Here is a 72,089-nt window from a genome sequence, read left to right as displayed (position 1 = left end):
ATTTTATCTGACTCATCTATATTGACAATTTAGACATACATTATACATTTTAAAGTAGACGACTTTGAAATGATATTGCCAATATTGTTGAGTTGCGTTCCTGGGACGACTTTACTTATAAGATAGTTCATTCGATTACATGAAATCAACTTTAACTTGAGAATATGCGTCAGAAAAGATCATAACATGTAATTCGTCTTTAAAAAGACAAATACATGCCATGATGATAGTAATTTCTTAATTCTTAATTCTCAATATGGCCTCATGAATCAGAGTTGTTGGACACATTCCTGAATGATATAAACGATAAAGAAGAGACAATAACATTTACCATGGAAAAGGAATATAATAACACATTACCTTTTCTGGATGTTTTAATCTCTAAGGACGATACTGGATACGAAACTCAGGTGTATAGAAAACCAACACACACCAACAGATATTTAAATTTTAAATCAAATCATAACATTAATATTAAAAAGGGAATCATTTAATCCTTATACGATAGAGCCAAAATTACATGTTCTAACGAAAATTCGTTCTTGGAGGAAACACATTTGTTAACATCTGTTTTATTAAAAAATGATTATCCTTTACCGTTTATAAATAAGGAATTTTCAACAATCGATCGAATAGAACAAAACAACTTAGAACGAGATCCTACAGCATATGCAAGGAAAATAACAATACCATACATAAAAATATTATCGGAAAAGCTTAAAAGGATAGGAAATAAATTCAAAATTTCAACAACATTCAAAACAACAAACACGATGAGATCTAGTTTGCCCAAAACCAAACCTAACAATGAACAAGAAAGGACAAGGAATTGCATTTATAAAATACCTTGTGAATGCGGTCAGTTTTATTTAGGTGAAACATCAAGGCCATTAAATGTTAGAATAAGTGAACATCAATCCTATATTAAAAATAGAGAATTTGATAGATCTCAAATATGTAAATATGTAAACACTAAAACATGGAATCACTAACAGGAATATTTTACTGTCATCATGGCATGTATTTGTCTTTTTAAAGACGAATTACATGTTATGATCTTTTCTGACGGATATTCTCAAGTTAAAGTTGATTTCATGGAATCGAATGAACTATCTTATAAGTAAAGTCGTCCCAGGAACGCAACTTAACAATATTGGCAATATCATTTTACGTCTACTTTAAAATGTATAATGTATGTCTGAATTGTCAATATAGATGAGTCAGATAAAATTAAATTAGAAGAATTTTTCACTAAGTAACAAAAAACAAAATTTGTTTAATTTACAATGTTTGTATTTTGAGAACGATTTCCGAAGTGAAAATTGAAACGTCAATAAACGTATTTTAACCTTTAATTGTGGCTTATTCCCATTTAAATAGTAAGTAATTTATATAACTACAAAAGAACATTTTTATCTTTGTTTGGCTTTATTTCTTTGCTTATTAATTAATCTAAGAGCCTCGTTTTTCCAGTTACTGTAAGATAATGGTTCCTTCATTATTATTTTATATTCTAATATTATTATTTGAGAATAATAATATTCGAAAAGATCAGAAATCATTTCTTCAAGTTAGTTTGTCTTCGAGTTTAAAACAAACTGACAAATCTTAAAAGAAAATTCGTTTATTTGCTTTAATATGAGTAATAATTAAACGACGACCTTTACCAGTTGGAAATTGTAATAAAATAAGAGACCTTTGATGAACGCGTTACGAGAATTTATAACCTATGTATCTTGCTTTAACTTCCTTGACAAAATACTCATCTGGCATAATTCGACCCTTTTTTTTTCTTCGTCTCTTGTAGTTCACATATATTTATATTTTTTTCTACAAGTTCTTTTGTAATTTCCTGCTCTCATGTGTTTAGAGACTTTAAGTTCCATGTACCGATGCTCAGTATCTTTCTCGTTTTCCATAAATTCGTTGTCCTCTTTCTCGCGTTAGTCGTCGTATGAAATCATTCCTGTTCCGTGGTATCATCCTATTTCTATGAGCCGTATGGTTTTAAGTCCATCAGTAGGGAATGGAATAAGTTGAAATTTTAAACTGGTGAATTTCTTTGGTTTCTTGGCCGTTCCTAGACTTTAATAAGCGCCTCAAACTTAGATTTCGGATGTGGGATCGTTTATCTCCGAACATGGCTACGAGAATATTCTCTGGATGTGCAAAATATTCATTACTTTGAATGTCTTTTTTCACTATTTTCTTTAGTTTTAGTGATAAATATTACAAACATTGAATCGCATTAAATAAATAAATTAACCTATATTTACCTTCTGGATTTACTTTGATTAAAAACCAAATGGGAACATACACATTTTGCAGATAATTTGCAAAAATATTTAAATTAGTACTCGGATTTAAAGTTCCTACATAAAGTCGTAGTATTCTCTTTAATGTTTGCTGTTGTAATCCACCTCGAATGTGCCATCTTTCCCGGTTGTCAATATTTTAATCTCTCTGATACGGTACCATTACTTACAGCTTTGCTTATTTCGTACAAATATTTTTGGTCTGTACTTAATGTATTAATATCTACTTCAGGAAGTTCACTTTGAATTTTTCGAAATTTAAAAACAGGTAGGGATTCACAAGTTTCTAAGAGCTTTCCTATTTCACCAGAAAATCCGGTAGGTCCTGCAGTTTCTCCATCTAAATACTTCATCAAATGTCGTAATAGCAGATCGTTTTCATGTAAAAGACAAATGAACCACTGTAATTTAAAATTCTAATTTGCGAATTGCACCATTGTGAACGCCGGTATTTACCGCTGTTCCGTCGCATCCATTTGAAACCAAAGTAGAAGAAAAGTTACAATTCGATTTTAAGAAATTGAATAAATTGTCTGTAATACTTTTTGCTGAACCAGATTGTAAAGTAAGATTTCCAAAATACTCAGAGTTTGGTTCTAAAACTAACACAATATGTCCCTCGATTATGGTTTTCTTTATAAACTATATATCTTTATATCTTCTGGTCTTCTTTATAAATTAAAGATTTACTAGTTCTTTTTCGTTCTCTTCTGATTTTACTTCTGTCGACAATGTTTTGACTTTCAAAATTTGTTACCATTCCCATATCTGTAAAAACCGAACTTTCTATAAAAGCAGCCGATCTGTCAGAAACGACAGTTCTATCACATGCTTGTATTCAAAGTTACACAATCATGTGGATTTGTATTTTCTCTTTTTGGCAATTTCAAATATCCACTTGTTAACTGCTTTTTGGCGATGTAGTCGTGGAAGTTGCAGAGCTTTCTATTATTTGTCTTCTATACAATGATTGTTTACTTTTTTTAGGCGATAAAATGTCAATTGAACCAATAGCCATTTTTCTTTCATATTTGTGATCTTCCAAAAACTTTGGTTTTATTTTTGATACTTTTTGTTTTAAGGAACACGATGAAAAATTAACACATTTACAAGCCCAAATTTTAAACAACACATTTTCTTAATTTTGTTTAAAATCGGTTATTTTCTTTTAAAATGCATCTCTTATTCTTGATTTAATAGGTTTTTTGGTGTTTTGTACTTTTTCGTAATATTTTTTATTTAAATGCAGTATTTGTTGATCGGACACGGATCGGTAATGATGCTTTTGTCCATAATAATTTTACTTCCCCCATAAAAATTGTAGCTATATTACCTAACAAACAATAGATCAAATTTTGTAAGTATGTTATTAAAGAAAAAAAATAAAAAAAAATTTTTTACCTTTAGTTTAGTAGGTTTTGCTTTATTTAGAGATGCTTCCTTTAAGGAATGTCTTATCCATAAATAATTTTTCCATACATCTGCATAAGTAGGTACAACATTGCCTTTTAATTGTGATGGGGCACCAAATATATGAGTCTTTTTTCTAGTGTTTGTCATGTTTACACATAAAAATTACGTTTTTTGGTTTATTAAATTTCCACTAATTCACAAAAAACAACACAAAACAAGTTAAGATTCACTACTAGACCACTTTTCGACATATTATTATTTGAAAATCGATTTTTTCGCTCCACCCTAATGGACATATCTTCTTCTTCTTCAAGTGCCATCTTCGTTCCGAAGGTTGGCGATCATCAGGGCTATACGTATTTTCGAAACTGCTGACCGAAACAATTCGTTGCTGCTACAGCTATACCATTCCCGTAGATTCTTTAGCCAGGAGTTTCGTCTTCTTCCTATGGACCTTTTTGCTGCTATTTTCCCTTGCATAATTATTCGAAGCAGTTCATATCTTTCTCCTCTTGTAATGTGTCCCAAGTATTGCAGTTTTCGTTTTTTGATCGTAAATATGACTTCCTTTTCTTTATTCATTCTTCTCAAGACCTCGATATTTGTGACTCTCTCGGTCCATGATATTCTCAGGATTCTGCGATACATCCACAGTTCAAATGCCTCTAATTTTTTGGTATCAATCTTTTTCAACGTCCATGACTCCATTCCGTAGAACAGCACAGAAAGTACGTAACATCTCATCAGGCGAAGTTTCATTTCAAGGCTCAAATCTCTTCCGCAGAACACTCTCTTCATTTTAGTGAATATGGATCTGGCTTTTTCTATTCTTATTTTGATTTCTGCTGAGCTATCGTTGTCTTCATTTATAAAAGTGCCTAAATATTTGTATTTGCTAACTCGATCGATAATTTCATTGTGTAAATATAAATTTTGAACATTTTGTGTTGATTTCGATATTACCATAAATTTAGTTTTCTTCATGTTCAAAGATAGTCCATATTCTTCGCTGCAGTCTGCTATCTTATTCACCAATGTCTGTAGCTCTTCAAGTGTTTCTGCGATCAGAACGGTGTCGTCGGCAAATCTCAGATTGTTTAATCTAACACCATTTATTTTAATACCTACGGATTGCTCAGAGAGTGTTCTATTCATTAAGTCTTCGGAATAGAGATTAAACAGGGTTGGTGACAGTATACACCCTTGTCTCACACCTCGCTTTATTTCAATTTCTTCAGTGGTATTATTCTCTACTCTCACTACTGCTTTCTGATTGTAGTACATATTTGCTATTAGTCGGATGTCTTGTTTATCTAAATTCTTTTCTGTCAGGAGTCTGATTAGGTGATCATGCCGCACTTTATCAAAGACCTTGTTGTAATCTATGAAACACATGAATACATCTTGATTTATGTCAAGACATCTTTGAGACAAAACGTTCAGTGCAAACAACGCCTCTCTTGTTCCAAGTCCATTTCGGAATCCAAACTGGGTATTATTGATGTCCATTTCCAGTTTTCTGTGTACTCTACAGTGTATAATTTTCAGAAATATTTTCAGTACATGGCTCATCAGACTGATTGTACGGTAATCACTGCATTGTTTGGCATTTATCTTTTTTGGTATAGTAACAAAGGTGGATAAAAGCCATTCTTGTGGTATTTTTCCTGATGTATAAATGCTATTGAAAAGTTTAACTAAAATGTGAATCGAGTCTTTTTCTATTAGTTTAAGGATTTCCGTTAGTATTTCATCTGGACCTGGGGCTTTACCATTTTTCATTCTTTTTAGTGCGTACATTACTTCTTCTTCCGTTATTTCTGGACCTTCGTCTCCTTGTATGTTACTTAGCTCAGATTGTTGTCTATCATCTGCAAAGAGTTCTTCAATATAGTTTTTCCATGTCTTCAACTGTTCTTCTAGTTCTGTTATTATGTTTCCGTTGACATTATACAGGGTATTTGGCTGCTTACGTTTTTGTGTACCTGCAAGTTCTTTCACTTTTTTATGTACATTAAAAATATCATGTTTTGCCTGCAATTGCTCTATTTCTTCACATTTTCTTTTATAAAAATCTTCTTTTGGTATTCTGATTTCTATTTTGATTTCTTTCTGTATTTGTTTATACCTTTGTTCGTTTTTTCCTTTCATTATTCTCCGATTGTCCATGAGAAGAAGGATCTTATCAGTCATCCACCTTTGCTTTATTTTTGGTTTTTCTTTAGTCAGAATTTTCTTCACAGGAACTGTTATCGCCATTTTTACGTTTTGCCATTTTTTATCTATGTTGTTCGTTGGCTGAGATGTTTCTTTTTCATGAAGTATTTTGAGATTATTATTAATACATTTTTGCAGTTTCTCCTTTACCTCCAGGTTACATAAATGACTGACGTCTATCTGATTTGCTCTTCTTTTCTGCTCCAATCTTTTTAGTTTAATACTCATTTGCGCTATTAGAGGGTTATGGTCTGAAAAGACATCTGCGCCTGGGTAAGCTTTAACGGATTTTAAGGAGTTTCTGTATCGTTCGTTTATCAGTAAAAAATCAATCTGATTTCGAATTATTCTTTCGCCATTGTCCTGGGGTGATTTCCACGTATAAAGTCTTCTCTTTGGTAAGTTGAAGAATGTATTAGATGCAATCATGTTATTCTCCTGGCAGAATTGAAGTAGTCTGTCACCTCGTTCATTTCTTGGACATATATGGAAACCAAATAGAAGAAGGAAGGAAGGACGCCCTAGATTACAGTGGAACGGACAAATAAAAACAACTTTGGAGAAAAGAGATCTCACTGAAGAAGATATATTACAATTACAATAAATAAATATGTCTTATGTGCAATAGTTGACAGTGAGAAATTTTATGTTGATTGGACATTTTAGTTCTTTCTAAGGTGCTTTTTAAAGATATTATTTTATACCTAAAAAAATAATTATTAAAGGATCTTTTAATTTAAGGTTGTGTTATTGGAACAAATGGGATAAAGTAATTTTTTTGTCGTTTTAGAAATGCAGCTTAAATATATATTTCTTCTGTGTGTTTTGATGTTTTCATTTTACTATGTAAATGGTTTATACGTAGATCCAAGTTTTTCACCCTTAGAAGGCCAATATTGCGGTGATCGATTGACACAAATACTTTCCATAGTATGCAAAAGGTATCACTACACACCCCGGATATATAAAAGATCATTAGGAGGTAAGTCATCATTCAGTTTAATATTATTAAACTATAGGTTAACAATAAAAGTATAGATTCAATGTTAATTAACTTCGCTAATCATAATTCGTTGTCCCGGTGGAACATTGACGTAACTGCAAATTGATCGAAAATGAGTTTATGTCGTCATCGAATACAAACTTAGTTACCCCATTCGTTAGATCACTGTTAGACGTGTTGTTTAGCTTTTAGCCACCAGGGAGCAGATGCGTCATATTTGAAAAATCAGCCGATCTCGGAGAAACAATGACAGAATGTATAGTTGTGCTTCGATTAGGGATGGCGGTTTTTGACAAAACACCGGTTTTCGGTTATACCGGTTTTTTTTACTTACGGTTTAACCTGGCGGTTATAACCGGCTAAAAAAACCGGTTTTTCCAAAAACCGGTTTTCGGTTTTTTTAATCCAATAGGTTACAAGTTTGCACTTTCAGTTTGCTTCTGTATTTATAAAATAAAAGAAAATTTGAATTATGGTTTTGTTTGGAATAATTACTTGAGATTAATAATTATGATTGGGATCCAAAATAATACCTAACCTAATCCTAATTACCGCAAAAAACCTAATAACCGGTTTTTACTTTAAAAATAAAAAACCGGTTATAACCGGGACAAAAAAACAACCGATAAAACCGGTTATTGCGAAGTAAAAAAACCGGTTTTCGGTTAAAACCGGTAGGTTTTTCCCATCCCTAGCTTCGATAGGTCTATTGTGTGATTGTACCTACGGTGCTACATTGACACTATTGTATTTTATGTTATTGTTGCTCTAAGGTTTTTCCACAAATACGCGGAAACATTGACGTAACTGTATTGTGTGTTATTTTTCATCTGGATTTCTCCTTATTGTGAGGCAACATTGACTTAAGTGCATTTTATGTAAGTACTATTTATATGACAATATCAAATTTAAATGCACGATATAACTAATATTTTTATGTCAGTATTTTTTATTATCTGGTAACTATTAAGGTTTTATTATCTAAGGTAACTTATCCGGTTTTTTACCGGTTATTACACTAAAAAGAAAAAATCGGTAATAGCCGTGACAAAAAAAAAAACTGGCACAACCGGTTCTTGCGAAGTAAAAAACCGGTTTTAGGTTATAACCGATAGGTAAAAACCCATTACAAATCAATCAGGAAATGAAGATCTGGAGATCATACAGGAGAATCACCTGAAATTCTGGTTTCTTCTGAACCTCAAAACAGTGGAAAGACAAGCAGTATAAATGAACAAGTAGAAAATAAAGTATGCTTAAGCCAACCTAAAGCACTAGTTTCTTTTGGAAACCAAAATAGTGTAACAACCAGCTGTATAAAGAAACTAACCATACATGAAGCTCAAAATAAAGTAAAAAACGTTCAGGCAACACAAAATACCTGCATTGTTAAAAGGGCAAGCGAGACCGAACTAAGCTTAAAAAGAGTATTATCATGCTCTTTTGAATTAGATTGTTCAGACGATTCAGATTTAAGTTCAGGTTCCAGTGACGACTATCATCCTTCCACTACTGAGGTATCATCGTCATCAAAAGAAGAAGAAGCAGACATAAATATACACCAAGATCCCCAAACACCAACACTTGGTAATGCTCTCTTAGTCAAGAAGCATAAGGAAGACAAAAGAATATGGATAATTCGTTGAAAGAAAAGAAGAAAAGACTAAAGAATTATGGACAGGGGTATACTTCTAGAACAGGAAAACCTGTAGCTGCTAAAAAAATTGGACCTATGTGTACCGACAAATGCCGTTTGAAATATCCAAATAGGGTATCTGAAGAGCTGAGAGAGTCAGTTTAAAGAGTATTGGACATTAGGGTCCTTGCAAAGACAGCGAGATTTTTTGGCTTCTTGTATTCAGCCACTTGAGTTGAGTTACCGACGTATTTCTACATTAAAAAAACTGTCCCAGAAATACAAATTGTGCATTTTTCATTACAGGCAAGGAAAAACGTATGTAAAACGTTTCTCATTAATACTTTTGGAATAACGGAAAGAGCTATTCGCTCTATAATTAAAGCAGTTTCGAGTGAAAAAACTACTATTATACCAGAAGATAAACGTGGAAAGCACAAAGAGAGTCACAAGAAAATAAGTGGAAAATTTTGGATTCTGTTCGTAGCCATATAAAACCAATTCCACGAATTGAAAGTCACTATCTTCCAAGTGATTCTTTGAGGCAGTGCATAGACGGTGGTTTAACAATTACGGAACTTGGCAGAGACTATATAAAGAAACGAAAAGAAGCAAAAGAAGAAGAGTCAACAACCTACGATTGTTATTCTTCTATTTTCAACAGCGAATTTAATATAGGGTTTTTATCCCGAAGGAAGATCTTTGTGACCAATGCGAATCTTTTAAAAATGTCGGAGCAGAAGAAAAAAAAAATATACAAACAACTATTGAGAGGCACTAACAGTATCCATCTGGCTACTTATTATTTACAAGCAGTATTACCTGTACCAATACGACATATTTTTGCATTTTTTTACAAATCTAGCTTAAACTATTATAACTTTACAGTAGTAGCAGTAAAGGTGAAAAAAGACCAAGTCTCCGAAACAGATAGCACTTGTGAAATTGATAAAGCTAGCTGTTACTTTTGGAATGAAGTGATGGGGAATAGAGGGGTAATAGAAATCGGATCTTGCGTTTATTACTATCTAAAAGAATTGTCAATAACCAGCCCAGGAGTTAATGTGATTTTTCATTCCGATAACTGTGGAGGCTAACAAAAAAATAAATTTTTAATAGCCATGTATTCCTGTTTGCTGTCAATACTTTGGACATCAATTCTATTGCTCACAAGTACCTTGTTCGCGGTCACACCCAAAATGAAGGTGATTCAGTCCACAGCATGATACAAAAAGCAGTGTAGAGGGCAACCAAATTAGGGCCTATATACATTCCCGAGCAATACGTTGAATTAATTAGGAATGCTAAAAAAACAGGACTTCCTTTAACCGTTAAAGAAATGGATTTCACTGAATTTTACGATGTAAAAGCACTGTACAATGAAATGGGACTGGATTTCACCAAAGACGAGGAAAGCCGTGACTTTAAAATAACTGAAGTAATGTTATTTCAAATCTTAAAAGATAAAGATTACTTCCTGTATAAAAAAGTTATAAACAACCAACGTGGGCGAACGTTGATATTTGCCAAAAAAGAAGGGGTCGGAGTTAGTCCAAATTATTTTCACCGAAATGCCAGATGCGTAGGGCTTACCCTTCAAAAATTCCTTTAGGTGATAAAAAACTAAAAGATTTGAAACAGTGGCTTTTAAAACATATAATTTCTGGATTTTGTAAAGTCTTTTACGATTCAATTTTTCGTTGATACTTTTTTTGTAATTTCAATTTTAATTTTAAGTTCCTTTTTATTAAAAATGTTTGCTTTTACTACCATTTTCAATTTGTTTAATAAACTTTTTCAATGACTTTTTGTTCTCATTTCGAAGTCACTTTTCAAAACTAGCTAGGTAACCAGTAGAGTATATCTGTGGAAATTTTATCTTTAAAACTAAATTCTAAATTTTTCTCCCTAAAACTAAATTCTAAATTCTTAATTTTTCATCTTTCAGTTATTTTGTGGCAACAATGGCGTAATTGCAATTGGAGATCAAATTTAGGGATAAAAAATTAAGAATTAATTTCGAATGTGTAGTAGAGTTACAGGATATCACGGTGGCTAAGTATAACTGCAATACTAATCCAGTAACTTCATTATGCTGCATTGCATAAGGTACTAAGCAGAATAATTTTATATTTTTGGCCCTCCTGAAAAGTCACACTTTTGTAGTTGCGTCATTGTTCCATAGGGGCAGCGAATATGTTGATTTAGTTAATGATGACTTCAGTAATAAAAATTCACCAATTTTCCTTCTCAAATAGGTCGGAAATATTATTAAAAAAATTTAAATATTTTAAAATTGTTAAAAACATCGTTTTTCTACTTTCCTTGATTATAACTTTAAAAAAATTTTGGAGCAAAGTTGTAACGAAATTAAATAGTGATAAATAAATTTTCTGTAAGATATAACTGATTAATAATGTTTGTTATAACAAAATAACAATATAGTATGCAAAAATGGAGGAAACAAGCCTTTTCTTTTTCAATGTTTTCTACCCACTTAGATTTTTCTTAGGACTTTAATAATTCACTTAGAAAATGTTTATAATATAAGCAAAACAGTTTACTAAATTTCATTAAAATCGATATAATAGATTTTGTAGAATGATTTTGCCAAATCTAAATGTTTTTAAACAAATTTAATTTTTTTAAAATCTTTCACAAAAAAACTAGATCATATGGATATAAATATTAACGTTATTTTATTGTAATTTTTAGTTATTGTCAGTATTTTGTATTTTATTTTTTGTTTATTCATATTATTAGTCTGTACCTTTCAACATTCTTGTACAATTTTTTAGTTACCAATACCTACTCAATTTTTTTTGTAATTCCATTTATAAAGGATTTTATAATAATGTCCACCATTTTTTTTAATATTATGCATGCGTTCATAATTGTTTTGAAAAAATAAAAGTTTATTTTTGGAGCAGTATTTTATTCTACACTGGAACTGAATAAAATACTGGAGCAGTATTTTATTCTACAGCAGTGTGAAGAATCATTCCGTAGTTGATGTAAAAAACAAATACAGTGATATGAGACAGATTCATATTGAAAACAAAGGAGCATACGCAGCGGTATGACATACTGCATATCAGTATCTACGTCCTGAAACGTCCACTTCAGTAGTTAAGGGTTAATCCGTTGGTTAATAGCTTTCATTTGACATTTACTTTTATCTTAAGTCAGGATTCCATAAAGTTATATTTGTTTTATGTATAATTAAAATCTGATTTAACAAACAAATTATATTTCTCTTGCTAAATGGGAAACTAAACAAAACTTTTTATAACATATAACATAATAACGGTATTAGATTTTTGTTTTGATACAGGGCAGCGACAAGCTGCTTATACGTATTTCGACCTCTTTAGGTCTCTTCAGAGCGGTATAGCCACTGCTCTGAATCCAAACAAAAATCTTTCCCGTCCTAGACAATAGTTATCAAAATAACTATATACGGACATAACTACGCCATCTAAAAACAAAAAGAGAAATCAAACGATTTCTACCTGGATATTTTTACTACTGTGTCTTCTAAAACTTGCAAAGCAAACAGCTTGATACATTAAATTAAAAAAATTTTATGTTTTAGGAATTATCAACGAATGCTGCTATAAGAGATGTTCTGTAGATACGATTCGTGAATATTGTGACTAATAACCGTGGCTGACCTTAAAAAGTTTAATAGTCTTCCTTGTTAAATTTTTTTAATTAATAAATTATTATGATTTGCTTCAGTTGTTTATATATTTCCAACAAGTTTATGACATGGAAAGTATGGGGGTTGAGGGGGAGCCTTATAACTGGCTACCTACACTCGAGGGTTGGAAATCTTGTGATTCCAAGCCTCACTTTAAAGGACTTGTGAATGGATGTATCTCTATAGGTTTGGTTCTTCAGTGACCGTTGAAGGATAAGGATTCTTAATATGAGCAAATATAGCTCCAGAGAAATAAAATCACTTTAAGTTTGTCGATTTATAATTAAATATTTTTAGAGTAGAGAGGCCCAACATGGCCGTAGCGTACTATACAATGTCAAAAAATTCTTTCTTTATAACACGTAAAAGAGAAAACCGTATGTATGAGAAAAATGCCCGATTTCGGCGTAGAGAAATATTTTATACATGAATTAAGAGTGTTTAAAAAAAAATGCAATGCCTCAAGGGCGGTGTGTGAGAACGAACTGATAAAATACTACTTGATGCGTAAAAGTGAAGATTACTCCCCTTTTATTTAGGTGTGAAAAAATATTTAAGAGGCTAAGACGCCAGGGTGTCGCGAACAAACTTGATAAAGTGATTATTTTACTTATTCTACACTAAGAAAAGTCTAAAGAATTACATTTTTATTTTATATTTTAAAAACAGTATGTTCATTTCTGGAACAGGGGTAGTAAATAAAGTTATCAATTTAAATAAAATATGTATTGATAATTTAAAGACTAAAGTTAAAATAGGAATACATGCTACGAAAAGTTTGTCTATTTTCTTCTTCATTTTCTTCTTCATTTTCTTCTTCTTTTTCTTTATAAGCAATTCTGCTTGTTCATTGGCGGATTAATACTTCTATGAAAGGTTGTTACTCCATCTTTTGTGCTATCTTCCGATACTTCTTCTGCCGATTGGTGACTTATCTCTTGTTATGTTGACGACATGGGCCTCCTCCATTCTGCTTATGTGGTTATTCTATTCTTTTTGTATATTTTGTGACTATTCATTTATACACTGTATGTTACATTTCTTCCTAATATCTTCACTTCTCTTTTGATATCTTAGCATATTTCCTGTAATTATTCTCTAATGTAAACAGCAAGGAAATAAAGAAGGAAAAATTAAGGGACAATTAGCCTAGTAAAGAGTAATAATTATTTAAGTAATTATTATATATTCCAAATTAATAAAGAATAAATCCGACACAGTTTTACGCATACATTTCAAATTAAAAACAAAACAATTGACCCAGTTTAACACAAGCCTGAATGTTTAAAAAATTACGACACTTAGACCTTGTTGGAAATTAATACAAGGTACGAATTGTTAAACAAGTGAGAAGAATTGAGCTGACTAAGAAGTTTTTACATAGCGTTATCCGGTTTAACACATGGAATACGAGACATAAAGAATCTAAGGTACAAGTTGGCGATACATAAAAACGGAATGAAGTGGGTCAGAGAGACAGTAATAGCGCGGCGCCTGAGAGGGCCCCACGCAAGGAGCGGGCGTTAGTGGGAAGTGGTCACGCCAGACGCTCCACGCCATAGTGTGGAGATCGGACGATACGCAGACAGTGGACGCGTTATTTAACTCGACGTATAAGTGTCGGCAACTGGAGATTCGAAGGTTCGAAATCTCAAATCCCTGTAGACTGGAGGCGTATTCCCTAGCTAGAGCCTAGATACGCGAAGGTAACTAAGATCTATATACTAACCCAAGGTATATCTAATAATACGGAATTGTCCGACCTTTAATTCCTTGCTTGTCTCTTCCCGTCTCCCTTCGCGCCGGATCGAACATTTTTGGTCATAACTGATATTTTGTAGTATACAGTCTAGTTAATACATTGTAAACTCGAAATTTGTTTTTGTTATTCCTAGCCGTTACAGGTCGAGACTAGAAGAGATACACATTTCGCTTATGCAGTGCTCCGGCTTCTAACGTAAGCCCATAGCCTCTCACTCTTTGCAGGACGAGAAGTCCTTAATTCCCTTCCTTTCCAGAAAGATTTCCCTACCCTCTTGTAAATCCGCGAGGGCGGAACCAGTCAGTCCAGACTATTGGAACCAGTAAGCCTTGCCCCGCTCGCAGGGATAAGTATCTCCTAAAAATTGTAGAGGCATTGATAAGGCCTTATCAGAGTGGAGACAATTCATTAGAGGGGTTTAGTCGATTCATCTACAGCTTCAATCCTAAATTATCACGCTTAACTCCCCCAATGATGTTAGAATTCTTAGTACTCTCATCTCTACCGTTTCCAAGTAGCCTTTGCGTTGTAGCTGTGTCGGGTCTTGTTTCTGAGGTATATGTAATTGTTGGTCTTACACTGTCTTTATAAATTCTTGATTTTGCCTTAGTGTTAATGTGTCTGTTTCTCCATCTAGTGTTATTAAGGCAACCTGCCAGTCTATTTTCTTTTTGTACTTGATCTCTCCCTTCTTTGTAAAGGTCTTCATAACTAGACAGTGTAATTCCCAGGTATTTTATTTCCATTATTGCGAATATGGCGAAGAAGGCTCAATTGAGCATTTAGTTTTAAATTGCTCATTAAATTCACGATGTATAAACCAATTTATAATAAAAATATACGAGTATATCAATAGGGAAAAAATTCGTATTAAATGACCTTTTAATTTGTCAGATTTAATAAAAACCAATAGCTTGCATATATATATGAAATAATTTTTCGCCGCATACGTAAAATGAAATTGAATTTCTAAATGTATTATGGTAACAGTGTATATATTTCAAACATAAAAAGTTAGTTATATAAGTCCTTTGTTTTAACCCAGTTGTTAACCTTTCTATCCGTGGTCTAATTTTGTGTTGTGCAAATCGCCTTGATCGCCTTATTCTTCCAGTAAAAAAAAACTAAGACAAAAAAATAATAAAAAAAAAATTAAAAAAAATTAAAAATAAAAAAAAATAAAAAAAATATAATAATAATAAAAAAAAATTAACGTAGGTACGTACTTATATGTAAGTCAATAGAAGATAAGATTTTATTGTTGTTACGGGTTCTCTCTCTACCAATTGTTTAAAAAAAAATTAACTAATAACTCAAAACATAATAGGCTAATAGATTATGTCTCTAGTCATAAAATGGAACTACACACACACACACACACATATTTCCGTTACTTGTTCAATACTGATGCCATCAATTTCTATTTTATATCTGGTTGGTTCTTTGCTGACTACTATTGTTTTAGTTTTCTGAAATGAGATTGTCATAATAAATTCTTTTGCTCTTATGTTAAATCTGCGTATCAGAGTTTTTGATTTCTTTGTTTCCAATTCTGTATCCTCTTCCTTTGTTAACGGTTTTGATGATTTCATCCATGACCAAATTGAAGAGCATTGGGCTCAATGAATTTCTTTGTCTTATTCCGCTGCCTATCTCCATAGGTTCTGTAAGTTGTTCATCCATTCTGACTTCTATTTTGTTGTTTTGGTAGATGTTTTCGATAGGTTTTATAATATTTAGGGGAACTTCTCTATTATACAGAAGATGGATTACATCTTTTGAGTCTTACTCTGTCAAACACTTTCTTTAGGTAAAAATGCTGGTCTATTATACTCCAGTGATTTCTCAGTTATTTGCTTTATAACAAATATTGCATCTGTACACGATCTTCCACTACGAAAACCCTGTTGTTATTCTGCTAAACTTATCCTCTGATTTTTAGTTGTAAGTTTAAGCATAGCATTTAACAAGTTTATACTTAGTTTTCTGGCTGTTTTTATCTCCTTTTTTGAATAGTGGAATTAGTTCGTTCGTTTTCCATTCTTCCGGTATTTTATTGTGTTTTATATTTTTATTAATTATTAATGTTGTTAATCGTTCTGTCGTTGCTGCTTCACAATATTTTAGTAACTGGTTTGTTATCCCGTCTTTACCTACTGCTTGCATTTTTAGTAGTTCAAAAAAGAAGACGAACTATCAACACTAATTATATTGTGTTATATATAGCCATCAAAGGAGTTAACATAAAGCTGAAGGGTGTTCCTAAACTAAACCCTTTAAATGATTCTGGTCATACATAGATAATATAGACGTTGTTGGTAGCAGTATAACCAAAACAAGAGGAATGTTTGTTAAAAGGGAGCAAAAAAGTACGGCTAAATATCATTGTAAGAGACTGTACGAGTGTTAGATATAAAATAGGTCAAAAAATATGACCAAAGATGAAAACACTCCAATTCACAAATATCCTCGTATCGTCGCTTTATAAACTATAAGGTATATTGCTATCTAACATATCGAAGATCCGAATACCTCTATAAAACAGTATGTAGGTTAGCCATAACCATTTCAGTCTATCCAACAATAAAGAATAATAAGTAATTTGTTTGTTTACATAGCGTGTAAAAGACTCTTCCAGTCGAGAGTTCCTTTTCTTTATTCAGCAACTGTAAATGTTGCTTATTTATTTACACTCACACCTGCATATCACATAATTAAGGAAGAATTTAAAACACAGTTGGTTCTACTTAAACATTAAATCTGTTTGGCAGATCATCATCATCAGCCTTTCTCCGCCAAGCACGTATTCCCATATTTCTTGTGTCTACATCGATGTTATCGTGGAACCTTGTTCTGGGTTTTTCCTTTCTTCTCTGACCAATGGGTCTATCAAGGAGCGTTTTTCTAGCTGGGTTATTTTGTTTCATCCGCAATACATTCCCTCACACATCCTATCTTAATATGTTTTACGATATCAGGTTCCTGGTATATTCTATAAAGTTCGAAGTTCTTTGGTATTCTCCACACTCCATTGTCATTTACTGCTCCATAGATACGCCTTAGTACTTTTCTTTCGAAACATCCTAACATGTTCTCATTATTTTTTGTTAGAGTCCAGGTCTCTGAACGATATGTTAGGACTGGGCGTATTATTGTATTGTAGAGTTTTATTCTTGTATTTCTCGATATAATTGTAAGTTTAAGAAGGAGATTGAGCTCAAAATAGCATTTGTTGGCCCTGCAAATTCTTCAGTTTGTCTCTGCAGTAGTATTATTTTCAGTGTTAAAGAGCACTCCCAGGTATACAAATTTGTTTACTGCTTCGATGACGCCGTTTTTTATAACAAGTGGTCATAGGATTTGTGGTTGCGTGCTTATTTTCATATACTTCGTTTTGTTGGTGTTTATTATAAAACCCATTTTTGTAGCTGATTCTTTTATTGCTACATACGCCTATCGTATAGCGTTTTTCGTTATACCAACAATATTGATATTATCAGCATAGACCAAGATTTGTACTGATTTATTATATATTAAACCAGTGTTCGTACACTGTATTACATATGTATTACTTTTTTTAGAGCCAAATTGAACAGTATACAGGAGCGAGGGTCTCCTGTATTTATTTTAAAACATTCAGACAGTTCCCCCTGAATTCGTACTCGTTTAAGTTTTGTTAAATTTACCAACTGGTTTGGTATTCCTAGCTCTTTCATTGCTTTGAACATTTCTCTTCTATTCACAGAGTCGTGCGCTGCTTTATAGTCTATAAAGATTTGATGAGTATCAATGCCATATTCCAGTGTTTTTTCCAAAATTTGTTTCAATCTGATGAATTGTCGATTTACCAGCTCTGAAACCAGCCTGATATTTTCCTACTATCCGTTCTGCATATGGTGCCAAACGGTGACATGGTACTGTAGAAAATATTTTATATGCTGCATTTAGAAGCGTAATTCCTTTGTGGTTAGAGCATTCAAAGATATCTTCTTTTTTGTTTATGGTGCAAAGTATTCCAATATTCGAATCATTGGGGACGGATTTCTGTGTCCATATTTCTTTTATAAGCTGCCTGTTTGGTAGATTATTTGGTTAAAAACGTTTCAGCTTTCGCACTTTATTATTGTCATCGAATAACCGCTTCGCGAGTACATTGAAATGCACTTCTATCCGTTCACCATATTTGACACTGTAACTTGTTACAACGTCTTTTACCGAAGGCACTTAAATAGTATAGTATAGTATCATTACTATCAGTACTTAATAGTATTAGTTATATTGTTATAACTGAAATATAAACATTATTTGAATTGGTCGAAAAAGAGTAGTGGTATTATAAGATTATTAATGCTAAAATAAAGGTTAATAATTGCAAGGATCATATTAATAAGATGAAATGTGGTAGTGATCGTAATAGAATGAATTATAGTCAATATCATAAGTTGGTAATGTAGACTGTAAAATTGAATAAACAAGTATTAATGAGGAGTTCGGCCCTGATAGCGATCAAATCTACAACGTTATCAGCTGTCCCGAAATATAGTCATTTTAAATGGTAAAAACAAATCATAATTTAATATTTTATATCTCTACTACAAATTTAAGTGCATTAGTTAGTGCTGACAATATTATCTCAAGTGAGTAGCACTTCTTTTCGTATTATTTTTGTAACAATAACAAAATAACCTTTAAATAATACCTACGTAAAGAGATAACAAAAATTCCAGTTGGGTCTTGACCAGTTTTTTGGACCGGCCACAGGACCGGCTCAACTTCTGATCAAGAAAATTAATTAAAATGACTTCATACAACAATAATACTACACACAACTCCGTTAAACGTAATTACTCAGATGTCGTAAATTATTTTAAACATCCAACAAAACAACAAGCAATAGTCATTTCCAGCATTGAAGGCACAAAAATCCATGATTACGTTGTAGCTGTTGGATCACTAGTGGGTCCAATTAATGTACTTTTTGCCTCAAGAATTGCTAACAATAGGATATGCATATATCTCTCTTCAAAAAACACTGTTGATGCTCTTCTTCATTCTTATAAATATATCGAAATAAATGGATGTCAAGTCGAAGTAAGAAGATTAATTTCTCCAGCCCAGAGACTTCTAATATCTAATGCATGTCCTACAATCCCGAACGAAATAATTGAAGAAGAATTACAAAAACTTGGTATTCACACTGTATCTAAAATGACTTTTCTTCGAGTAGGTATGTCTGAAAGTGAGAACAGTCATGTTCTGAGCTTTAGAAGGCAATCATTCATTACACCCCTGGAAAATATGTCTATTCCTGACTCTTTTACCATAACTCATGATAATACTTCCTACCGAGTATTTCTCTTCATAGACGGATTCAGTTGCTCCAAATGTAAAACCATTGGTCATCAAGAATCAGAATGCGCTAACATTTCAAACCAAACTAATTCAACTACCCTCTTAGATTCAACTCAAACCACATCAACATTATCTAAACATCATCAACCTAATGATACCCTTTCAACTCCCCTCTCAAATTCAACTCTAATCACATCGTCATTATCTAATCCTAATGAACCTAATGATAAAATATATCAATCTATGGAAACCGACCTCATCCAAAACATATCTAAAGATAATCCAAACACTTCGTCTTCTTCTTCCAAAACAACATCACCAGCTGTAAATAGTACTAAAAATACTACGGAAACCGACATCATCCAAAACATATCTAAAGATAATCCAAACACGTCGTCTTCTTCTTCCAAAACAACAGCACCAGCTGTAAATAACACTGAAAATACTACGACACCAGAAACATCAATAACCTTAAATAATGCAGTCAACTCTAAACAGCTAAAAAGACATAGCATATCATCTCCTGAAATTAACGATGACAACCCAAAAACCGACTCATCCGTTTTAAATACCCCTAAACAAAATAAACCAAAAAAGAAACCCAAAACTTCTTCCAAAACCCCCCGCGAAGATGTCATCCACTCCCTAGAATCCATCAAAGACAAAATCGAAAATAGATCACCTCCATTTATACTAAATTTTAATGAAATATGTGATTTTATGGAAAATGTTTTAAACTCTCATAACCCTGAATTAACTTCTAAAGATTACTCCAATGAACCAGAGGAACTAATTCAAATCCTTAATTTTGTTTATTGTTACACCCAAAATTCTAGGTTAAGAAATAGTATCACCCGACTAAAGAAAAAAATAAACCCTAACCCTTCTTCAGCTGACGAAACTGACGAATCGTCACTAGTTGAAAAATAATTAACGGATGACTAATTCATTTATAGTGCAATGGAACATAAATGGGTTTTATACCCATTATGAACAGTTAAAACTACTAATCGGCGAGCTTTCCCCTTTAATTCTTTGTCTTCAAGAAACCCACTTTAAACAAAATAACATAACTTTAAAAAATTTTCAATGTTTTAAAAAAAATCGAATGGCTCAACAAGCTAGTGGTGGAGTAGCTATTTTCACCAGAACTGACTTGGAAGCTAAACCGATCGCGCTAAGTACTAATCTTGAAGTTGTAGCAGTCTCTATTACCTATCATAAAAAGATTAACATATGTAACATTTATTTACCACACCCTAGTAATCTAGATATGCACGAATTAAATAATCTTATAGACCAAATTCCACATCCTAAATTAATTTTAGGAGATATGAACTGCCACCACCCGGCATGGGGAAGTCACAAAACTGATAAATACGGTAACTTATTGAAAAACCTAATTGATTGTTCTGATTTATTGTTACTTAATACAGGGAATCCAACTAGATTTAATTCTTATAACGGTTCATTTTCCGCCATTGATATATCCTTATGCAGTCAATCCCTCTCAACTACATTGTCATGGAACACTTTGAACTCATTATATAATAGTGACCACTTTTCAATTTCGATAACATCAGATCACATTCATCCCCTTGATTTCCCAATATATCAGTCCTGGAAATTAAAAAATGCAAATTGGGCATCCTATCAATCCTATATCAATAATAAACTTGAAAACTTCCATTTAAGCAATGATATAAACTATGATATCACCTCTTTAAATAATATTATTATAGAAGCAGCTTTAGAAAATATAGGAAAGACAAAACCCTGTAAAAGGCAACCCGTACCTTGGTGGAATAGTGAAATTGCAAAAGCACTCTCATCTTGTAAACATGCCTTTAATAAACTTAAAAAACATAATACAGACGAAAACTTACTTAATTTTAAAAAACTCAGAGCTGAATCAAGATATCTTATGAAAAAAAGCAAAAAAGATACTTGGAAAGACTACGTATCGTCCATAAATTCATCAACATCTTCACAGGTTATTTGGTCTAAAATTCGGAAACTTAAAGGTACCAACTCCTTTAGGCATATCAATGCACTAACATATAATAATGAGATCATCACCTGTAAAAAAGCTATTGGTGAAACTTTAGCCGAAGTTTACCAAGAAAATTCTAGCGATCAAAATATAACGCCGGAATTCTTATTACATAAGCAAAATATAGAATCATTCGAAATCGTTGATAAGGAATCTGGTGATCCATTAAATGCTACCATAACTCTTCAAGAACTAGAATACTCTATTGTAAACTCCAAAAACACATCCCCAGGACATGATGATATTCCACCAATATTCATAAAACACCTACCTTTCAGAGCAAAAATAATATTGTTAGATTTATTCAATACCTGTTTTTTAAATCCAAAATTTCCAAAACTCTGGTCTCAGTCAATAACTATTCCCATTATTAAACCCAATAAACCCAAAGATATACCCTCATCGTACCGTCCTATTTCTCTCACATGCAGCATGTGCAAAATACTGGAAAAAATTCTAAATCGCCGTCTAACATGGTATTTAGAAACAAAAGATCTCCTTACCCCATTTCAGAGTGGTTTTCGCAAGGGACGGTCTACATTAGATAATCATATTTCACTGCAAACCTCAATCAATGAAGCCTTTGCAAACAATCAGAAGTTGATTGCAATATTTTTTGACATAACCCAGGCTTTTGATAGGACATGGAAACACTCTATATTAGCAACACTTAATAATTATGGAATTCAAGGTAGCATGCTTGCTTTTATAAAAAATTTCTTAAGTAATCGTTCTATACAAGTTAGAATAAATGGAATTATAAGTTCTCAAAAAATGCTAGATAATGGAATCCCTCAAGGATCCATTTTAAGTCCTACCCTATTTTTAGTGGCTTTTAATAGCATCATAAATGTAATCAGAGCTCCTATTAAAGCTAGCATTTACGCGGATGATATTGTTATTTACACCAAATCTAATAACCTCGTTTCAGCAACAAATATATTACAACTTATGTTAAATCGACTTCAAAATTGGGCATTACAAACCGGATTCAATTTTTCTGCAGAAAAAACTCAATACGTAATTTTTAGTAAAAATAACACTCACCATACAATTAATTTAAGATTAAATGATTTACCTATAAAACAGTCAACAGAAGTAAGTTTTTTATGCCTAACTTTCGATAAAAAATTAAATTGGAATGTGCATATTAATAAATTACAACAAGAATGCCAAAACCGGTTAAACATACTTAAAATGTTATCTAATAAATTTTGGGGTGCGGACTGTAAAACATTAATTAACCTTTACAAATCACTTATTAGAAGTAAATTAGATTACGGTTGCATATCTTACGGTGCTGCAAGCAAAACTGCTTTAAAAAAACTAAATAGCATACAATCTACAGCTTTGAGATTAGCACTGGGTGCCTTCAGAACTAGTCCCATTAGTAGCTTACAAGTTTTAGCGAGGGAACCACCTCTATATATTAGACGCCAACAATTATCCCTAAACTATATAGGGAAAATATCAGCACACAAACAACATCCGGTATTCTCCCAAATTTGCCATCCGAATATTGGTTCTACAAAACCCACTAAAAATAGTACTCCCCTTATAGAACGAATAAAATCTTCTAACTTTCATATGGATAAGCTAAATCGATCTCTACAAGTCAGTGTAAATTTTCCTCCATGGATAATCCAACCACTTACCATTGATTTAACCCTCACAAAATACCCCAAATCAACTACAAATCCGATTTTCATTAAACACTTGTACTCCGAAGTGATATCTCATTATCCTAATCATCTCCAAATTTTCAGTGATGCCTCTAAAGCTCATGACGGACATGCTGCTGCATACTACTGTAAATACACTACTCACACTATATCCATACCTACAAATTGCTGCATCCTCACAGGCGAGACCACAGCCATTTTGGAAGCCTTAATTTTCTTCAAAACGCGTAGTGAGAATAAATGTGTCATTATCACTGACTCATTAAATGCTCTATTAGGTGTAAAACAAATATACCCTACAAATCCAATATTTCGGGCTATAAAAAATGAGATAAATGTAATTCAATCAACTCGAAAAGAAGTAGCATTTATCTGGGTACCGTCGCATGTAGGAATAGCTGGAAATGAGAAAGTGGACAACCTAGCAAACACAAGTCGAATAAACTCACAATACACAACCAAAACAATAAATTACCCATATTCCGATCTCAAAAACGTAATTAAAGACCACTGTATGAACATATGGCAAGACTACTGGAAAGATTCAGGAACCAAACTATATGAGATTTATCCCCTTGTGAAGACCATCTTGAATAATCCATCCAATAGAAGGGATCAAGTAATAATTAACCGACTAAGAATTGGACACACTGCACCGACCCATAGATTCTTAATCAACAAAGAACCTTCTCCAACCTGCAGAAACTGTTCTCTCCCATTGACGGTGAAGCATATTCTGACTGACTGCCAGTACCACGAAGAAACAAGAAGAAAATATGGAATCTCAGATGACATCAAAACCACTTTAACCATAAACACTGACCATGTAATAAATTATTTAAAAGATTTACGTTTATATACATCTATTTAATGTAAATAAAATGAACTTTTGTGTACGTTACTCCACTAATAACCCTTCGTGGTTGATGTGGATTATATGTTTTTTCTAAATAAAAAAAATAAAAAAAAAAAAAGTATTAATGAAAAAGGAGGAAACTTAATGATTCCTGAAGTGAAGATGCGTCAGTTCAATGTATGAGTGTGAAAACATTTATATATTTTAAAAATTAATAATTTTCTAATAGATTGTATAGGTAAACTTAATGAATGGAAGATAAATTATCAGATGTTTTGTAAAGTGGTATAAATGTGCAATGAAAAGATTTTCAAATTCAAAAAAAGAAATTTAAGGGCAATGGATAGTGAAAATGCAAGTTAAACTGTTCAGAAAATTGAAAAAAAAAGATCATTAATAAAATATGGAAAATAACCGGATGAATTATTCAGGTTGAAATTATTATGAGGTGGATAGTTAGTATTCATGGGCGATTCATTTAGCAGCAGAAGAAGCACTGGGGAAATGTGACGAAAATCATAAAGGAATAAAACCATACTGGTGGGATGAAGAAATAGAGAAGGAAATTAAAGATAAACGTCGGAAATACCGAACATTCTTAACAACAAAAACAGAAAACGATAAAACAATTTACAAAGAAGCACAAGCCAAAGTAAGAAAAAAGATCACTCAAAAAAAGAACGAATCATGGGAACAGAACTGCCAAAAGATCAACACCTACATAGGAGGTAGAAGAAGCACAGAGAGTTGGAGATTGATTAAAAGTATGAGAAATAACAAGAAAAAAGACGTTATATCACCAATAACAACAGAAAAATGGGAAGAATATTTCAAAAAATTACTAACAGAACAAAGACCAGAATTTGCTAACATGGAAGACAACACGATAGGTATACGTATAAATTCATCACCATTACAAATAAGTAAATCAGAGATGGAAGAAATAACCAAATCCCTGAAAAATGGAAAATCCCCTGGTCCTGGTGACATCCCTGCAGAATTAGTGAAAGCCGGTACAGACAAACTCCAGGAACAGTTAAGAAAACTCTTTTAAGACTGCTTGAATGGAGCCGAATTACCAAAAGAGTGGAAATTATCTATCATGTCAACTATCCACAAAAAGGGCAGCAAGGATCAGTGTGAAAATTACAGAGGAATTGCGGTAAACAGCACAATAAGTAGGATGTATGGGAAACTTATTAAGAACAAAATAGAAAATGACTATAGAGATTACGAAGCAGAGGAACAAGCTGGTTTTAGAGCTGGGCGATCCACAGTAGACCACCTGTACTCTATTACGCAAGTTATTGAAAAAAAAAACAGCCGTCAATAAAGAAGTTCACCTGATGTACGTAGACTTACAAAAAGCATATAAGAGTGTACCCCTAAGTAAACTATGGTCAACCCTACAGCAAACCAACATTAAGCATGGTCTTATCAAAGCAGTCCAAAGTCTGTATAATGGAACGACTGCAAAAATTAAAACTGGATCAAGGATATCTGAAGGATTTAAGGTCACGAAAGGACTAAAGCAGGGTTGCTGTATTTCGCCTACCCTTTTCAAAATTTATCTGGAACAAGCACTCAAGCTGTGGAAAAGAAAATGTAATGGCATGGGAATTCCTCTCAATGACGAGACTACACTGTACACCTTATGTTTCGCTGATGACCAAATACTGATTGCTCAGGATCATGACGACTTGAGTTACATGACTCGGAAGCTAATAGAAGAATATAACAAATGGGGTCTCGAAGTCAACATTAAGAAAACTGAAGCCATGTGTATTGGAGGGACAAAACAGTCCATTATATTAGACGATGGGGTAGAAATTAGAAAATGTGATGAATACAAGTACCTGGGTATGAAGATAACTCAAGATGGAACACTCGATGCTGCTATAAAAGACAGAAACATAGAGGGTAGAAAAGCCATATACATGATGAATGGAATTCTGTGGGACCAAACAATATCTAAAGCGAACAAACAACTCATATACAATACCATACTTAAAAGTGTAATCACATATGGCAGCGAAGTTTGGCAAATGAAACTAAGAACAGAGAAACTGTTACTAGCAACAGAAATGGACTTCTGGAGAAGAGCAGCAGGAAAATCAAAAAGAGATCGGATACCAAATGAGAGAATACGTGAAATGATGGGAGTCAAGCATACAATAGTTGATGACATAAAAACAAAATAGTTAATATGGTACGGCCATGTACAGAGAATGCCAGATGACAGGATTCCAAAACAGATTTTGACGTGGACACCACAAGGGAGAAGGAAAAGAGGAAGGCCGAGAAAAAGCTGGAGAGAGGGAATTGAAAAAGAACTAGAGGAGAGAGAAATCCCTCCAGGCCTATGGCTGAATAGAGACGAATGGCGGTTAGGAGTCGGAAGGCGTCGGAGAACGCTGTAAACCGATAGTAGTAGTAGTAGTAGTTAGTATTCATTATTGTAGATAGAAATAATAATGGTAGTCGAGGAATGAATGAAAAAGTAGATGACGAATAAGTATAGAGATTTAATGTTACTTGATTTTTTACAAATTATGAACAAGAAGAGCGTCAATGATGTAACAGGAGAAAAAGAATAGATGAGTTAGTGAGGTTAAAATTAATGTGAGCTTGGTAATTAATTAAAGTTAAGGTGAGAAAGAAGTAATAATGAAAATAGAAAGAGTAAAAGCAGTCATTAATGAGTAGAAGACCAAAAGAATATATAAAGAGATGTTAAATAAAAATAGGAAAAATGTGGTGATTTCAAAAACAACTGTCATTTTTTTTTTCTTCATTAGAAGCCGACCAGTGCGAAGGTGTTTTCAAGGTACTGTTAACATTTAAAAAAAAAAACTCGTGTAATGAGGTGAAAGTGATTGTGAAACCACACAAATATTTGCAGTTAAATATACGGACATAAACAGTAAGAAATTTATCTTCCTAAAAGTAGTTTTTGATAGAATTTTTAGTCAATATTTTGTATTTATACGTCCTAACCTACAATTGTAAGACCAATTAAGATAATAATAACAACAACGAGAATTCTTAATTACTGTATAAATACATAGGCGTATCTTCAACGGTTTTTATCATGCCTTCGACTTCGAATATGATTTGTTCCTGCTGTAGTAAATCGTATAAATCGAATTTAATGATAAAATGTTCCGTTTGCAATAGAATTTTTAGACATACCTGTGTGAATGTTAGTAATGTAGAACTGGAATTGTTTAATGTTTAATGATAATGATAAAGGATTCGATTGGTCCTGCATGAGTTGTAGGCAGGTTGGGAACCAAATAAAAGATAAGAAAGCATTAATTATAACTTTACAAACTGATATTCAAGCACTTAAAAATGAAAACCAATCAATGAAGAATTCTTCAACCATGTTGGTTATGGAAGAAGTCATTCAGGAAATAAATGAGCGTAGAAAACGCAAACGCAATGCTATTTTATTTGGTGTACCTGAGCAAAATACTCAGCTCCCTCCCAATAGTCGCAATGATAATGATACACAGGAAGTCCAAACAATAATTCAAAGTATGAATACTAGCGTGAATGTCAATGAACTCAAAATATTTAGGCTTGGACAACCAGCACTAGGTAAAAATCGTCCGATCAAGATTACACTTAAAGATGAAAATGACGTCTCAGCATTAATCAGACAAGCCAAGGTTCTGAAAACTGGTATCTACAGCCATGTGTCAATTTCATATGACCGTACGAAAAAAGAAATTGCATACTACAAACAATAAAAGGAAGAATTAGAAGCTAAGAACGCTAACAATACAGGACAATTTAGAATTAAATACTTGGATGGCATCCCAAAAATTGTTCCTTTAAACAGATAGGTCCCAACAGTTTTACAAGCCAAGATCTTCAGGTTTACTATCAGAATGTGCGTGGTTTGAATTCCAAAGTAATTGATTTTTACTCTAGTATTAGTGAATTTGATATCATTGCTCTAACTGAGAATTGGCTCAACTCTGATGTTATTAGTTCGGAATTGTTTAATGATGACTATCAGGTTTTTAGAAAAGATCGAAAGTTCGATGTAGTTAATAAATCGACTGGTGGAGGTGTACTGTTGGCACTTAAGTCAAATTTTGAGTGTGTTGTTGTTGATGTCTCAACATTTGATTTACATTTTCCACTAGTTGATTTATTGGTTGTTGAGTGTCGCACAGGAAATAAAAAGTTTTATGTTTCAGTATTATATATTCCTGACAAATTAAAGTTGAAAGATTTTGAATATTTTTTTGAAATGTTAGAGCAACTTGAATTATTTAATGACACTGTTATTCTCCTGGGCGACCTTAACATTCCAAAGTATATTGATCAAAATAGATCTGATGTGAAGACATCGGCAGTGCTAGACTTCATTTGTTTGTTTAATTTAAATCAGTATAATCAGGTGGGAAATAATTTAAATCGATTGTTAGACTTAGTTATATCATCAGATACATGTCATGTAAGTCGCGATAATGCACCACTTGTTCAAGAAGATTTAGATCATCCAGCATTAATGATAAATATTAATGATTTTCTGAAAAAGGAAACCAGTTTTGTGGCTCATTCTAAAACTAAAAGATATAATTTTAAAAAAGCAAATTTTCCTTTACTGTACTCAGAATTTCTTAATTGCGACTGGAATTTTTTAGATATGTCTGATGATGTAAATACAGTCCTAGAATTATTTTATGCTAAGATATATGAATTATTTGATATATGTGTACCAATATACAGAAATTATAAACATGAATATCCTACATGGTACAATGCGGAAATAATTAGAATGATAAAGTTGAAATCAAAAAATATCACAAATTATAAGAAAACAGGTAATATACTTTATATGCATGAATTTAAAAGGTTGCGAAAAATAATTAAACAAATGATTAAAGCTCAATATAACGTTTATCTTGAAAAAATTCAGAATAGTATTTCTAACGAATCTAATAATTTCTGGGCATATGTTCATGCAAAGAATAAAACTTCTAGAATCCCAGGTGAAATGTGTTACAACGGCGATACATTTAATAATCCTCGCGATATAATCCATGCTTTTAAGATGTTTTTTGAAAAAGTTTATTTACCTGTCGACAAAAATGTATTAAATAATCAAGAATGTAGTGATATCTACTTACCCACTATTAATTTTAACGAATTTCAAGAAAACGAAATTTTAGTAGCCTTTAAAAGAATTAAAAATAAAATGACGTCCGGACCGGATAATATTCCAGCATTTTTAGTGAAAGATTGTTCTCGGGTATTTGTAAAGCCACTTCAAAAAATTTTTAACTTTTCAATAAAAACGGGAACTTATCCCGAGTTATGGAAAAATGCAAAAATATGCCCTGTATTCAAAAACGGATCGAAATCTGATGTATCCAATTACAGACCGGTATCTTTGTTATCCAATTTTTCAAAGGTTTTCGAAGTAACTCTATATAACCGTATTTACCCTTCTGTTAGGGGATGGATATCACCATATCAACATGGCTTTATAGATAAACGTTCTACTGTATCAAACTTGGCTGTAATAACTCAATATATTTCAGATGTTTTGGATGTACAAGGTCAAGTAGATGTGATATATACTGATTTTTCTAAAGCGTTTGATAAGGTTGATCACAAATACCTTCTCTTTAAATTATCAAATTTGGGATTTGCTGGAAACATTTTAAAGTTACTGGAAAGCTATTTAATAGGTAGGAACCAATTTGTATCCTATATTGGTTTCATATCAGAATTAATCTGTACTACATCCGGTGTTCCACAGGGATCAAATTTAGGTCCATTGTTGTTCCTATTATATATCAATGATTTATTTTTAGATATCAATAACAGAAAATTGTGTTTTGCGGATGATCTTAAAATATGCTGTGAAATTAAAACAATTGCTAACTGTATAGATTTACAGAACGATCTAAATTATATAGATACTTGGTGTGTAAAAAACAAACTTTTTCTTAATGTCAATAAATGTAAAGTAGTAAGTTACTCTAGAAGGGAAAATAAGGTTGATTTTAATTATGTAATTCATGGGTCAGGTCTTGAAAAATGTAATAGCATTAAAGATTTAGGAATTATATTTGATTCAAAATTAACCTTTAACAACCATATTGAGCAGAAAGTATCCGATGCTATGAAAATATACGGTTTTTTCATCAGAAACTGTAGAAATTTTAGCGATATAAGACCGATTAAACTGCTGTATCTATCGCTGGTGCGAACAAAACTAGAATATTGTAGCTTAAGGCTGTTTTATCGGTGCATCAAAACCTAGGGACAGTGTTTTCTCTGTTATTTACTGACAAAATGTCTCGAAATTTGGACACGTTATTCGAAATTATGTTGCCTTTAAACTGATGGTTTTACTTTTTTTATTTTTTTGAAACTTCTGTTGAAAAATTGGAATATACTGTTTAACGTTCTATTATAACCAATCTTTTTACGCCCATCACTCGAAAGAGTTTTTTTTTCTGTAATCGTTGATTTTTGTTTCACCTTTCTGTGTCCAGTAATAATCGAGAAAAGCGTGTTCCAACTTTAAAGAAAATTGCTAAAAAATACTGAAATCTAATAGTGAAACGTGTTACTCATCATTGGGCTTAGTTTGAACGTACGGTCAGTTAGTTCGTGTTAAAACTAATTTGAATGGAGAATAATGTATTTGTTGTCATTAAACTACCCGTCGGCCGGCGGCACTGAGTAAAGATGGTCTGGCGTAAGCAGTGTAGAAAAGTAAGTGATACGCCCATTTCAAATCGTAGTTGGCTTGAACTGCTAAAACAGCCTTTTTGGTATCCCATTTATAAATGTTATATGCAACAGATTGAAAAGGTACAACGGAAACTTTTAAAATATTTAGCTTTTAAGGTTGATGGAGTATATCCTGTCCATGGTTATGATTACGATTTGTTATGTAACAGGTTTAATATTGTAAGTTTAGAGTTAAGAAGAATTATATTTTCGGTTTCATTTTTATATAAGTTGTTACACAACTGTATTGACTGCAGTGATATATTAGGTCAAATTAGATTTAATGTGCCAAGAATTACTTCCAGGTCGACTATAGTGTTTACTTGTCCACGTGCGAGAACTAATTATGTTACTGAAGTCACCCATTTATATTATGTGCAATAATTATAACAAAATATGCAACCATTGTGATATTTTCTCATGCTCAATTAATCATCTGGTTGATACCGCACTGGTTCATGGAGTACATTAGATTGTTAATTTTTTTTTGTGTATTTTTTTTTATTTCTTATATACGTAGTGATTTGTTTAATTATATTGTTCTCATCACTCTTTATTTTGTTTTTCACCTACTTATTTTTTGCACTTTTTTTTACTTGATATTTTTGTATCACCTACTAATGATTGTATACTAATTAAAAATGTATCTTAAATTTTTACCCTAGAAATGGGAAACTGTTGGGTAATAAAGCTATTATTTATTTATTTATTTATTTATTTAACTGTCGATGGATGGAAACAAAATTACGGCTGAGCGAAATATGCCTGTTGACACAATTAGGATAATGGCGTAGTGTGTTTTTTTGTTATTTACTTACTTACTTTCCGTGTCCGAAACACCAACAGCTTTAAATATTGTGTTTTCATTGGTTGGCTACATACATAGCTCTGTCGCGTGATCAGAGTTTTCCCACACTGGTGCTCCAAACATTCTATGTTTGTTAGTTTGCGGATGATATTATAGCTGGCGCTTACTTTTTTCTTGATATCTTGACAGTGATATCGATAAGACAGAGTTCTATCCAGATTTACAGCATCTGACCACGCCATTTCACTTCTAGTGTCATTCGGGCATGCTTGTTTCTAAGGTGGAAAGCACACACCTGGGTTTTTATAGGATTATGTTTCAGATGGTTTTCATCATAGTATAGTGCTAAGTCTTTTAGGACATCTGTCAGTTTTACTTCGACTTCATTGAAGTTACTACCCTGAGCTGACACAGCTGTATCATCCGCGTAAATAAACTGTCTTGTTTGTTGATTTTTGGGTTGGTCGTTGGTGTAAATATTGGATAGTAATGGAGCGAGGACACTTCCTTGTGGAAGTCCATTTTTTTGATCCCTCCATCGACTGTTCTTTGACTGGAGCGTTACGTAGAAGCGTCTATTCTGGAAAAGGTATTTCATTAACCTTGTTAATCGGAACTCCGTTATAATTTCGTAAAGTTTTACCAGCAGCCGTTGATAATTAACTGTGTCATATGCGGCAGTCAGGTCTATGAACGCTACTCCTGTTATTTCTTTCCGTTCAAACCCATCTTTAATATGTTAGGTGAGATTAAGAGTTTGACTGCAGAAGCATTTTCTGGGTATAAACCCTGCTTGTTGAGAAATAATTTTAGTGTCCACAGATTCAGCGATTTGGTTCAGTATCATTCTTTCGAACGCCTTAAAAAGATGACACAAAAGTGAAACAGGTCTAAAACTCTTTGTATCTACCGGATCCTTTCCTGGTTTTGAGAGGGCCACCACTTCTGGACCTTTCCTTCAGATTTTGGGGATTTGGTATGTACGGACGCAACAGTTCATCAGTTTTACGAGCCACTCTATGGTTTTTGGTGCAAAGTACTTTATTTTTTCTATTCGTATATCGTCTAGGCCAGCCGTTTTATTTTCTTTCATTTGTTGGATGCACCTCTCATCTCCTCCAGACAAAAGGAGGTACCTATGATATCCTCTTCTTTGTCGATATTTCGTTGTACTCTCACTTTGTTCTTTCTTGGTGTGTCTTACCATTTGTCAGGAGACGATGGGCTATCTGATCGGGTGTGACTTTTGTAGCGGCGGGATTATTGCCAAGATTCAGAATTAATTTCCAAGCGCGTCTGCTGTTTTGTTTCATGTCTAAACTAGTGGCCAGCTTGGACCACCTGTCCGTTCTGTTGGCGGATATCGCATGTAGCACTTCCTCCCCGACCTGTATTGTTGAAAAGGGATCGTCTTCATATAGCTGCTCTTATTTTTTAAGTAGGGGTTTAGATTCTTCGTTTAGCCCCGCTATGTATTCGTTTAGGTAACCTCTAGGAATATATTTTCGTTATATTTGTTTCACGATTTGTACAAATTTATCGTATGAATCAGAAAATGGTTCTAGCTGGGAAACTTGTTAATCTAATGCTTTAGCGAATTTTTTCCATTTTGCTTTAGTGAAATTAAACCTTCTCTTGAAAGGAACAATGTCGCTAACAAATATATTGTCTGGGTTGTAACCTCTGCGCCATCTTCCGCTGTTGAAACACACGGGCTGTTTTGGATCATGAATAAGTTTGAGGTTCATGTTTTCAGTCCAATTTTCTAGTTCTTTACCATTTTCTTTATACCTGTTATACCTTTTTACCTGTTTCGTTATACCCCCGCGCGATACTGTGACAGTTGAAGTCACCCAGTATGAATTTTGTTTGTTGTGATTGAAAGTTATCCGGTTCCTCAAAAATAAAGGCAGCGTTTGGCGGTTTGTAGGTGAACGTGATCGTGCAAGACTTTAGTTCCACTGTGAGGATCTCAATGTCATCTCGATATGTTAAAGATGTGGAAACTATGTCGGTATCTCGTCTGACGAAGACTGTGCTCTTTGTTTTTTGTTGAATGTTGTATATTAATTGGACACCTTCAGGAATCCTAAGTTAAAGTTTATTAATTTTAAAATGGTATAGAAAAGCGGATATGAACTCTCTCTTGGCGTGATTTGAGGATATTTAAAATTTACTTTAAACATTATGAACACAATTTCTATTTATCGGTTAACAAAACCCATTTAATCGGCATGTTTTTCCTTAGAATTATTGTTGTTTATAATTTTCATAATATTAATACAGAGTTCAAATTACTTTTATCTTTGATAGAAAAAAATAAGGTCAGTAGTGCAAAACTCCAAACGTTACTATAAATTATGCACTGTCCGCTTTTAATGGTTGTTACTAAGTTGTGAACTATTTGGTACAAAACTACTTAACAACGCAGTAAGTTTTTAAAATTTTTGACATTTATAAAAGCAGTTGTTACTGTGACTAAAAAAATATTTTACTGTTTTATGTAAAATATACTAAAATAGTTGTCGAATGTCGAATGTCCTCTAAATTTATATTTAAATATATATAAAAACCCTTCGTCTACTTTTAATTCTTTGCTTATTAATTCAGGAGCTCTATCTATTGTAAGATTAAAGGAACCAAAGATTATATTATTTAACCATGATATTCTTCTTGATTTTCAAACAAATTCTAATTATTATTAAACAACAAATCCTTTACTTGCTCCAATGTAAGTAATAATCAAACGACGATCTTTATCAGCTAGAAATTGTAATACATTAAAGTTAATGCTTGACGAAAATTTATAACCTGTATCTTCTTCTTAAGGTTCCTTCTCCATTACAGATTGGTTGTAATTACAACAAACTTCTCTCCGTTTTGAGCTGCTCTTAAAAATAAACAAATGAATAATAAGAATTTTGTTACATTTTTTTTTGTCTACCTGGACTTTTTTTCCTTCAACTTTCCATTCCATCATGAGTAATAGAAAGTTGTATTTTAATAGTTTATAAATATATTCTAAATATTCTAAATAACTCTTTTTTCTTTTTATTTACAATGTATGGAAGTTCTCTCTCAGTTTCCGTTCTTCTTAGCACCTTATTGTTAGTCACGTGCTCTTTTCAAGAGATCTTTAGCATCCTTCGAAAAACTCATATCTCAAAGACTTCTATTCGCCTCATACTTATAACTCTAGGAGCTCGTTTTTCGACCAAGTGATTAATATCGACTATTATCCAGCAACCAAGTTACCAGAAACTCGGTAAGGGTTTTATCTGATTGTTGTAGATCTCTCTTTGTCAACCATTTTCCATCCACTCCTGAATGTAGGTCTCTCCCAATTGCTTTCATCTTTCTCTATCTTGCGCCAATCTAATCCACTGTTTGCCTGCCACTGTTCTTATGTCATCTACCCATCTTTTTTGAGGTCTTCCCGTGCTTCTTGTTGTCGTCCTTGGTCTCCATTCTAGAATTCTCCGTGTCCACCTGTTGTCATTATATCGGGCTACGTGACCTGCCCAGCGCCATTTCATTTTTGCAATTTCTTCCACAATATCCCTAATCTTCGTTCTACGTCTTATCTCGGTGTTTCTAATCTTGTCATTTAGTGATATTCCAAGCATGATTCGTTTCATTGCTCTTTGCGTTGTTTCTAATTTTTTAGCAGATTTTTTGGTAAGGGCTACTGTCTCCAAGCCGTAAGTACAAACTGGTAGTATGCATGTGTTATACACCTTTTTCTTTAAGTTTACAGGAATGGAGGTGTTTTTCAAGATATATGCTAATTTGCTGAAAGCGCCCCATGCCAGTTGTGTTCTTCTTTTAATTTCAGCATCTTGATTTGGTTTTCCTAGTTTGATAACATGACCTAGATATACATAATGTTCAACATTTTCTATGGTATGATTTTGTATTGTTATATTTGTCTGGTCTCGGCTCAGTATTTTTGTTTTGCTGTAGTTCATTTTTAAACCTACCGCTCCTGAAACTGCATTTAATTGTTGTAACATGTCATTTAGTTCTTGGATATTATCGGCTATTAAAACTATGTCATCTGCGAATCGCAAGTGGTTTTAGTATGATCCGTCGACGTTGATACCCTTATTGTTCCATTCTAGTTTCTTAAAAATGTCTTCTAGAGCAAGGGTAAATAGTTTGGGAGAGATGGTGTCTTCTTGTCTTACTCCCCGTTGTAGTCTTATGGGATTAGTTTTTGTGCTTTCGTCCAGCTTTATCTGCATGGTGGCATTTTCATATATGTTTTTAATTGTGTTAGTGTATCTTGAATCTATACGTGCATTTTCTAGAGATTCAAGCACTGCCCATAATTCGATGGAATCGATTGTTGTAGATACGGATATTAATGTCGGAATTTGGTGTACGTGTAACAGCCATTACTTTTATTTTATTTGTGTTTATTTTTAGCCCTGTATATCTCCTCTGGTTGTGATATACAGAACTCTTATCAAGCCCATCCTCACCTACGCGTCGGAAACATGGACGATGACAAAGAGCGATGAAGAACGTTTAAGATGCTTTGAACGTAAAATCCTCTGGCATATCTATGGAGGAGTACAGGAGGGCGGATTATGGCATAGACGCTATAATTTCTAACTTTACCGCCTGTATGACAGACCTGATATTATTAGGTCCATCAAAATAAACCGGCTGCGGTGGTTAGGTCGCATAGAGAGAATGAATGATATGGAGTCGCCAAAACATATTTATAACCAAAGAATAGATGTAGTCAGAAGGAGAGGCAGACCCAGAGCACGATTTAAGGATCAGGTGGAGGAAGACTTGGGAGTACGAAACTGGAAAGCTAAGGCGAAGGATCATCATCATCATCATGGCTTATTCACTCCTGGCGGAGTGTTTGCCGCCCTTGTGGGCTCTCTGATTTATTTATTGCGGAGAATCAGTCCGCTGTTGTTTTTTTTATTATTATAGCAGCGTGTGTGACTTGGCCCTGTCTACAATTTTCCTCCATTCTTTCCGGTCCTTACAGCGCTCTTTCCAATTGTAGATTCTCAGCATCTTTATGTCTCCTAAGACTTGATCTCTCCATCTTGTTTTGGGTCTCCCCTTTGGTCTCTTTGTTGTTGGTCTCCATCCAGTTATTCCCTTTAGGGTAGAGTCTGGGTTAGCTCTTTCTGTGTGTCCCAGCCACCTGAGCCTTTGCGTCTTCACGAACTTGATTATGTCTTCACCCTCGATGACTTCTTTAATTTCTTCATTGGTTAATCTTCTAAATTCGCCTACACTTATTCCCACCGGTCCCATTATTCGTCGAATTATCTTTCTCTCTAGGATTTCCAACCTCATTTCATCTTTTTGTGTTAGGCACATCGTCTCTGCACCATAGGTGATCACTGGCCTGATTGCAGTCTTGTAAATTTTTAATTTGGTTTTCTTACTAATGTACTTTTCTTTCAGGAATTTTTGGTAATTCCAGTAGGTTTTATTACCCAGTAGGATGCGTTCATTTATTTTATCCGTTCTATCATTTCTGTCATTCACCATGACTCCCAGGTATTTGAAACGGTGTACTCTTTCAAATGTATATGCACCAAGCTTAATTTCTTTCTCTATGTTCGTATTCTCTCTTGAACACTTGAGGTATTTCGTTTTGCTTTGGTTTATTACTAGCCCTCTCTTCTTTGCTTCTTTATCTAGTATTAATATTATGTTCTGCATGGTTTTTAAATCTCTAGTAACCAGTGTAATATCGTCTGCATACGCTTTCAGTTGGGCTGAAGATTCGATAATCGTTCCCATAATTTTGGCTGCTCTTACTGCCCCCTCTATGGCAATATTAAATAATGTTGTTGACAGGGAGTCTCCCTGTCTGACACCTATCTCCATGTGTACTTCATCTGACGGGCCTTCCCTTGTTAAGATTCGTGCCTTGGATTCCTTCATCGTCATTTTCGTGAGACTTATTAGTTTTTCTTGGATGTCTAATTGATTCATATCCTTAATTAGCTCCTCCCTTATTACACTGTCAAAAGCTTGCTTGTAGTCAATAAACAGTATATGTAGATCTATTCCGTGCTCGTAACTTTTTTCGACGATTTGCGTTACAATGTGTATTGCATCTATTGTTGACTTACCTTCCCTGAATCCATGTTGGTATTCACCTATTTTTGTTCTGGTTTCTTTTTCTATTCTTTGTCTGATCAAATTAGTTAATATTTTGTACATTGTATTTAATAACGTGATTCCCCTGTAGTTAGTGCATTTCGTCTTGTCGCCTTTTTTAGGGATTGGTGTTATCAGACCACAATTCCAGTCGTTCGGCATGCGTTTTTCTTTCCATCCTTCCCAAGGCGAAGGATAGGAGAGAATAAAGACTTATCCTTGAGCAGACCAAGACCCACAATGGGTTGTGGAGCCAATGATGATGATGATATCTCCTCTGGTTACTACATTTAGAAGTCGTTGCAATCCCTTAGCACTCTCTTAAATACCGATGGTGTCATCTACGTATCTTAAGTTGTTTACGTACTTTCTGTTGATTTTTATTCCTGATTCAATATTTTTGAAATCATTTTCAAAAATATTTCGAAATATATATTAAATAATAGTGGACAAAGTACACAGCCTTGACGAACTCATTTTATTGACATATAGACAGTAGATGATTACCTGTTGTCAGGCAGTCGGGCATTTAGATCGACGGCATTTAAACTCAATGCAGGTTTTTAGTAAGAGTCACAGTGTTATTATCGATACCATTGGTGCGTTAGGATTTTTATGAGTTCTCATGATTTACTTTTTTCTTAGTCGATAAAGAACTCTTTTCTCCAATCTCGGCATTTTTGTAGTAGTATCTAGTTTGTAACGATAATATTTTGCTTACCATAGGGTAAGAAAATAGGGGTACTTATAAAATTGGGGAAAGAAACTAATGGGGGTCAAGATAGGGCAAGCAAAATAAACGCTACTATACGAACGGCCACTCGGGGGTTAGTTGGAGAGCTGGGGTCGTGAATAAGTGAACGACAAGGGTTCGGATTTAGGCAGCTCAAAAAATGGAATAAAGGGGTTACTTACGTAAATCTCCTGGAACAAAAACGAAACAAAGACAAGAAGAAATACCTCTAGCTATTTAAATGGGGACGCCGCTTCGAAGAAAACTTCCTGCTGGAAGAAAGAAAGTTTCTTCCTTCCTAAAATAAAGAAACACAAACAGGTTAGGAGATTTTTCTAAAATAAATAAAAAATGGATCAGAGAAAAAAATCAAAAATCAAAACATTTATTTTTGTCTCATACAAACAGTTATCAAACATACAGATTGCACAAAAATTATTAAAAGTTGCAAAATACAAAATTACAAAAAAAACTTACTTGTGTTGCCTGTCAACAAAGGAGATTGCTACAAAATTCTTCGAAATGGTTCCTAGGTTATCTTATTACTACTACTACTAAGGATTTCCACAGTTTTCACTGTCTTCCTTCACTCAACCGTTTTCTCCAATTTTCCCTGTCATTCCAGTCTCCATCTCGCAGGGTTCTTTTCTCCATAGCCTCGTCGATTTCATCTCTGAATGACCTTCGGGGTCTTCCTCTCTTTCTTCTTCCAATCGGGCTCCATTCTGTGATTTTGTTTATCCAGCGTCCTCTGTCCGCTCTTCTGACGTGGCCGTACCAGGATAGTCTCTTCTCCTTTATATAGTCGATGGTTATCTTATTAATATGGCTAAATTAAAATTGAAGGATATCCTTGTTCATGAAAATATATAAGATTTAACTTTTTCTATAAAACATCTTTCTATACAAGCAAATTAAAAATTGTCACAACAAAAACAAATTAGAGTTAGCTGTCAGATGTCACATTTAATTTTGATGACAAAATAAACAAAAGATTGACAGCAACCACACTTAGTTTACAAAATAATTCTAATTATTGCCAATTCTTAAATTTAAATGAAAGCAATTATTACTTTTAGCAAAAAAATGTCTGTCTTTACTTTAAAATTAATATGTTAAATGTTACCTTGATTTCACTGTTTAGCACTTAACTTTCAAAAAAAACTTGTTAACAACTATGGAACATCTATCTGGACATATTCTCCAACAGGGACAAAACAACCATTTCTATGCTCAGGAACTAACAATCAAAATATGTAGAATTAGGTTCGGTGAAGGAAGCAAGCTGACGACGGGGACATCCTATATAATAATTTTCCAAATTTCATCAGTGCCGGTGTATTGCACAAATCTTATGGTGATTACTCTTTTTTAAACTGTCATATTGCAAAGAGTACTATCACCTTAACCGGTCTTAGGACATAACACAAAAAAATTGAATCGACTCGCGATTCCTAATTACCGAAACATGTTTCTACTCTGACATCTCTCGCTTCACCAACTCCCTTAACGCAACTGTCCCCTCGCCGGCCGGTCTTTCAAAACTAGACACAAAATACCTCCCTCCACGCTTCTCACATAAATTCCTTACGACTTCAAATTGTGAAAATTAACCTTGAATCTCTTCCGGAGGTAATGCGTCTCAGAGAGGAAAAGCACAATACTTGCAATATTTTTTCTAAGAACCTCTTCTCAACCGGGATATTTGGGGCCTGAATGTAAACAAATCGTTGTTCGACGACAAAAAAATGTTGAAATATTATAGTTAGAAATAACATGTACGAAATGGGGAATTTTAATGTAATGTAAATAAAAAAAGTGCTAATACCTCTTTACTACGAGATAAACAAAATAGGCCTTTTATCGATTATTTTAACGTCGTTGCAAACAGACAAAACAGGGGCGGGCGTCTTTAGAAATTTTTAACATATCAATATTTCGTAGTTAAAAGAAAAATTTAAAACGCTACAATTTTAATCCGTCTGTCATGTACTCTGTTATGTTAGCTTGAGTACTTGTAGTTCGTTGGAGTGCTGAGCTATGCAGCCGAATGGTCCTTTATGGAATATTCCTAGCCTATCTGTCTCTGTGCCAATCAGACTGTGCTGTAATAATTTAAGATAAATTTAAATTATATTGTAAAAAATATTGTATTGTATTATTGGGATAAATAAGCTAAACCACTTTTTTGTCGTTTCAGAAATGCAGCTTACATATATATTTCTGCTTTGTGCTTTGGTGTTTTCATTTTATTATGTAAATGGATCAGTCTTAGACCAAACATCCTGTGGTAGACGATTGGCAGAAATGATTTCCTTTTTATGCAAAGGTCGTCAAAGGATGATGTTTAAGAGATCATTGAGTAAGTTATTATAAGATAAGGTATTGTTATAATATAAAAAAAACGATTAACATATAGAATAGATTGTGTAAATTAACTTTGTTAACGCGGTTAAATTGCGTCAATGATTATTGCGCCAATGATAAAATCGACGCGGTTAAACCCGGAAGATTTGAATTTAATATTAATTCCTGTAATAGTATTAATCTTCGCTAGTAGTTTTGTACAATTTTTTTTCAATCTCACAAATCACCACTTGCCTTTGATAACTATACAGGGTGTTTCAAAAAAGGTAACCCCGTCTCTGGGTAGGTAAAAAACTGAAAAATAATTGGGGTTTGCTTAGTAAAAAATTTTTGTTGAATTAGATTAGAATGAATCATTCGTTTTCATTGGTTACATTTTAAGTAACATGCTAGACGCGTGCTACTTGCTACTTGCCACTTGCCACGCCAGTTTGGTGGGCTTCTTCTTCTTCTTCTTCTTCTTTTTGGCATATATTCTTGTGAATAATTAGCCAGTACATTTGTTTTGTTAATTTTTGGGCCACTGTCGTGAGTCTGAGAATATCTCATGCCCTATTATCAATTATCATTGACATATAGACATTTTTTCTACATATCTACATTTTATTTATGTTTTCTATTTTCTTATAGTTGGTTTAAATGTTAATATTGGATAGGTTATTATTAAGGTTATAATTTTATATGGTTGATCTGTAGAAATCTGATAAGAATTTTGATAATTTTAGAGTTAATCTCGCATAGAAGCATTGGTATGTTAATTGAGGTTTTAATATTAATTTTGATCAGCTCCTAATAGACATCATAATCTTTTATTTTGTTTATTGGGCATTCCCAAAATATGTGTTCTAGTGTATCCATTTGCCCACATTCACAGTATGGGTTATCGCGAATGTTGATTTTATATAAATGTACTCCTGTCAGGCAATGACCACTCCTCATTCTAATAATGGTAGTAATATGCCGCCTATCTATGTATGGGATTGTGTCAAACCATGGTTTATTAGGAAAAAAATTTTGTATGTTGTTATACCACTTGCCTTTATATTGAAAAGAATTTAACCAATTATTTTGATGCATAGAACATATTTTATTTTTTAATAATGGCATGATATCCAAGTTACTTAATCGAATTTTAGCAGGAATATTTAATTCAGCCCCAATCTTTACCAGTTTGTTAGCTATTTCATTTCCCTTGATATCATTATGTCCAGGAATCCAACATAATCTAATATCTTTCCCATATTTATTTAAATAGTATAGTTTCTTTTTAACTTGCAAGACTCTGTAATCTTTTGTTGCAGTTATCATATTGTTATTAATGTTGTCTATAGCGCTCTTTGAGTCCGTAAATATTATAGCTTTATCAAAACTTTTTTCCTCACAAATCATTAGACCCTTTTGAATAGCTATTATTTCTGCTGTACAGATATTAATAAGTGAAGGAATTTTTTCAGAAAAGGAATAATTTATACTAGGTATGTGTATTCCTATGCCCGTTTTGGCTTCCTCAAGGTTTTGATTTTTTTGTTTTTTTGAAGCATCTGTAAATATTTGTATGTAATTATAGTAATACGAATTTACAAAATTGTAATATTCCCAAAGGTTATGGGAACTATTTTTTTTAATAATGTTTTTATAATTGGTACATTATAAGTGTAGATATCATATTCATTTGAGTAGCAGGCTGGTATGTCACTTGTGTTCATTGATGGTAAAAACTTTTTAACTTCTGTTAGAGCGTCAATCAAATATGTTGGATTTTTTCCCTTCCAATATCCTTGTTGATAACCATGATATTTTTTTAAGTCTAGAAGCATATTTAATAATGAGTGATTTGGAGTTGTGCTAATCTTTGCTATGTATTTCGTGGCAATCCATTTAAATCTATGGTGTAGATCGATAGTTGCACTTTCTGCTAAAATGACATTAGTGGGAGTAGATTTCATCATCCCATGTGTTGTTCTCAAAGCTTGGAATTGTATTCGGTTTAATTTTGGTTTGGTGGGCGCTCTTTCTTAGGTTAGTAACATGTCAGTGTATTCAACATTTGAGTACAACATATCTTGATTTGATTTTACAAATAACAAGGTTTCAAAACTCTAATTATTGTTGATTTATCGTCATAACAATCAATAAATGTCAGATTTCCATGGCACACTTGGAGAAAATAGAGGTATACCTATTAGAACTTTATCATTACTACCAGCATCAATTATTACTTCATAATTTTCAAATCAAAATATTTCGAAAACGGTACACAGCATCGAGTTTTGCCAAGAGTACCTTTTTCGTGTAAAATTGAATGATGTTTAAGTTTACTTGAAATTAATAATTATACTCTTAAAAACGTTATATTGACTAATACTTCGATCCGTAGTACGATCCGTGTAACTAGTGCCCTCTATGAGAATCAGATATAAAAATAAATTCATGGGATGTATCAGCTTCCAAAACATATTCGCATAAAATTTCATTACAATGTTGCCAGTAGTTTCGGCAAAATCGTAAAAAATGCGTAACTTTTTTTCTTCAACGCCCTGTATCTTGAAAACGGATGGCGTTACAAACATTTTTTACAAAGCAAACCCCAATTAGTTTTCAGTTTTTTACCTACCCTAGAGACGGGGTTACCTTTTTTGAAACACCCTGTAGTATAACAACAAACATATTGTATTTTTAGTTTTAAGTAGAAAACTAAAAAAGAATTGTTTATGTTTTAGGAATTGACAACGAATGCTGCTATAGACAATGTACTACAGAAGAAATGACTGCATATTGTGGTTATTAACAGTGGCTGATTTAAAAAAATTTAACTAATAAAATAAGTCTTCCTTTTTAAATGGTTTCAATTAATATATTGCTATAATTCATGCTAGTTATTTATATATTTCTGATAAACTTATGGCAGCATCGTAAGGGATTTTGTGTTGATGGCCACGGAAAGTATGTGTGAGAAATATCTATTAATAATTCAATGGGTAAGGTCAAAGTTAAAAAAACTTAGTACGGAAGGTTGCTCTATTAATATAATATATACAGGGTGAGTCATGAGGAACTTTACATACTTCTACCATATGTAGAGTCCCTCAGGGAGCATATCATGTGGCCACTAAAAAATGTCAACTCCTCTTCTTTATTAATTAACAGGGTGATTTGTGTAATTGACCATTTATTTTATTTTACTGTAGTGTTTATACGGCTCATTTGATTTTTTTAATTTTTACATGATACAGTACACTACTATCAAGCATTCGACTGGTATTAGCTAAACTAAAAAATTCCAGGACTGGCTTTGGAAAAATAAATTTAGGGATTCGTATTAAATATTACACCCTGTATAAATTTTTTTTAAAATGCAATAAGTGATTTTCAAACTACATAAATAGCCAATGAAAACGACATATGCGACAATGTTGTCGCACTTTTATTAAATTTTTAGTGAACGATCAAATCTTACCAAAAATAGAACAACCATAATGAAGTATCAAATTATAAGGTTTAATGTTATAAATTTCAAACATTTTAATTAAAATGAGTTCCTACAACATAATCTAATACGTAGAAACTTAACATCTTTACTGTTACTTTGTATTATCTCTACGATAGAATCAATTGTTTTTCAATTTTAAATTTTTACTCGTAGATCGTATTGGGGCATTATTTTCGATAAATAATAAATTAAATTGATTAAAAAGTCAAACCTCTTGTATGTGTTAGTTTTTGTTGATTGGAAATGATTAAAATTTTATGTCAAATAATAATACATTGCATCAACTGTACTAAATAAAAATAAATCTAAAAAAGTTTAAAATGAAGGTTGGCGTTGACCGTTTGACGTTTCTTGATATTTTATACCCATTGTCATTATTGTCATTATCAATTGTTATTTATGTGTACAAGAATACATATTTCTTCTGTCATATCTACGTTAAGTACATTGTGTTAGTTTTGGTAGAGCTTTTGTTACTTTCGTTCAAAAGGCTAACATCAGTTTTCGACCACAGAATATGCAGACATAATATTTGTTTATGGATTCTGTAATGGGAATGGTAGGGCTGCTAGTAGAGAATATCGCAGGAGATTTCCTAATCGTCGAACTCCCAGTCATCCAACATTTGGGTCAGTTTTTAATTATTTGCGAGAAAATGGCACTTTTCCTAGTGGAACAACAGAGCGACATGTAGATGAAGCGCAGGAAGATGACATTATGGACGCCGTTACTATGAACCCTACAATAAGCACTAGACAAGTAAGTCGAGAACTCAATGTTACTCAATCAAAAGTAAGTAGAGTCTTACAAAAAAATAATCTATACCTATATCACATTCAAATGGTTCCCAGGGTCCAAAGGGCCCCAGGACGAAGAAGAATATTCTGTCTTGCTAACCTGAGAGCATGGTATAGTTAGAATTTAACACAGCTATTCCATATAGCAACCAACAAAGTCATCGTAGCCAGAATGATCGCCAACGTTCGGAATGGACAGGCACCCTAAGAAGAAGAATAATTTCTTAGAAAATATTTACGAAAATAAAACTTATCCTCCTTTCTCGTTCCGTTCTGAATTATATTTTAACTGATTTATTTACAAGTCCTATATAACGTGATAAAATAATAATTTTTAATATATTGTAAAAGAATTGGATAGCTAGCTACAAGAGAGCATTTTTGAGATGACCTTAAATAAAAATTTCAAAACATTCTTGTTTCGAATAACTTTTGTTGTTTCAATAAAAAGTTAATAAACTAATCTCCACCCAAATCCCCGTACAATTTTAATAAAAAACTCACATAAAGTTTTTCGTTTGGGGTTTTCAATAAAAGGTCGGCGGACACTGCAGACAATTCTCAGAGAATATAACTTGCCGCATAATTCATTCTATTCAGGTGGACCTAATATCGTCCTACGGCTTTCATTTTACATGTAAAGTGTGCCGGCGTCTGTCTCAGACACGAGATAAATTCTGGGACGGGGCGTAATAATGAATTATAGCCCGGCACACTCCTCCACGATATTTTAGACTTAACATTCACCGATTTGTCCTGATTTTCTTGCGAGATTACTTCCGCCGCTTGATTTGTATACGTACAAGGTTTTGTTTAGCGCACTGGCTATTACAGCATACTAAAATAAACGCTGTTTGTTATCATTCCTATGTTTCTGTACATTTTTTGTAAATTATCCACACATTATCAAATTTCATAACTATCTCTCTCTCATGTCGTTTCCTCATTGCTGAGGATCGTGATTTCCTACAATGCGGGCATTCAATATTATAGTTCATAACTATAAATATAGTTATAAAAGGCTATATCCTCCAAATATATAATTTTATTGTCCTAAGAGGTCTTTTACTATAATTTTGATCTTTTGTACAACACCGGATCAGCTACACTTATTATTTTATAGTGTTTTGTTCACTATTGTTAATATCCAGGTTACTCTTTTATACTATTGTAGCATCTTTGTATTCTGTTCTGTATTGAAATCATCCCGTATGTAATAAAACATCGAAAAATAATTTTTAATCCTTTTGCATCGTTGGAGTCGATAATAAAAACATTTTAAAGTTTGTTTATATATCACAGATGCGTATTTCCTTGGTATTTGCTTTGATCGTTAAGCCGCTTAATATTGTGCCTGAAATAAACATCCACTTACATCACTGAGAAGGTTTTGCGGGAAAGAAAATTACATCACTCTCGCTGGAACCACTGTCAAAGGCAGTTGGTGTTCGTGTTAGTCCGAATTTTCTTCAAATCCGCAAATGTTTTTTCGTTATTCGTTTTTTATCGGGAATTAGTTAGTGAGCAATTGAAAAGGAAGTTGCATATTTCTTATTGTGAAGTGAGGTTTGGAAGAATCTTTGAACAGTCAAGACGCTCCGAGTGTCGGAGTTAAAAAGCCGACAAATTTGTTTAAACAAGTGATTTATCCTTAATGTAATGTGTCAGTTCTGATAGAAGTAATCACTGTCTGTTTTATGTCGTCTCTCACCTAAGAGATTTGTATCTAAAAGATTTGCGGCGTTTCCAACAAATTTAAAAGATACCCACATGTGTTCCAGTTTTTAAAGAAGCAGAGTTTCAAAGTTTGCGTCCAGTACCCAACTTAATGCCTCATTTTTCGCAGTTTGGTGATGAATTTGTTCATGTGGCAGAGAGTGTAAGCCCAGTTCCTAACACCAGAAATTTTAGTGAAATCCAGGTAACTCTTTTGTGCTGATTTTTAAAGGAAAAATAAATATTTTCTAATAATAATTGCTTTCATAACAATGTTAGGGTGTGGCTTAGCTGTGATATTACTTGTTCTCAGTTTTAAAATTTAATATTGACATCTGACAGCTAGCTTTATTTTTTTGACATTTGGTAAATACCTAAACATAACAGATCTTGTTTTGCTTTCTATTTTTAGAAACAGTTTAACCTCTATGCATAGTTTCACCTAAAAAGATATTTTTTTATTTGTAAAATTTTTTCCCGACACCAATTTGTTTATTTCTTAAAAAAAAAGTTTCTAACCCCTTTTTGTGCTTTTAGGAAGAAAAAGCCTTTTCTTTCATCCAGCAGGAAGATTCTTCAAAGCGACGTCCTTACTTTAAATAGCTTAAGAACCTTCTTGTGTTTTATTTGTCCAGGAGACTCATGTATATAAACCTTTGTTGTATTTTTGTAGCCAATCCAATCCCATTGTTTTATTCACTTATCTACGACCCAGTTCTCCAAATTAACCCTGAGTAGCCGTTCTTAAACGTTCCGATTTGTTTTGCTGGCCCTATCTCCACCCCAGTAATTTCTGTCCCCATTTTTCAACCCCCTATAGTAGTACCCTATGTGGTAGGCAAAATATTCGTTACACTGTTAGAATTCCAATGGTACCCTCATAGTATTATAATATATTGGTAGTTTATGGGAGTGTTGATCAAAACAAAAAGACGCTACATCACCTTCACAAAATAGGTACTCTTAACAACACATATTGCATTACAAGATGACGATGCACAGATGGTGCATATTTACAACTTCTATATACTTCATGTTATACATCTTTCTTTCTAGGGACATTAGAGACATTGTTAATAGCTAGATCTGTAAACAAAACTTGCATTAAAATAAACGAGCTATGAAATAATTATTGTGAGTCGATACATGGACGTTGAAAATATCTTCCATTAACAAGCTGGAAGCCTTCGAAATGTGGACCTTGCGAAGAATGTTCCGCATACCATGGACAGATAGGGTGAGAAACGAGGAAGTCCTAAGAAGAGCAAATACTGAGAGAGAATTGCTCAGCTTGATCAAGGCACGAAAGATTGGATACCTGGGCCACATCCTGAGAGGGGAAAAATACGCAATCCCTCAACTAATTATCCAAGGAAAGATTGAGGGCAAGAGAGGAGTAGGTCGCAAACAAATGTCGTGGCTGCGAAATATAAAGAACTGGACAGGCGTAACTAACACTGGCGAACTTTTGCATGCCGCAAAAGACAGACGTCTGACCTTAAGATAATTCGCCAACGCACTATAGGTGCACGGCACCATAAGAAAAAGAAGAGTCGATACAAGATGAAATTAACTATCCAAGCGATTCTGTACGTCAGGAAGATGAATTTTGTGACCTGTATAAAGATGGTGTTGACCTAGAGCTGAAATTGAATCAGAATTGCGAACAGAAATGGAATGTTCATAAATCCTATTTTGGATTCTACGATTTATTTGACCTGTATAGGATCGGGGGCAGTCTGCACAAGGAATTTCATAAACTCCGTGTTGTTTATTTGGAATATTGTCTTTGATTAATCGGACAAGAGATGAAAGTTTTTGTTGGGGGATAAATATTGTTTTTATTCCTCTTGATTTAAAAATTTTGTAGATTTTGTCAGTGACACCTTTGATGTAAAGAAGAAAAGCTTTCGTATGATGAGGGTCTGAGTCTTTGGAATGAGATTGAGTGGCACAACTTGGGAGTGTCAAATGGGAGAATATATATTGAGGTGGTTCGAGAACGTTCGACGTCGAGAAGTTTATTAGCCAATACGAATAATTTGTAGTATGACTTAGAATAGAAATTTCGTAGAGAGACAAAACCAAAGATCATCATGATGATCATCAAGAAAAAAGTTATGTAAATATACCTATTGTTGTGTACGAATATAATTACCTATAATTTGTAGCAGCAGAACTTTTACCTAAAATCTTGAAGATTGTATCGTCTAGTATACTTATCTCGTTAAAACAAATTAATACAACACATATTAAAGCCTCCTCGTAAAAGTCAATTTCATCTACTATACCATGGAATGAGTATTCAATCAAACGGGATAAGGAATATTCAATTAACTACCTTACGCAATTTAATTACCTTCGAAACTAAACTGACTGGCGACAATGAAATTTTGTCATTATCACTTAATGTAAGACGGTAATATCTTCAGCGATGCTCATAACTTGCTTAGTTGTGTTAATTAAACTTGGTGAATGTAACGATGATGTGCACTAATAGACACAAAATGTAGTATATTGTATTTATTGGGCGTGTGTTACTTCACCAAATCTAAGTGTTTATCTAAAAATATTGAATAAATATAAAAACCATAATCTAGGCATTAAAATAATTAATAAAACAAAAGAAATTATATTTAGAACAGAGCAGGTTAGAATGACGTTTAGCTGAAGTAAGAGGAGGAAGAACACATATCTGAATACCTAATGAAAAGAACTATGAGTTATTTCGGTTGTTAATTAATTAAAAAATTCAGGAAAAAAGTTTAATGGGGAGTAGATAGAACTCCTGGCTTGTGGATCTTTGCTGATGGCAAAATATCTTTTAAAAACTTAAGAGCTACTATTTTATAAATAAATTAACCAACTGGATCGTCAACCATCGAATGTCATACTCGATGGAATTTCTCCTAGTTATTCAGTTATCCCATACAATACATGTGCTTTTTGTTGAAAAAATGCAGGCAACAATACACTGTCAGGGCAGGTTGCAAAATGCATAATAATAATAATGCATTTTGTTTAAATTGCTTGAGTGTTAGCTAGATCAAGTTGTATTTAATGGATACAAACGATTTAAAGCAAGCAAGCAAAAGTAGTAATTCAACCTATAGAGACTTTTACACCCATAAGAACATTTAAGCATACAATTCATTGGAAGAGAAGGATTGATACAAGTAAATCACGGACGAGTATTTCGAGGACCAATGCTCCCTGGGATTTCCACCACCCCTCTGGCAGTACGATAATATGCTGTAGGAGGCTGCTATCACCTTATGCACGTCATATAAGAGTACCGAGAACAAATACCTTATTATGTCATGTTCACCGAGTACAGTAAGGTTTACATGAGTCGAGTAGTTGTTCTTAAGCAAATAACTGAAAACAAGTAACTTGAATCATATTCAAGCGCTTGATTAAGAACTTAAACAATCACCGAAGCAAATCAAGTAACTTAAAAGCTATACACATTACTTGTTTAAGAAGGCGCCTTTCACCACGGAACGCAGTGTTGGTGGAACCATACTTGAATGGCCTACCTCACACTTGCTTCACGTAAACAGTTGTTTACGTAAATAGGTACTCGCTGTCAAGAATTGGTCGTGTGAAGTCGATTTTTAAGTATTTTACCCTTTCTATCCCGGGCCTTTTTTCATGCTTAAAGTCCCATTCTGGTAGATACCTTAACTACCACTCATACCATAATAATTCTACCAAAGTCATCTTAATCAAACAGATGAAAAATAGAGTAATAAAACTATCAGATCCTTCATTTTATACAAAAAACCTACAAATCCTACAGAAACTTTTTATTTCAAACGCTTATCCAACACCATTAGTGAATAATATTTTGTTTAATACTATCCATAACGAAGATATTTCACCTTCCTTCACAACTAACAATGCTGATCCTGATATCTTAAGTGGGAGCCCAGTCTCGGATACTCCTATCAACAAATATTTTTCATTACCATATTTCAGAGATATCACTCCGGGGTTAACAAGGATTCTGAAAAGTGTTGAAAATGGCTTTGGTAATAATAATAACAACATTAAACTTGATGTGGCTTGTAGATCAGCCCTAACAATTAATAATCTTTATTCTAAGATAAAAGATAAGACTCCCATAGATAGGCTTAGTAACATTGTCTACAACATTCCATGTCTCTCTTGCAACAATTCCTACATAGGTCAAACATCTCAATTATTGAAATCACGTATTACACTACACAAAAGTGATTCTCAACTTCACCCTGACCGTTGTGCATTAGCCAAATATGTCCATTCCACTGGTCATCTTATGGACTATACGAACACTACAATTCTCCACCGTGAGAACAATAAATTTAAAAGAGAGTTCATCGAAATGTCTAATATTTTCCTTAACGATTTCTCCATTAATGTTAAGAGTGACATTAAGAATCTAAGCGATATATACCACTTCTTACTTAAATCAGATACCAAGAACAATACAACATCACAGATAACTAATTTGACTGATATATCCATTAACAACTAACCTACCTTTATAATTAATTTTCATTAACTAAAAAAAGATAACTTTCCCTTACTTTTCTTAGATACATCTCAATAAGATATAATAATGCATAAACAATAGGATATAATTAAATAAAGAAAATCAAAATAATATTTCCCTATATTGGGATTTAATTTCATTGGTTTTTTACCAATGAACCTTAACGACATAAAGATTCATAAGAACTACTGAATTTGTTAGCGCTTGCGTTCTGGCTAAAACAGAACCTCACTTTTAAACTTTCTAAAAATCAAAAATTTAGTTATTGCCGACAATTCAAAGAATTACCTCCTTTTAAATGTAGTTACATTGGGTTTTTCGATTAACCTTGGGTATACCTTTGCGTGTTAAGTTCAAAGCTACCATACATTTCAAACCTTAAAAAAACTTTTTTTGCACATAGTAACAAAAAACACCACTATGTTACTGCAAAGTTTTTTAATATTCTAACTCTACAATTCTAAGTTACAGTAAGATCAATAATGTTTTAATAGATAATATATGGTAGCTAATTATAATCGAGAAACAAAAAGAAGCGTGGGAAGACCCAAAAAGAGATGGATAGACGATATAACAGCTGTAGCTGGAAAGCAATGGATGAGAATTGCAAAAGATAGGGAAGCGTGGAAACAATTGGAGGAGGCCTATGTCCAACAATGGATGAATAAAGGCTGAAGAAGAAGAAGAAGAATTATAATTTATTCTCTTTCAGCCCTGAAGAAGCCAAATTAATTCTCTTTGGCGAAAACGTTCGGCGAAACAATTGATACTCATTAGAGTCTTTCTTGCAGATTTCCCCAATATTTAAGAGTTTACTATATATATATATATATATATATATATATATATATATATATATATATATATATATATATATATATATTATGTTTATGTCTAAAACAGAATAAAGAAATAAGTGCACAATAAAAAAACAATTATTACAAATTTACCTTTTATAAAGTGCTTCTATAATAGTAAGTTTATAATATGGAAGAAGTGGCCTTTCTAAAGATTAGGTCAAATAGAGTACATAGAAAATTTTTATACCATTTTGTGGTGTTTCTTATAGATTCCGTGGAGCTTAACATCATATCTAATCGATCTGTTGCACCCATATTTTCGTTGTAATCTACAAACAGCTGGTTTTTGTATGGGCCCTTTTCCCATATCCTTCCATTTCACGCAAATCAAATTTTCGGCACACATCGAGATAGATTTGCCTTTGCATAATTTTTGAGTTTCATTGGGCATCTCTTTATGATTAGCACGGACTGTACCGCAGGAATTAGTCTTATGTTTATGCAGATATGTACACAAAGTAGGGCTAATGTACCAGTTGTCTGTATACAGGTTATGGCCTTTATTCAAATATGTTACCATAAGATTTGCTACTACTGAGCCTGATATTTCAAGATATTGGAACAGAGTAATATCTCTTGATTTTTCAGTATAGACAATAACACCTAATATATATCCTGTCTCGCAGTCACATATAAGAAAAATTTTTATTCCAAAGCGATGGCGTTTGGTCTTTATGTACTGTTTAAATCTCAAACGTCCTAAAAATCATCAAAAAAGGTATTCACTAAACAATTAAATGAACAGTTAATAAATTTAGTTGCACATGTAATGTGGTAAGTTAAAAAAACATTCGCAATTCACTTTCAAAATTTGAAGAGTTTAGGGAATCTTTCAGAATGCTCTACTGAAAAATTGACTTACATGTCAACTATTACCGTACCGATACAGATTTGGTTTTCCAAGCTTTATTTATGAATGGCTGAAGTAGAAAAACATGATATGTAACATTATATCAGCGACTGTCTACAGGCAGGATTGGGCAGAACTTGATATATAACTTATCAAGTTCTGCCGTATCTAATAAGTGCCAGAGATGCCATATCATATATTTCATTCTCATTCTTTACGTTTTTATCTTCACTACAGACATATAAATCTCTGCCAATTTAAATAAATATTAATTAATGACATGCCAGTAACCTGATTTTTGCAAAAAATCGGACGTATCAAGTTTTGACATACCACTACTATTCCAAAGTGTATCATACGTGATCATACTAAATACAGTTAACCGATTAAGCGAAATAATTATCTTAAAATGCCGTAGTATTGATCGAAATATTTTGCAAAAAGTTAGAGAGGAGACAAACATAGGTTGTTTAGGAATTCCTGAAAAAATATGCGCTTGAATTTAACCGCCAAAGTTTCAAACATACATTACAAATATTTTATTCTCCAATTTTACCCGATTTCATCTTCCTTAAGTAGTTCTAAACCCATAAAAGGATCCGTATTTATGTTAATGGTTGTTTAAACCTTCGAAAGTTCCCAGCTACCCCCTTTTCAGTTAAAAGGCGAAAGAAAAGTGCTTAAATTTATTTCTCTCTGGAAATTATGTATGCATGTTTATTTTTAAGCCATATATCAAACAGATGTTATTCAAAAAAAGTGGAACTTAGTTGAAGCGTCAGCGTTGGAAAACTTTTCGCCTAACCCAAGGAAGATTTATAACGTTTTAAAACTGAGTTTTTCACGCTCTTCTTATAAAATCAATTTTTACCGACGTATTACGTTTCCCAAACTTTTCACTGAGTCGGCAACTTTAATGTAGTAATTTGAGGAAACTATCAAACATCCTTAATTATTGCTTTGTTGCATCATATTGAAACTACGGGAGTTTGCAACTATGGTAATTTATCACAAGGTAAATAAAAAGGAGAAAAAATAACTAGTAAAATATATACACAGATAGTTTATTGCTATTATACGGGGTTCGCCAAACCTCTGGCTTTCTTTGCAGTCAGTCAACAGAACGAAATAAACCAAAGTTGTGTTTTTTTAAATAGAAAACCCTATATATTATTCTAAACCATTTTTAAGTATATTTTTTAAAAATTATAAAAGTTTGTATAAGATTTTATATGCCTAAAATTATTAATTTTTGAAATATTTTCACTTGTGTTCAGGAAAATGGTAATATTTAAAGGGCTGTGGTTTAGGTTTTTCAATAAAAGTTATTTCAATCAGAGACTGCGAACAATCAAAAGACAGAACAACATGGAAAGTTATTGGTTCTGTATCAGTATCTATTAAGATTATGATTTTTAGTGTCTTCATATACATTGAATGTTTACTGTCATTATAGGATGCCGCGCTCAGCACAATATTTGTCGAGACCAATCAGGTCCTACTTCGTATGTAAAAATGAACGTAAAGAATAGTTGTGTTTTAAGTACTTGGTATATTATAATCAACGAAAACATGTTGCGTCATATACAAAAATGCATTATTACAGAAGCACATCAATGTTTGAAAAATGATACATGGACTGTAACTTTGGAATAACTGGAGGCTGCACTTGCTATTATGTACGCGAGAGGAGTCTATGACGCCAAAAATTTACCAACCAATAGCTTGGGGTCAACAGTATGGGATCCTTATTTAGGCAAACTTTGTTATGAGACAGATTTAAGGATATTATAAAATATTTCAGGTTTGAAGTAAAGCAAACAAGATGAACGATTAAAAACCGACAAATTTGCTGTAGCCTCTGCGGTTTGGAATAGATTTATAGAAAATAGTGGCGCATGTTACAAACCGGAAATAAATCTCACTGTGAACGAACAACTACTATCTTCTAAAGCCAGGTATACGTTCACACAGTATATATAAAATAAGCCGGTTAAGTTTGGCATAAAATGTTGGATTTTGGCTTGCGTAAAATCAAAATATATTCTGGTACTGATCATTTGCGCAATAAAGATACAAGTGCTGGTAAACACATTGTTTTGCAGATAATATATTTAGAAAGGAAGTTCCTTTATAGAAGAAACAATAACACCTACTGCATACCAAGGAAAGAGTTACAAAAATATGCTTTTGTTAAGCTCGTTACATCAATCAGTGGAGGTTGCTGTCGATGGAAGAAAAACTTCCTAAAATAGTAAGGTTTTATAATCAAACCAAATATGGGGTTGATATAGTGGAACACATGGCGCGTCTCTATACTACAAATGTTGCTTCAAGGCGATGGCCTATGCACGTTTTTTATAATATTTTTGACTTCATAAGTTTATTCCTCAGCTGTGTGAAGAATTATGGGCTCCGAACCTTACCTTCTGAAACCTAATACTACACCCAGCAACACCGGTTCTACCAAAAAAGTACTTTTACTATCCAAAAACGAAAAAAAAAATATCAGTTAAAAATATTTTATATAGGAAATCATATTTCCAATCAGTTCTATTGCTGTAAAAAGGCAATTTGTGGAAAATGCCAAAAACTGCTAACTGTATGGTGTTCCAAATGTTTAAACGATAAAATTAAAAAAATAAAATCAGATTTTATCGTCTAGAGTCTAGAGCATGTTGAGTATTTGTACTTGTGTATTCTCGATGGCAACCTAGAAACAAACAGCCGAATTCAACCCTACGCGACTACTACTGTCATCGAATGCCATAGTCTGTGGACTAGTATGCATTTCGATGCGCATCGCCCCGCCTCGAATTTTTCCATTGGCTCTTGACCTGGAAATCCCTATTTATCGCTCGAACAGCGCATATAAATATTGGCGATTTTCAGGTCAGCCAGGTTAGTTCCTCACGGGCTCTCCGAGAGCTTAGTGCTCTCGGGGCTCTGCTTCCTGCATTTATTTACCATACTCTGTGGCTGAGAATTGTTTCAACTTAACTTGGTGTTTTATTTCGACGAAGAAATTGTCATGTAAGAAATATCTTGCCTTTTTCAAGGCAAGACACCAAAGATAAATATTTCCCAAGTCCATAACCCGAAAATGGACTTAAGTAGGGGAGCTCTCGACAGTATATTCGAAGCCCTCTACAGAGCACCCGGAGACAACAGAAGGTGGTTAGACCCTTATTTGTTCCCCCGAGGTGACATGGCGCCCGACAACGTGGTTAAAATCTGAACCCACGACCCAGCTCGAATTCACAGAAGGCAACACACCATTGACTTCAACATAGGTTGAAGTCAAGAGAAGAATGGGGAGAACCACGTAGTGTTAGAAAGCAATTAACACTCCGACATCGAGGCCTTCTGCAGACCTGACGCCTTCGACGTGCAGACACCTTTGACGAGCCAGGCTTATTCGAAGTTAGAAGCCCCAGATGCCGATGGAAGTCCCGGAGTAGACCCAGTCATCGCTCCCCTACTGAAAGTGGTTGGATGACCACGCAGGCTTCGGCACACTGGTACTCTACGAAACCCCGTTGGATATGGCAGATGGGATCCGGACGACCGAGAAGAAGACGAGCCCGTTGGAGGAGTTGGCACACCGACCGAGGATGGACCTGTAGGAGCTTGAGATGTCGTCATCACCACCGATCTCTCCCTGTAAGTAGTGCAGTGTTGTGTGAATTTCTTTATGAACATTTTACTTGTATTTTTATGCATATTTTCTTGTGTATTTTCACATTTTTTAATCAATAAATTTTTTTTCCCAGCCGCAGAGTCTCCAACTTAACTTGGTGTTTTATTTCGAGGAAGAAATTGTCATGTAAGAAATATCTTGCCTTTTTCAAGGCAAGACACCGAAGATAAATATTTCGCAAGTCCATAACCCGAAAATGGACTTAAGTAGGGGAGCTCTCGACAGTATATTCGAACACCCTCTACAGAGCACCCGGAGACAACAGAAGGTGGTTAGACCCTTATTTGTTTCCCCGAGGTGACACTACCTGTATTCATTCCACAGTTTAATTATTGCAGCCGATAAGTGAGTTTTGTAAAAATTAGAGTTAGATTTCAAAGTGGAAGTTTTAGATATAACTGAAGAAAAAAAGTGACGACGTAAGTAATTATATTCATTGGAATTAATATGTGTAATATTATGTACTTTTGTTGCTATTTTTGCCATAAAATGTCTTGCACTATTATGGTTGAAAAATACCTTTCATTGTTGGCAGTGTTTTGCTCTCTTTTATTTGGCACATTTTTTTCATTCCAGAATAATGGGAAATTGGCTGATATCTGAGTCTTTAAAAAGTAAATGTAGTGAAGTCACTAAAGTATCCGAATCAACTAATTCAGTGACAACTAGCAGACATGGAGAAGATGCAAATATCCATGAGATCCATTTAGTCTAGCTCATCTAAGTTGTTCTTCCTCAATTCGTGAAAAGAAGGTTCCTTACCAAAAAGAAATTCGGAGAAAAATAAGAAAGAATAATCCTAGCTATCTCACATTATATGGCTTTATTCAAGTTGGCAACGAACAGGCACCAGAAGACCAATGCGTTAATTGTCACAAAAATTTTGCTAATAGGTGCCTGGTTCTATCTAAATTAAAAAGACATTTGGAAAATAATTATCCTGGTTTAGCCGATAAGGCCGAAGAAACCTCCAATCGTCGTTCTTCATCTCTTTAGATAGTTGGTTTGCACATTGCAAAAACTGAAAAACCCCATAGCATCGCCAAGGAACTGATTAAACCTTGCGTAAAGCATGTCGTACAATGCATGTTAGGTTCAGATATGACCAAGAAGATTGATAATGTGCAGATGTCAAACAGCACTATAAGCAAGAAAACTTGTGAATTTTTCAGTTTACAGCTTGATGAAAGTACCGACATTGCTGGACTTGCTGTTCTGCTTGTGTTTGTGAGGTTTCCATTCAGGATTGAAACATAAGAACTCCTTATGTGTAAAGAGCTTAAAAGTTTGCCACTGGTGAAGAAATTTTCAAGGCTATCCACGAATATATAAAAAAAAATGATATAGAGAGCGGCTGCAATGGTTGGTAAAATTAGAGGAGCGGTGTCTAGAATAAAGGTAATGGCAGAAAATGCCTCCAGCAGTCATTGTATCTTACATCGCCATTATTTGTCAACTAAAAAGATGCCGCAAGCTTTGAAAGACGTATTGGATGGTTCTGTGAAAATAAATAACCATGTGACGAGCCGTCCGCTTCAAGCTAGCTTTTTAAAGCTCAGGGGATCAGAGAGAACGATCTACAGCTAGCGCCTCAAAAAACTGAGATGTTAGTTCTCAAAGGGAGCCGGTAAAAATCCTCTCTTCGCTTTATAGTGGAAGGTGTGGAGATTGCACCGATTAAATCGATTAAGTATCTGGGAGTCTGGTTGTCGGAAGGACTAAGGTTCAGAGTACATATCTAAAAGACGGTAGAGAAGGCGAACCGAAATCTAGAGACGTTGATAGGGCTGATGCCAAACATTGGAGGCCCAGGTAGCACCAAAAAAAAGGTGCTAAATGGAATTTTCCAGTCGGTAATAACCTATCGGTGGATACCGATCGTTTTGTTGTGCAAAGGCAAAGTGGACGAAGGAGCTTATTCCCGATCTGAGACCTTGGTGGGAATGTAAGTTCAGGAAACTAGACTACTTCCTGACGCAGATTCTGAACGGCCATGGTAGTTTTGGTACCTTCATAAATAGAATAGGCAAATCTGCCTCGGCAGAAAGCACTGTTTGTAGGGTACCGGACGCTCCCGCCCACATTTTTAACTGTTAGAGATGGGCAAATGAGAGGGGAGATTTCGAGAGGCGAATGGGTTTCGGGCTGGATGAAAGAAACGCTGTAAACATAATGTTGAGAGGAGAGAAAGAATGGGAAGAAGTAGACTGTCTGATTTCTGGGGTGATGAAGAAAAAGGAGCAGGAGAACAGAGGAGGAATTTGAGACAGGGATCTGAAATTTATGGTTAATATTATTTATTAGTTTATGTACGGTTAATCAGGCACTACGCTGGGATCTTCTGGCCTAGTATCTTACTCGGCCGAAAGATGCCAGGGGGTCTTGCTCCGTGACGTAGATGTCCAAAAAAGATTTCCCCCACCGTTGCCTGTCAGAATTCAATGGATACCTTCTTAGGCTCTTAGTGGAATCTGGCAACACGGCAATTAAAAAAAATCACATTTACACAGAAGTCTTTCATCCAAGAATTAAAAGATGTCAATTGGCTGCTAAAATTGGGATACCTTTCAGACATCTTCGAAATAATAAATAAAATCACCACTTTGCTTTAAGGCAAAGGACGAGCACAATTAGATAAAATCAAAGCCTCACGTAAAAAAGTTTCATTTTTCAAAGCTTCTTCTTCTTCTTCATGCGACTAGGATTACTCCTGTTTGTCTGCCTCTTATTCTATTTCAGTCGTTGTTGACTGTACATTATCTGTCCACCTTTTTGGCGGCCTTCTAACGGGTCTTCTGCTATACGGCTTGTTGTTTTTACAGATGTTCACTAATCTATCTGATCCCATTTGGTTTACATGTTCGTTCCACTTTTTTTTCTTGTTTTTATCCACCTGTTAATATTTTGAATTTTGCATTGTTCGCGTATACTTCTGTCGGTTTGTCTGTCTCTTAATGATATGCCCGCTATTGATCTTAATACTTTCATTTCGATATTGTTGATTTGTTATTTCGTCTTTCTTGTATCGGTCCTTGTCTCCGCTGCATATGTTAGGATTAGTATTACTGTTGTCTTGTATACTTTCATTTTGCTTTTCGTGGTCAGATATTTGTTTCTCCATATGGTTTCTCGGAGGCAACTACTTACTCTTGCCGCTTTTGGTGCTTGTCTTGTGGTCTCTGTTCTTATATCCCTGTCACTAGTAATCTATACTCCTAGGTAATTGAATTTCATTACTTGTTCTATAATTTTGCCGTCTATTTCTAGTTTGCATCTACGCGGCTCTTTACTTATCACTATACATTTAGTTTTTTCTACTCATATTCTCATATTAAGTTTGTTTGCTGTGATATGAAAGGTGTGGAGCTGTCTTTGTAGGTCATCTTTGTTATCAGTAATTAGTACTGCATCATCGGCATAGCACAGTATCGTGATTTTATGCGCTCTTATGTGGTATCCGTATCGTTTTCTTACTTCGTGAATGGCATTATAACTCTTGTCTTGTTGTTCTTGTTAATTTCATTAATTGTCCTTATTATCTGATGGTCTATGTGTTCAGCTTGTAATAAATTTTTCAAAGCATGTGTTGAAAAGATGACCCTCACAAATTTCTTTTGATTACAGAAATTTGTTATAACAAATGAAATCAATCCTTAAACGAACTCATTTGAAATTGTTATTGCTCATTTGCAAGGTTTGAAGGGAAGTATTGTAAACTATTTTCCTGGCATTGACTCAGATGACTTATATAGCTGGATGATGGTCTTGTTTTGGTGAAACCCAAAAAATAAACCTGTCGGAATGACAAATGAAGTTTTTCAAAATCTACTTGAGATTAGCGAAGATAGCAGTTTAAAACTCAAATACCGTGAAGGAAGCCAAGAAGAGTTCTGGATGCAGGTATGTTCAGAAAATAATGTTGTTGGCAAGGTTGCAGTGAAAAAACGTGTTTGTTTTACATCGACTTATCTCTGTGAGTCTTCTTTCTCCGCATATGCTTACATTAAAAACCAATACAGAAGCAAACTTCAAGCATCAAGGGATTTGAGAGTCAATATCGTCAAGACAATAACTCATGCCTATACAAAAACAACTTTATCATCTTTAACAGACAGATATGCACAGCTGATATTGAGTACAGAAAAACTGAATATAACTACCGTGTCATGTACTATTCTCATTATCTGTACTTTATTTATATTTAGACAGTATTTGTTTAGGAAATATAAATATTTATTAATCCTCAGTGTTTGGTCTGTTAAAATGACCTTTAGCATATATTTAAATTTAAACTAACAATCTAAACCTTTAATTACAATAATATTCTCTAAATTTCAGTATAATTTTATATTCTCATGCTTCGTAACACTAAATTCATAACTAATTCAACCCCAAAGTTATTTCGTACTAAGTATGATGTCTGATCCACTGAATATTATGTAATATTCATATTACATCTTACGACCGTCTAATAGTGCCAACATTAAATCTGATATATAAATGTTTTAGATTACTTTACAGCCCTAAAACTCTTTAATAGAAGTGTAAATGGTCCTTAAGGTAAATCGTTTCGTGGAAATAAGCAATTTAACTTTAATAGTTAAGTGTAACCTTTACATTATGTACGAGTAATGGGATAAATTTTCGTTTTAATTATTAGGATGGAAATTGCTGCTGACTCGGCGGATTATCGAAGTAGTTTCAAACTATTTAAGTTAACAACAAGTAGTGACTTATGGAATCTCTTAATTCCACTGTTTGTTTTAGTTTTATTTTGCCACAGCACTATAACAGTATACGTTACTTCTGAAATATTTCGAAATATTTTATTTCAATTATTTAGTTCAAATACATACATGAAAGGCTCAGAGGCAAAGATGTATAACCACAAAAATGTCTTTTACTGGATTAGGCTTACAATTACAAATCTATACTGGCATCAAGTAGCAAGAATAAAGGTTGAACAAGAACTGTCGGATGAAATAAATATAAAAAGAGGAGTGAGACAAGGCTGTATATTGTCGCCTTTATTTTTAACTTATATTCCGAGGAAATATTTAAGGAAGCCTTAATGGAGAAAACCGAAGGTATTATTGTGAATGGAGTAACCGTCAACAATATTAGATATGCCGACGATAGCTTAGTGCTTGCTAATTGCGGAGAAGACCTTTAAAATCTAATGAACAAAATAAAACAGACTTGTGATCAGTATGGATGAAAACTCAACGTTAAAAAACTAAATATATGATAGTTAGCAAACAAAATTATATACAGGATGACGGTATAAAAGTCGGAGATGCCACACTGGACAGAGTAGAGTGTATCTCGGCAGTAATATCAATCAGAGCTGGGATCCAACCTCAGAAATTAAAATCCGAATAAAACAAGCCCGAGCTGCCTTTGTAAAAATGAAAAACGTACTTTGCAGTCACGATCTCAGCATTGACCTTAGAGTTCGAATGACATCTTGCTACATCTTTCCTGTCCTGCTGTATGGAGTGGAAGCGTGGACTTTAACTGAGGCTATCCTTAGACGCTTGACAGCCTTTGAGATGTGGGTATACAGACGACTACTAAAAATAAGCTGGGTTGACAGAGTTAGAAATGAGGAGGTCCTTAGACGGCTAAACCAAACAACACAACTGGTCAATATAATAACGAAACGCAAGCTGGAATACTTCTGTCACATTATGAGACACCCTGAAAAATATTATCTTTTACATCTGATCATTCAGGGAAAGATCCAAGGTAATCGTGGTCCTGATAGAAGAAGAAGATCATGGCTGAAAAATCTAAGGCAATGGTATGGAAAATCAACTGCATCGTTATTTAGAGCGGTTGTCAATAAAGTCACGATAGCGAATATGGTAGCCAACATGATATCCAATGATTGATAACGGTCATGGAACTAGAAGATGAAGGGATAGGCTTAATAAGTGCCTATAAGTAAAAAAAACTCAAAAAATGAATTGCTGAAATGAAGACAATGATGTACCAGAAGGCGAATTGCACCAAGATTCCAGAAAAAGAGTAAGAAATCTTGAGAATCATGTAAGATATCAAAGGAAGATGCTCCAATAGAAAGGAGAAAAATACGTCACGGAGGAACGAAGACATAAAAGTTATAAAGAACTTGTAGTTGGAACACGTTCTCGCAAAATAAAGTATCATACAAAATTTTCTAATGAACCAAAGCAAAGCATCTTTAAAAATTACTTGCTTAACTGGTCAATGAAAAATGCTTTTATTCAAGGGAAAATATAAGTAGATGACAAAAAGAGAACTTATATAAAAAATTAAAATTCACGTAGGTCTAAAACTCATATATATATATATACTTTACTGGATGAAAATATTTCTGACCAAGTGGTATGTAAGAACATTTTTAAAGACACTGTTTCCATTATCGATAGAAAACTCCATTAGCTTTAGCACAAAAACAAGAACATGGGACACCTCTTCGCGACGCAAGGGCAAACATCGATTCCATAATAAAATCAATATTAAAGACGAGCAGTACTTATGTACTGCTCGTCTTTAATATTGATTTTATTATGGAAATAAAAATGTGGCATCTCGAGGAGCTCAAGAGATAGCTTTATATTTAATAAACCATCTTGAGATACACTTCCTGACCCAACCGATTATCTGATTTTGTATAGCGACGCTGGCGGGATCACGAATCGGAATATTTGCGTGTCTTTAATGTTAAGTAATTACTTTCAAAAGTATAAATCATGACTCGAAGTTATAAAACAAGGAGTTTTTGTATCTGGACATAGTTTTAATATATGCGATCAAGATTTTAGATTGATTGAAAAGGAGAGAAAACACCATGATCGAATTTTTGATTCGGATGATTGTGTTTCCATAATTCTATCGGCCAAAAAAGAAATCTAAATTCTGGGTCAAAAAAATGAATTTGTAGAGTTTTTTAGTAGCAAGTCTCTTGAAAATACGATAACAAATAGGACAGTTATCATACTATATAAATGTCTTAAAAATAAACAAAAAAAAAGTTTATGTAAAATATACAGCACAGGATATGGGTTTGTTTCATAGGGTTGATTTAAGCAAGAAAACCAAAGGTCTCTTATCATCATCTATGGTACTTACTTACTTTCCGTATCCAGAACATCAACAACTTTAAATTTTGTATTTCCAATGGTTGGCCATGTAGATGGCCCTGTCATTCGCTAAAAATAGATCTTCTGTGCAGGTCTCTCTCATCTCTATGCATGATAGTAGATGGTGACTATTCTGAACCGCGTCCAGTCGCAGATATCGTCCTCCTGGTATCTCCATTTCTCCTGGTATTCTCCTCTGTTTAGCGCTTTCCATGTGGGATACGGCAAATTGTCTCCAGCGGCCATTTCCTCTGAGGGGCAAAATGTGTTGTAGCTGATGCTTGCCATAGATGTATTAGACGCGTCTTTGGCTATTCGGGAAGAAATCGTGATTTTTTCAGAAAGCTTTTCCAAGATCTTACTCTACTTGACTGAACTTGGTGGTCATATAAGGTGTGTCTTCGATCCGTCACCTGCTTCTTTCGTTCTATCTCTGAAGTGACCTGTCTTCTGATAGCAGGTGGAGCGATTTTAACTATAGAGTAGACCTCTTCGATAGGTGTCGGTTTCAGATATTACACGAACCGTGTCATTAAACGCAACATCGACGTTTTTAGCGTGAGCAGAGTTTTCCCACACTGGTGCTCCAAACTCGGCGGCAGAAAAACATAATGCTAAGGCAGAAGTACGGGGAGTGTGTGTTTGTGTTCCCCATTTTATGTTTGTTAGTTTGCAGATGATATTATTTCTGGCGCTTACTTTTTTCTTGATATCTTGACAGTGATATAGATAAGACAGAGTTCTATCCAGACGTACGCCGAGGTATTTTGGCGTCTCATTGTGTTCCAGCATCTGACCACGCCATTCCACCTCCAGTGTCCTTCGGGCATGCTTGTTTCTAAGGTGGAAAGCACACAGTGTACAGACGCAACAGTTTATCATTTTTACGAGCAACTCTAGGGTTTTTGGTCCAAAGTGCTTTATTTGTCCTGTTAGTAGATTGTCTAGGCCAGCCGCTTTATTATCTTTTATTTGGTGGACAACAGCTCTCATCTCCTTCAGACAAAAGGAGGTACCTAGAACATCCTCTTCTTCGTCGATATTTCGTTGTACTTTTACTTTGTTTTTTCTTAATGTCGTCTTATCATACGTCAGGAGAAGATGGGCTATCTGATCTGATGTGACTTTTGTCAGATTGTGTGCCGGGCAGCGGGATTGTTGCCAAGATTTTGGATTAATTTCCAAGCGCGTCTGATGTTTTGTTTTATGTCTAGACTCGTAACCAGCTTGCACCACCTGTCCGTTCTGTTTGCAGATATCGCATGTAGCACTTCCTCCCCGGCCTGTATTGCTGCTTCAGAAAAGGGATTGTCTTTATATAGATGCTCGTATCTTTTAAGTAGGGGTTTAGATTCTTCATTTAGCCCCGCCATGTATTTGGTTCGGCAACCTCTAGGAATATATTTTTGTGATATTTGTTTTACGATTCGTACAAATTCATCGTATGAATCAGAGCACGGTTCTAGGTAAAAAACTTTTTAATCTAATGCTTCAGCGAATTGAAATTTTGCCCATTTTGCTTTAGTGAAATTAAACCTTCTGTTGAAAAAAACAATTTCGTATCTGATTGCCGCGTTCAAAAGGCAAGCTATTGGTCTGTGCTGTGTTTTTGGAAAGGCGCTTTCAACAGTTTTTGTCACCTGGTCTCCAATCCTCCAATCATTTACGGTAATTCACAACCTAGATGTTGTGTATCCAAATGGGAGAGCAATAACAAGAGAAAAGAAAAAGGATCTAATGGACTTACTTAAGTTTTTTGCGCCTGAGTTCTACAGCTTTAATTCTGGATTAAAAGATAGTTCAGAAGCATAAGAACTTGTTTAGAAGCTAAACCATGTATAACAAATTAGTAATCCAATATATATCTAATATACGATTGATAGATTTAATGGATAAAGATAATGCATAGTCGCAGCGATTGAGTTTTAACTTCTCTATTTTTGAGATTTCCTGTCGGGTGAAAATATAAACAGTAGATTTATTTGAAGCAATTTTAAAACCGTTTTGTTTTAACCATGAACTAACACAACATTGAATTTGTTCTAACGTTTGAACAGAATTATCGTAAGTTTTGGCCTGTGAAAAATAGAGGACTCAATACTGATCCCTGTGGCAGTCCTAAATTATTATAGCTAGGACCTCTCAGTTTGTCATTGTTAGTTTTCAGATATATTTTTCTGTGGGAAAAAAAATATAAATAGCTTCTGCCAACTGAGGCTGTGTTTAAAAATATCTAATCAGTTTTTCCATTAAAATATCAAGACTCACATTGTCATACGCACTTTCAATGTCTAAACATGTTGTAGGCAAATAAGTGTTGTTGAAAAATGTGTTTTACATATCTGTTATATTTATATGGTTAACTAAAATATATTAAGTCATATTATAATAATTGTTTAAATTTATTTTTTTGTGTATTTTTCAAAAAAGTTAAAGTTTACCATAAATGTGTTTTTATAAAAATATTTCACTACATAACCATACTATTTATAGTCTTTCAGGCTATGAAGCAAATATATTATTACCTCGTACATTTTTATTTCTTCCAATTTAATCTATACAACAAACCAAAACTTACATAAACCGCTTCTTCGTATTCTCTATTGACCAATTCCACTGACAACTAACATTTATTACAGTACTAAATGCTTTTACTACTATATCTGTTTAGTAAATCTAACTCAATCTATCCGTATGTTTGTAAATTTTTAATGGAGAACGAGTGCTTTTGCACTATGTTTCATTTGGATGCATTAAGTTGCTTAACGCCAACGTTGCCATATTACTAATGTAATAAGTTGTTAGTTTAATTTGATGGAAATAATTTGATTAAAAAAATATCAAAAAACTGAAAGATTCTCTTAATTCCATGACATTTTTAACGAAACTTCTAATATATATATTTCTAATATATATATATATATATATATATATATATATATATATATATATATATATATATATTGTCATCCTTTTTCTTTCCCGACCAAAGAAAAATAAATAAAATATCCATCGGAATAAAATTTTAAGAAATCATTATAAACAAAAAATGTATATATTAATTTAAGATAAGATTTAGTGTAGATAAGAATAGAAATTTGTTTGGCAAACGACCTGTTTCCGTTGCAAACAAAATTATCAAAAAACCTTTGTTTAGAATTAGAAGACATTTTACCTGCAAGTTAATAATCTTTTCATTGTTTGTATAGTCGAGTATTAAATGACCATATTTTAATCTTTTGAAATAGGTATAAATGATGTATTGAAAAAACCAATTTTAAAGTAAGCTATTTAGTTTTCTCTGAAACCGAAATTAGGCTTTTCCAAAATCATGATAAACACAATTTAAGCTTTTTGATTGGACGGTCGTTTTTAAAATGGGAATTTGGTGAGTCGATCATGAGAGAGGAGAAGTTAGTCATATTTTGGTCATCGAAAGGAAACAGTCGTGTGTCTCAAGATAGGGTGTGGTTCGTGAGTTTGGATACCGGCGTAACGAAAAGAAGTGAATAGTTTGAAGAAGGAGATAACAAGTAGATTAAAAGAGGTCCTTGTATCTACCGTGGGCATTTTATAAAGTATATGTGAAAGTATTCTTACGGCATCAATTTGACAAAAGGAGGTCCTGGTGTCATGAATAAGTAGCGGAGTTTGGAGAAGTGAATCAGGTGTTTTTTGTGTAGTCTGAAGGAGGTTTGCAGAGACGTAAAGAAGGAGCCGAGGTGCCAAAGAGGGGAGATCACATCTTTGAGGACTGGACTTTTCTGGGTATGTTCCAACATACAACTCAAGAAGAAAATAAACTGTAAGTGTTTGAACAATTGAATTTTATATCTGTGAAGGATCGTTTCGACATCATGGTCATTAGCATTCAAATTTAAGAACTGAGGTTTTGTTAGGCTAATCAAAAGTTTAAAGTTTTGTGGTTTCTTTTTTTTCAAGTAAAGAAAATTTTAAGTAAAATTGGTTTTTCACGTAATATAAATGTATGTAGCTTTATAATCTTATTATCATAATAATTTGATTTATTTTCTTGTATGCTGATTGATAAGATAACGACAGAATTTAATAATTGTTTTATTCGTTCATATAAAATAAAGAAACGTAAATCTTTGTAATATAATATATTTGTATTATTATCCTTTCTTCTCTTTCCCGATAAAAGACAACTAGAAAATCTTTTGAATCCATCGAACACAGGTAATATAAGGATTATTTTACTTTTGATAACAGATAAGTTATAATTTTTTTATTGGCTCAATAAACTAAGTTTGAACTCAAAATAAACAATCATAACAATATATATATATATATATATATATATATATATATATATATATATATATATATATATATATATATATATATATATATATATATATGTATATATATATCGAAAGTAGACGATTGCATTTCTTCAAGCCTTTCTTTTCCTACACGTGTTTAGAGGTTGCACGTCTGATCAGGGAGACTTGTGGTAGCTCAAATTGACACTGTCAGGGGTTTCTAAGTCCTTCATTTGATTATACGTATACACATGTAAATAAATATTCCCTACGGGTACTCGTTACTCCATAGAATTATGTAGCGTCTTCCCTATCGATATCGCCTTAACAAAAGCGTTCCTTTGTTTACTATGTAAGATATTATTAGTTGGAGTATGTTTTCCCCTTTGTAATGGATTGAGGTTGATAAATAAATCTTCAGAGATTGGAAGGTACAATGGTAGCACCAGCTACATAGTTAAGCGTAATGCATTAAGCCTGTAAGGGCAGGGGACTCCCTGCATAGGAGCCCCAGCAGGTCACTAAGATCACTAAGGACGTGCCAAGGTCTGGTGATTAACAGATGCCGATTGCTTGAAAATCACCTATATTTATACACTTGAGTTCCTACTCATAAAGTGATGGGGGCAATTCTCAAGACAATATTTTAATAACGAATCGTAAATTAATATTAGTTTCATTGTCATGTAAGGTGAGGAGCGATGCGCACAGTACGCTGATTGGCCAGGGCCGTAGTTAGCGTATAGCGACACTACTGTCGTACGGCAGTAGCGTCCTCCAGGTTCTCTGGATCTTAAATTCTTTGGTTCCATCCTCGTGTTCGTGGAGTTAAACGGGATTCCGGCCTCTACGTACGAGAAGTTTCGCCGGGTCTCTGTGGTGGGCGAGGGGACACCGGCAATCAGAATACTTTAACCGTTCAAGCTTTCTTACAATGACTTAAATGTATATATTAGTATATACCGTCATTCTGTATATATTAGTATTTTGTTGCGTGGTATATGCCTCGAGTTCCACAGAGATGCTGGCCTTCTCACCTCGTGTAGCCGCGGTCCCTCTCCTCGACAGAGGCACAAGAATGCCGGCAGTGTTGACTCTAGCTGATCCTGTAAGGATGGTTACTATTTGCATAGGGTTTCTGTCAAGGAAGTGTTATCGCAGCTGGACCACTGATCGGAAAAGCAATTACAAACCCACTTGGGGCTTTTATTCGCTCTTTATCGTCACAGGTTCCAAAGAACGCTTTGGTCAGTTCGAGTGAGTTTAAAATAGTTCTAATACCACTGTCTTTTCTATTTCAAAAGGCTGTGTCTTACTGGCAGGGATAGTTAGTAGTCGACACGCCGGTTCTTGTGCTTCGAAAGTTTATCTTCTAAAATGGATGAAGTCTTCTTTTATTCGACGTCTTCGACAATATCAGGTTACTGGATTAATAATAAAACTCAAAGTAGTGTGGTAGCGACACCAGGCTAACAAGGTCTAGCGGATCTAGTAGTATAGGACGACTAAATCACGATTGGAAGATGTGCTGCTCTTTTATACACTTAGTGTTTGAGAATTCGCAGCAATCTTCCGCCGGGAGGCCAATGACAAAGCAGTTAATAACGAGCTTTGTGATTGGCTGGCCTAAGTGACAATCTGTGTCGTGATTGGTCACTTTGGCGACACTACATCTACATGGTCAATATAGAAAGATAACACGCCTATGTACGCTAGTATGACCTCTATATGAAGCAACAAGAAGTCAAGATACTTTTCATCAATAAGCAATTAGGTAATCTGAGAATCCATGCTTACTGAAAGTTATTGGACGATTCGATTATAACTCTTCCCCAATTATAATTTAATCCATTTAGAGTATTCAGATAATTCGTCTATATAACCACATTTCAAATTAGATAGATTTCTCAGTAATTGTTCTATCGTAGTCAATTTTTCCACATCATACAGTAAAACCACACCTTCAAAGAGGTATACAATTTTTTTTTTTAAATAAAGGATGATTACCATAAGTACATACATTTGCTTTATCCCTTTACAAAAATAAGTTCTGGTTGTCAGCATGTTGCGTTTCTAGACCTGGCAACATTGCTAATTTTGCTGCATTCCACCTTTCAAAGCTAATATATAATTTAACACCTAGCCTTTAGGGGTTACGTTAATATGTTTTAGCAGTATAAGTTTTTGGTTTCTTTACATTGTTGTAGATATACTACACCGGATAGATTTTATAAAACGTTAAAGCATAAGTAGATAATGACGCAATGGAGTATTTAAAACTATTACATACATAAAGGGGATTATATATTAAATATATATATATATATATATATATATATATACATATATATATATATATACATATATATATATATATATATATATATATATATATATATATATATATATATATATACAAAACCAACAGTTTAATAGGGCTGCAGTCAGAAGGTTGGCCGAGATGACTTTTTGACAAGTTTGACATAAATGATATAAACGATAAAGAAGAGACAATAACATTTACCATGGAAAAGGAATATAATAACACATTACCTTTTCTGGATGTTTTAATCTCTAAGAACGATACTGGATACGAAACTCAGGTGTATAGAAAACCAACACACACCAACAGATATTTAAATTTCAAATCAAATCACAATATTAATATTAAAAAGGGAATTATTAAATCCTTATACGATAGAGCCAAAATTACTTGTTCTAACGAAAATTCGTTCTTGGAGGAAAAACATTTGTTAACAACTGTTTTATTAAAAAATGATTATCCTTTATCGTTTATAAATAAGGAATTTTCAACAATCGATCGAATAGAACATAACAACTTAGAACGAGATCCTACAACATATGCAAGGAATAATACGAGGAAAATAACAATACCATACATAAAAGGATTATCGGAAAAGCTTAAAAGGATAGGAAATAAATTCAACATTTCAACAACATTCAAAACAACAAACACGTTGAGATCTATTTTGTCCAAAACCAAACGTAACAATGAACAAGAAAGGAGAAAGAATTGCATTTATAAAATACCTTGTGAATGCGATCAGTTTTATTTAGGTGAAACATCAAGACCATTAAATGTTATAATAAGTGAACATCAATCCTATATTAAAAATAGTGAATTTGATAGATCTCAAATCTGTAAACACGCATGGGATAATGAACATAGGGTTCAATGGAATGATTCAAATATAGTCCTAAAAGAAACGGATGGTAAAAAGAGAAAAATCAAAGAAGCGGCTCTAATTATGCTAAATAAGACCAATTGTGTCGCGAATTCCTCGGCAGAATGTAGTAGGATCTGGTTACCCATATTGAAAGAGGAAGTTATTAAAAGAAAAATACCAGTATTGGTAAGTCAGTAACATATAGAGAATACATCATTTATGTTTTTTAAATAACAAACATATAAAATCGGAATTTGGTGTTAATTGAAGGTAAACTAAATGCACGATCAAATACTTACCATGTCGGGATAGTATTATGAGGTTTTTTTCCTGGTTTTTCCCTCATAATTTACTATGGAATCACTAACAGGAGAATTTTACTGTCATCATGGCATGTATTTGTCTTTTTTAAGACGAATTACATGTTATGATCTTTTCTGACAGATATTCTCAAGTTAAAGTTGATTTCATGTAGTCGAATGAACTATCTTATAAGTAAAGTCGTCCCAGGAACGCAACTCAACAATATTGGCAATATCATTTTAAAGTCGTCTACTTTAAAATGTATAAGGTATGTCTGAATTGTCAATATAGATGAGTCAGATAAAATTAAATTATTAGAAGAATTTTTCACCAAGTAACAAAAAAACAAAATTTGTTTAATTTACTAATGTTTGTATTTTGAGAACGCTTTCCGAAGTGGAAATTGAAACGTCAATAAACGTATTT

General features: G+C 33.6%; 2 long non-coding RNA genes across 2 annotated transcripts in view; both read left to right on the top strand.

The window, feature by feature from the left end:
* LOC140437740 (uncharacterized) overlaps nucleotides 1-12,320 on the top strand; it is a 12,878-nt gene extending 558 nt beyond the window's left edge. Inside the window, exons 2-3 of the long non-coding RNA XR_011950409.1 lie at nucleotides 6,736-6,927; nucleotides 12,180-12,320. This is a non-coding gene — a long non-coding RNA (uncharacterized lncRNA). The remainder of the gene's footprint in view (nucleotides 1-6,735; nucleotides 6,928-12,179) is intronic.
* A 21,524-nt stretch (nucleotides 12,321-33,844) lies between these two features.
* Nucleotides 33,845-43,679, top strand: LOC140436278 (uncharacterized). The gene is made up of 3 exons (XR_011950273.1): nucleotides 33,845-33,995; nucleotides 40,643-40,804; nucleotides 43,530-43,679. It is a non-coding gene; the product is annotated as an uncharacterized lncRNA (long non-coding RNA).
* The last annotated feature ends 28,410 nt before the right edge of the window (nucleotides 43,680-72,089 follow it).

The sequence above is a fragment of the Diabrotica undecimpunctata genome, chromosome 3 (genome assembly GCF_040954645.1).
Source record: "Diabrotica undecimpunctata isolate CICGRU chromosome 3, icDiaUnde3, whole genome shotgun sequence".
Taxonomy (NCBI): Eukaryota; Metazoa; Arthropoda; class Insecta; order Coleoptera; family Chrysomelidae; genus Diabrotica; species Diabrotica undecimpunctata.
The sequence above is the reverse complement of the archived record's forward strand: the minus strand, read 5'-3'. Positions and strand labels throughout refer to the sequence as shown.